A 72,089-nucleotide genomic window follows, 5' to 3' on the forward strand; every position below is an offset into this window, starting at 1 on the left:
AAGTTATTCTGGATGTGGACACTCAACCCAAGGCTCCCGAAAACTCGATCCTTAAACATCTGCAAAAAGCGAAGGCCGAAATTTCAATTTGGCAACTGATCGCTACATCCTTCGAACATCGGTAGGCTTTGCTACAAGGCTTGGGAAAGTTATCGGTTCCCTCTACCTTCTCTCCAGAAGAAGTGGTAGCACACATGACAAGGGATGTCCCCGACCTAAGCAACCCGGTCATCTTCTCTGATGAAAATATCCCTCCATTCGGAGCCAACCATAACGTGGCCCTGCACATCACCATGTAGTGCCTCAAGAAGAATATACCTATGGTTCTAGTGGATGACAAGTCTGTGGTCAATGTCATTCCCCTCAAGACGGCTCACAAACTGGGTATCAAAGAAGAAAATTTGGTCCCAACTAACCAAGGGGTACGCGCCTATGACGGCAGTCGTGGTAAGGTTGTGGGGCTTATCACCTTTACCATTGCAACTGGACCCCTGGAAAGATAAGCCAGTTTTCAGGTAGTCGACATCGATGCCTCTTTCAACATGCTTAAGGGACTCCCTTGGATTCATGCCGTCAAGGCCGTCACCTGAACCCTCCATCAGAAAATCAGGGTCCCTTTCAACGGGAAAACAGTCATAATTCCCTTGTCCTCGATCAAGGCTATCATGAAGAAGGGAATAGCCTTTTAGGTCATTGAAGAGGACGACAGCGAAATGCGGGGATTCCAAGTTATGAATGCCCTAACCGATGAATCAACATCCTTTGATTGTGACCCGTTTTCCAACCTCACAGTCAACCGCTTTTTTATGCGCCAGGGCTATTTCCCGGGCCTACCCCTCAATCCGCTAAAGAGCACCTTGCCTCCTATGAAATAGGCCAAGGTCCCTAACATCCCCTTCGGGCTAGGCTATGAGCCTACCAATGAAGACATCCAGGAGATGAACCTCCTAATACGGAAGCGCAAAAAGCACGGAGTCATCCTCCATCCCTACCATTTGACTCTTAATGGATACTTCGTCCCCGAGGGAGAATCCGAGCTCTACAACGTCTTTCCTGAGCCAATTTATGACTCCATAGCTAAGGTCAAACACCCGGGCGTAGAAGTGTTTCAAGACTGCTACTTCATCCCTGACAACACCAAAGTTGTGTCAACCAAAATCTGAGTCGACCCCATGCCTCGACGGACAAGCCGCCGGTCTCCGCTTCGGCGAAGACAACATCAAGCACCTCAGCTATGAGGACCTCATCAACATCGCCTTAAAGGATAACCAGTTCGATCCCACCGCCTTAATCTCTGATACTGACCCAGAGAAAACTACACAAGGCTGGAGGAAAACTGTCAAGTGGACCGATTGATAAGGCCGCACTCTCAAGATCACAACTGGATAAGGCCCTATGTTCAAAGAGGGAAGTGAAGAAGAGTCTGAGTCTGAGTTAAAGTCAGAGTCTGTCTTTGCTCCTAACACTCCTGATGTCCCGGTCAAGGTCCCCTTTCCACTGTTTTATCATAAACTTGTGGCTGCTTCAGAGGCCGAGTCAATTATGGTTATCCCTACTCCCGCAGAGGGTAGTAACCTGGAGCTTGTTCCAGGGGCCACCTCCTCTGTGGCGTCGCATCTGTCTGCCCATGAGATGTCTGTCCTATCCGAGCTTTCCGCTCAAGTCTACTTAATGAACGCTAACTTTGCTTATGACTCGTCTCAATTAAACTGCAATGCAATTCTGAATGAATATGAGGAATTTGACTTGAGTGACTACCCACCTCACCTGGCCAAAGCACTTGACAAACGAGAAGATAGGACCCCCATCATTGAGGAGAGCGAACCTATTAACGTAGGGACCGATAACACACCTCAAGAACTTAGGATAAGAACCACCCTTGACCCCTCGGAAAGACAACAGTTCATCGACCTCCTACACGAATACAAGGACGTATTCGCATGGTCCAACAAAGACATGCCTGGGATCGACAGGGAGATTGCAGAGCACAGGATACCCATTAAACCCGGAGCTAAGCCCGTGAGACAGAAGTTGCGCCGTATGCGCCCTGAATGGGCCTTGAAAATCTAGGAAGAGGTAGACAAACAGGTCAAAGCCGGGTTCATTAAGGTGTCTGAATACTATGACTGAGTGGCCAACATAGTCCCCGTACCCAAGAAACACGGGAGAATTCGGGTTTGCGTCAACTTCAGTGACCTAAACAAAGTAAGTCCAAAAGACGACTTCCCTCTGCCACATGTTGACATCCTGGTGGATAACACCGCCGAGCACACCTTATTATCATTCATGGACAGGTAAGCTGGGTACAAACATATCAAAATGGATGAGGAAGACATGCACAAGACTGCGTTCACTACACAGTGGGGTATATATTGCTACACTATCATGCCCTTCGGTCTGATCAACATCGGAGCAAGCTATCAAAGAACCGCCACCACTCTCCTAAATGACATGATGCACAAGGTGTGGGAAATAATCTGTATACCTCCGTTAAAATTGAAGGATTATAACGAATTTAATTAAGACAATCACTAGTCATAAATAAAATACATAAACAAAATAAAGTATTCAGAAATAACCTTCGGTCCTAGCAAATACGGCCTAAGAACAATATCAAAATTGATATTCGACTATTAGTTGCACCCAAGACGATATGAGATATGCCCTTTGATAATGCTAGAATCTATCCAAATTTTCTGTAAAAATTTAGGTTTGTGTTTTTCTGATGAAGGAGGAGGCTAGGTTAAAAGAGAATTAGGGTAGAATAATGATCACCCTTTCCTCCTTATTGTAACCGAAATATGGGAGTGAATTAGGGAGATATAATCTTCCCTAATTCGGCCCACATAACCGAAATAAGGAGTATGGTCTCCTTATTTTTGGTTATTCCAAAAATGTATAAAATGTGTTAAATTGTCATCTAATGAGGATCGAACCCATGACCTCTTGGTTTGTGTACCCTCACTATTACCACTATGACACATTCATCTTGTTGATATTATATATAACTTATTATATTTAATTACGAATTAACAGATTAATTCGTCCAAGCTAAAATTACATACATTTAATTACAAATAACTTATTATATTCAATTTACGAATTGACAGTTAATTCGTCTACATTAATATTATTTTATCTTCATTAAATAATTGTCTCATCAACACATTGACTACCTATTTAGTCATATTAGGCATCAATGTGATCATATTTCTATAACCACATCTCTCAAACACATCCTATAGGTATGACCTTTAGGGACCAGTTGATCACCGCCATCTGTATGATAATAACGTCAAACTTTTTAATAAGCCAACCGTTATTAGGTAAACGTTAATCAACTGATTAAATATACGAAGTATACCCTTGTGAACCTGTAAGAGATTTACAAATGTTATCACACTAATTTGTGGAGGACACAAGCTCCAACAAACTCCCACTTGTCTCACAAGTGTATGTGCGATAACCGATTCTCATATCCTTAAATTTCTCCCACTCAATGTAAAACAATTTGCAAATCCGTATTCACAAAGGTCGTATTTTACAAGCGATCATTATCAAGAGTGGTTTCCCCGACTAGAGAGTAACTTAACTGATAAACGAATCATCATTCGAGCATGGCCATGCATTTCAGTTACAACTCCTCGAGTGGCCCTGAGAAATAACTATACCTGATAAGGGTTGGATATTTTCCTCTATTCGAATCCTGTAGATGTAAGCACAAGAAAATGACCAATAAAAAATCTACTTAGCCTCCAGTTACGGCAGACCGTGAGAAAGAAACCAAAGTCACCCAAAAACTGCGTTAATCTCAAGAGACAGTCGATAGTCAAAAGAATCGACTCTAGGAACACAATGGATGTCCTATCCACGACCTTGCACCGAATGTTTTTAAACATTTAGGACTCCATTACGTTGTCACAAAAAGTTGTCCTACGAGGTATCGTTATAATCTCGCATCTGTGATCGATCAGTCAACCGTTTGACTTATGGCTCGTTGAACCCACCATCAATCGACTGCAGAATATAATAGCCGGAGTTATCAGCTCACATTGGCGATTACGGACCAAAAAAAATATAATGTAATTCAGTTCACTTTGTGGCGTTCAAAGTTGTCAGTACAATCCACATGAAAAACAAAATATTATAATACAACGATGAAGTTATAAATAGTATATGAAAAAGATAATGTATCAAATCCATAATCAAGTACTACAACTTAGGAACACGTTTATTTCCCATGGAAATATTGTGCCCTACATGCTTATCATAATTCAATGGTTTAGTGAGAGGATCCGCGATGTTATCATCCGTCGCAATCTTGTCTATCACTATCTCCTCTTGCTCCACGTAATCACGAATCAGGTGAGCTTTCCGATGTACATGTCTAGATTTTTTGCTAGACTTTGGCTCCTTAGCCTGGAAGATGGCACCTCTATTGTCGCAATAGATGGTGATCGGGTCATTCGAACTAGGAACTACCGTAAGTCCTTGTAAGAATTGACGCATCCATATCGCTTCCTTTGTTGCCTCCGAAGCGGCATAGTACTCGGATTCAGTAGTAGAATCTGCTACAACACTCTGTTTGGAACTCTTCTAGCTGACCGCAGCACCATTAAGAGTGAAGACGAACCCGGACTGAGATTTTGAATCATCTCGATCTGTTTGGAAGCTAGCATCTTCGTAACAGATTACGCATATCTTAGTATCGCCTCCATAAGTTAATACCCAATCCTTAGTCCTCCGTAGGTACTTGAGGACGTTTTTAACAGCTATCCAGTGTGTTTCACCTGGAGTCTTTTGGTACCGACTCGTCATACTCAATGCATATGCCACGTCTGGACGTGTGCATATCATGGCATACATGATCGATCCTATTTCAGATGCATAAGGAACACGACTCATACGCTCAATCCCTTCAGGGCGTCGTGGGTGATCGAGACTTGCTCAATCGCATCCCGCCGTCATTGGAAGGTTCCCCTTCTTGGAGTTGGTCATGCTGAACTTCTCAAGAATCTTATCCAAATAAGACTCCTGACTAAGTGATAACGTCCGTCGTGATCTATCTCGGTAGATACGGATTCCCAAAATGCGCTGTGCCTCACCCAGATCTTTTATCTGGAAATGGTTCTTCAACCATTCTTTAACCTAAGATAGGAGAGGAATGTCATTCCCAATCAAGAGTATGTCATCGACATACAATATCAAGAATACAATCTTGCTCCCACTCGACTTGATATATAAGCATGGTTCCTCGACCGATCGAGTGAAACCATACTCTTTTATCACCTGATCGAAACGATGATTCCAACTCCGAGAAGCTTGCTTAAGTCCATAAATGGAACGCTTAAGCTTGCATACTTTCTTAGGATGTTCAGGATCTATGAAACCTTCGGGTTGCACCATGTACAACTCTTCCTCCAAATAACCGTTTAAGAAGGCGGTTTTCACATCCATTTGCCAAATTTCATAATCATGAAATGCGGCTTTCGCTAAGATTATCCGAATGGAACGTAGCATGACTACAGGTGCAAAAATCTCATCATAATTCAATCCGTGCACTTGAGTGAAACCTTTTGCCATAAGTCGTGCCTTATAGGTATCTGGTTGCGCGTCTACAGAACGCTTTATTTTGTAAAGCCATTTGCACTGTAGAGGTTTTACCTTATTAGGTAAATCAACTAATCTCATACGTCATTCTCATACATGGAGTCCATCTTTGATTGCATGGCTTCGAGCCATAGCTTTGAGTCGGAACAGGTCATAACACCTTTATAGGTAACGGGTTCATTACTCTCTAGGAGTAAAACGTCATTCTCCTCGACCATACTGTAGATACCCGTATCCGTCGATATTGGAATTTATAGAGAACCCGACAAACAACCCATCACTAAACCCACCACGAAACCCAACCAATTCCCGTCCCAAATACTCCATAAACAGCCCGCAAATAACACAAGCAGCCCCCCCTGTTTTGCGTGCTCAAATCCGAGTCCAAAACCCGCTCCAAACACCACTTAAACCCGTGCCCATTAACCCTAAACCATACCCTAGTATCCTACCCATATTACCTTAGCTTAACCACCAAGAAAACCCCCCATACAAACCCTAAAAACCCCACGAAATAGTTGATGAACAGCAGCTATGCAAACCGAGCCCGACTGCTTGTTCCTCCCTTAAACCCTACTTTAACTCCCTATAAATACCTCCTCTCCACCATACTTTCATTCCTCTAAGTTCTCCATACATTCTACCGTCACTCACAAGCATTAAACTCCAAAAACAAATCCTAATTGCCTCTCAAAACCCTCGACAAAACCGAGACATCCAAACTGAAACAGTTTGTGTCTCTTTCAAAATACAATTCGTTCTCCCTTCAAATCTCCATTAAAATTCGATTTTCTTGTTCCTAATTAACCACATAACATCCATCTACATCTTATAGAAAGATTCACGTGCCAAATTGACCTTGAGAGTACACGAATCCCCTCGAAAAACAGAGTGTCATACACTCTGTTTTCGCGGCTTTTCTTGTCTGTCCAGTTCTGTTTGTGCTCGTTTTTCGTGCCCCATAACTCAAAAAGAGCGTGGTTTGTTTTAATATTTTTGTTCTCCTCTCTTTCTAGTTTTCAAAACATCTTTTAAATCTAATTTTCACCGTGAAACGAGTGAGAAATTACAGTTTGAAAGTTGCTGTCCAGATTTGCGAAAAAACGTGTTTGTTGCTTTGTTCCTTCGTCGATGACGGCCTCTCGAGATAAAATCTACGATCGATTATGACCCAAGACGGTGTCAACGATACATGTAGGTTGAGGGTTCATCAAATCCTCCTCTTCTCCCTTTTATTTCGTTCTTTTTATGTTTGTTTTTTATTGTTTCGTTTTACATTGTTTATCGTTTTGTTTATCGTTTGATATCGTTAACTATGAAACTAGTTTAGTCCAAGTATGAGTTAAAGTACCACCATGAACACCCGCGTTGACTTGAGATGGGAAAGAAATCCGCCACATCGGTCGGTCGTATCCCCCGTCTCATTTACATATCCTCGTGTTCAAGGTAGGGCATTAATAAAACGAATTCTAACTTCGTTCCTCGCTTTTGACCCCTCGTTTGTTTCGACCAATTCGACCTACCCTAGGACCCTTCACATGTTAGTTCGACCTCTGATTGTTAACATATGACTCATTTAGACGACATTAGATCAATTTAATAACCTAATTAGACACGTTAGGCGGCTTCGATATAAGCATTAAAATCGATCAACAATTCTATAACCTAATTGAATGCATCTCTCTTTTCACTCGATTTCTCGCTAGCATAGGAGTGCGTGATTAGCACCTTCCTATTTACACTTGATGAGTAAGCGTTAATCTTATAATTTTGTGACCTAGTTGGACCCCTTTAGGCCGTGTAGAATACACATTCGCGTGACATCTTCTCAATCGATCAACGTCGTTTCTAGCTTGTTTTTTAACTCGTTTCCTAACTCATTTCGCAATCTTTTGATCTACCTAATGAATCTAACCTAAGGATTAGGGTAGGCTAGGATATGTAGGTCGTGTTTGGCCGTGTTTTTGTAGTCCTTTTCTCGCTCTTTTTTATCTTTATCTCGTTACTTCGTATCTTGTAATTATTTTTGTTTATGGAGTCGTGTTTTGTAATTTGTTTGTAATTAGTTTTCCGTTATCGAGTCAAATGATTTCTAAAAAAACCTTAGTCTTTTTTGGTTAGATGGTTGTGCTCCAATTCATGTAAGAGCGTAGTAAATCGCATGTTGTTTAAAGCGACATGGCCCGATTTATGCTAATCCATGCTTTGGTGTGTGGCCCTATGTCTAATTCGATAAGATTAAGTGAAAACACGCATTACGAGGAGTGACCTAAGGCCGTGAGTCATGTAAGCCATGGGCCACCCCCCTTGTGCACGTTTTCCTAGGCCGAATTGGCCGTGTAGTGTGTTGTGTATGGTTTTGTGTATGGCGTTGTATTTTAGATCGAGTTGTATCTTTAATTTCTTGTTGTGTCGGCATGAAATGCCTGGGTTGTAATAGGATAGATCCCAACGGCTCCCCCATTCCCCTTAAGCCTTGTTTGCTTCGTTTTATGTGTTGTTAGATCAATCAACCCACATGCTAAATTACAACTTTGACAATGTTAGTTTAGTTGCATCTAAAACGACATAGAAATTGTTGTCACATGTTAGGGTTTTAAAACGATGTTTGCATATCATATATCGCAGTAGCTACGACCTTGTTTGAAATCTGATACTTGACTTAGTAGAAGCCGTTATCGACGGGCGGGGTTAGGTGTCCTTATGGGCTTCCTAACACGTACCCTCACCCCTTACTCAAGATCTATGGTTTGTGGATCCGTCTAAATACCATTAGATTACGAGAGTCATTCAAATCGAGTTATATAGGGTACAAGTCTTTATCTTTAATCACTCGTAGTGGATTGGCTTTATGCTTTTCGATGAAAGGTGTAAAGTTGACTTGAACGGTTCCAAGTTCCCATAAAACTTGGTGGCGACTCTAATTTGTCTTAATTCGATTCGAAAGAACCCCGAGTCGATTATGCCTAGTGTGGATCCCGCGGACGCAGATCCCGAGGGCCTTGTCCACAGTTTGGCGACTCCGCTGGGGAAAAGAGGACTAGTTACACTTTGTTTCTAGGGTATTTTCCTCCGAGGTGAAACTTGAGAAGAAAGTATTGGAAAGTAAAACATTACTCGTAGTGCTACGATTCATGCATAAACCCTTAAGGACTTTCCCGGGCCGTCCCAGCGCTTCTTTGTGACGCGTGGGGGGCGACGTCCCACTATGCCAGGAACTTGCACATTGCTTGCTTCCGCTCCGCCTCGTCGTGGTTCTTGATGGTGGGGATGCTCTTCTAGGTACTCTACCTAAAGGCCCTTGCTCTATAAGACCCAAAAAGGATGGAGGGCATAGACCTTCTTGTAGAAGACTTGTCGAGACTTAGAGATGTCTAGGAGCATACATCCTTATAACATGAGAATGACAATGTGCGAAATGAATTTCCCGAGTCTTTTCAAATTTTCCGTATCGATTTCAAAACCGAGCTTTTGAACAACTTACTTTCAAAATAGGATGGTTTTAAAAATGCGGAATGCTGCCCAAGTAGGACTAGATTTTTCGGCCCAAAATGTGCTTTTATAGCCGGCATGCTGCCCATTTTAAATCTCATTTTCAAATCGATTTTTTGTTTTTTTCAAATTTAATCCAAAATGTTTCTCGAACCTTAACCAAGCATGAAATGCGTCGAGTCGTGTCCAGGCCCTGGCCGTGTTTGGCTAGGCGTGTCTCGTCTCAAGTGTCTAGAACACGACCTTGTTGGCTCGCCCAAGCCCACTTCTTGGGATTCGAGTCATGTGGGTCGACCAATTGGTCCAGGATAGTACACAGAAACGTCCAAGCTAGGCCATTTTAGGGCGTTTCACTTAAACCTATGAGCTATGTTAGTCCAATCACGGGTTTAGTCACACCGAGTCCAGTTTAGAATCGAACTATGACAGCTTTAGTCATGTCGTCTTGTCGAGACTAAAATGAACCGAGGTCTAAATCCAACCGTGAGTCGAACCTTTTGGTTAGTCGGTCATAAGTCGAGTCTTTGTTTGAGTCAAGTTGGTGTCGTGTCCTTAAGTGTGCAGGGGCTCTTACATTTGAATATTGACTCGGTTCGGGGTTTTCTTGTAGAAAGGCCGCCAAAACCCGACTTCAAGCAATGGAAGATGCTGTTAACAAACTCACTGAGGCCGTGAACCTCATGATGACCAGAATGGATGCGATTGAATGCAAGCTGGGTGTAGATTCCTCTTCATCTACCCCACCTCTGACTGATCTGGAGAAGCGGTTCAAGTTCATTGAAGACCGTCTGAAACTCTCCCAGGGGAAGAACATCCACTACGAAAATGCTAGGGCCTATGCCCCGGTTCAGGATAAGTTGCCCACGAACATGGTACTCACCGATATCCCAAAGTTTAAGGGCACAGAAGATCCGGTCCACCATGTTAAGGCCTATAAGGGGTACTTAGCACTGAAGGGAGTACCTGCTGACATGCTTTCTGAAATTTTCGCTCAATCTCTGGATGAACACCCGAAGGCGTGGTTCTATAATCTGGACCTCAACAACTTCCCCACTTTCGAAGATATTACGGTGGAGTTCTGTAAGCACTGTGCTGATTGTAACGCCCTGTAAATTTCGGACCGTTAATATATTTCGAAAATAATTTATTAATCAAATAAAATTTGATATTTAAAGTAATTAAAGTAAAAATAATTCAAAGAAATATAATTTTATTATATTTTGAAGAAAAGTATTTATTTTGATAGTTTTGAGATGTTTAAAAATAGTTCAAACCGTGTAAAACTTTTTATTTCGAAATAAGGGCGTATCGGGGGGAAAATGACAATTCTTTTGAACGTTGGGTAAACGAATTTGGAAATGGGTAGTATAAATATTCAATTTTCTTGTAATCTCGTGTTTAAAAACTTTGGTCTTGACGGAATTTGCGTTTGACTTACGGATTTAATTATTATTGAAACAAGTCAAACCCGACTCGTAAAAATCCCGACTAAAAATCCCGCACCTTCCTCCCTCCTTCCTTTCTTCCCTTACCCGGCTCCCCTGGCCCCTTTCTTTTCTTTTTTTTTCTAATTTTCTTCCTCTATCTTCATCTCCTACCTTCTATAAACACCATTTTCACAAATCAAGCTAATTTGGCCGTAATTTATTCGTTTCTACTCGGTTTTTCGCATAATTTACCTTTCCGGAATCCCCTCGCCGAGATCTACAACTGGGTATAATTTAATTTCAGTTTTCTTGAAGTTGTTTTAAGACCAATTTTCGGAAATTCGGTTTATATACTTAATTATTGTGTTTTAATTGTTTATTTAGGTGAAGAATTGGAAGACGAGTTCGGGGACTCGTATATTGTAGAGGATAGCGGCTAGTTGTTGTTAGGGTTTCGGTTTTGAGGTGCTAATTGCTCATTTTCTAGCTTAAGGTAACATATTTCGAGTTACTCGACGAATTATCGTCACAAGCTGTGTTGTTTTTGTATGTTTTATAATTTTTGTTTGTGTAGTAATTTTCACATGTTTAGAATGGTTGCATGCATGTCAATTGTTAGCTTAAACTATCATAATATTATGGAAATGATATGGGAACGATTAGATTATGCTTAAAACGAGTTAAAATGAAGAAAAACGAAAAAAAAAAGGAGTATGGGTGGCGGCAGCAGGCCGGAAGGCCCGTGGCAGGCCCACGGCTGACCCGGGTTGGTCCGTTGCTTGTTTCGCGGTTTTCCTTGCAAAATTTGTCATTTCAGGTTTATTAATGACATAGGTAGTATGAGTACACCTTAGGAATTGAATCATATAAGTAATAAAAATTATGTTAATGGTAAAACTATGCTTATGTTAATAGTTATCACATGTTAGGATAGTTTACAAAATGAATTTGTAAATAATAGGCTCAGAATGAATTGTATAGTGATAATTGTAATGTTTTGTTGATTCTGCCGAAAACTGAGCCTTAGTCCCTTTGACTGATGCGATGTCAGTTAATTGAGTGATTGGTCAGCCGCGATTTAACCCGTACCTGTCGCAGGGCTGGGGTTGCGGGTAAAAATTCGGTTGAATGATTTAGATAATCGGCCTTTTTCTTGTTTTAGGCCATTTATTATATCTCTATTTCACATGTGTAGTTAGTTGAATTTAAATATCTTCTTATTTAGTTAGTTGAATTTAAATAGCTTCTTATTTTGTAGTAATGGCCCTAGATTCCCCTAAAGCCTTTAATATTGTTTAAAATTGCTAGAATTGGAAGTTAGTATTGAATTCTTATTGAGGACACTGTTGGATTTGTATGCTGAATAGACATTTATATAGCCTTTCACATGATAGGGTGTTAGCAATTAGGTGGTAAGTTGGACTTTTTGTCTTACTTGACTTGTGTGGTGAGTCTTGTGTGGTGTGGGCTAAAGTATTCAAGCTGGGACTAGCTGGGACTAGGTCCTAGGTGAGTATTTCGGCCTTCATCATAGATAGGTCTTTATAGTCTTTGACGAGTATATGTTCACTTTGCTTGATAGCCTTTGTGTTCCCGACTAGTGGATGTTTATCCAAGTTGGGGCATGACCTCGATTTATTTTGATAGTAAGTGGTCAGCTTAAGTACTAGCCAACCCTTTGGTGGACTCCTTAGGGTACTCACTTCACTTTGTTTTAAAAAAAGTTGTGGGTCTTGGGTGCGGTGGTGTGTATCCGCATGTCTAGGTCTGCGCTGATTTTAGGCTAGGGTTGTGTTGTCTCTTGGCCATGTTTTATTAATATTAACCGCTGAGCCAAGATACCGGTTCGATTACCTTCCCTACCTCGTGGTATAGACTCGAGTTACAAAGTGACTATTGACCGTGCTAAGAACTTATGCCTGTCTTTGATATATTGCCCTTTCTTGTATGGTGATTTTATAAACTGTAATAGGTGAGATGTAAGCCGGTTACAGTTGATAAAGTTTGGATTACTATTTGTTATATGATTCACATGATAGTTTAGTTTGGTCAGTTTATGGGTCATTTGTTAGAATACATGATAAGTAAATGGTTTATCAAAGTGTTTACATGTTACATTACATGTTACATTAATTTTGACGATTCGTGGCTTGGAGGACTCGAAGTTACTCCCCACTGAATTGTGGCTTTCGTGTTTGTATAAAATACGATTGACAGGTTGTTGATGCTTTGTTGGGGGTCACAGACGAGCTAGTGAGCAAGGAACCTTGGATCTAATTTTTGGCTATTCTTATAGTAACCCTTTTATCTTTTGGTTTGTATATTATTTGAAGGGACATATGTCTCCCTTTTTCTATTTTGGGTTTGTATCATTCTACTTTCTTATTTAGCTATGGCATGTAAAGTAGTTCATCAGCTTTTGCAGGGTCTTGGCACCCGCTTCTGGGAATGTTGGACTTCTTGAGTTGGATTGGTTGTGAATGATTTAGTTAGAAATTTTTTTGAAATTGCAGGTTTTATCTAGTTGAACCATTTACAAACATATCCTACCAGTTTTTCCGTAGAATTTACGCCTTTAAGTAATTAGATAACGCTAAATTTTAAGGGTGTCACACTGATAATGTCGAGATTCAGACCAATATAAGGATGTTAGAGGTTATGACCCAGAAAGATAAAGAAGGCTTTACTGAATTCCTTGCAAGATGGCGCGCTGAAAGTGTGAAGTTAGCCAAGAAGCCTGACGAAGTTGAAATGGTAGATAAGTTCGTAAAGAATCTACGACCTATTTACCGCAATGCTCTGAAATACCATAATTTTGGCTCTTTCAAAGAATTGATAAGAATCGGGATAAAGGTAGAAGATGATGTCATAAGGGCAGAGGCTGAAAAGCCTAAAGGGTACCAAGGGGCCTCATCATCTAAGGGCAAAGCCCCAGCAACGACCCATATTGATGAAGCCATCAATCTCTTAGAAGGGAAATCGAAGAATCCGCAGCGCCAAACACCAAGGGCATTCACCGATATTGGATGCACTTATACATACACTCTCCAAAGGCTCATAGCCCAAGGAAAGCTGAAGCCTATTGGTCCAACTCCGGATCCACCCACTGAACAACAAGGTAAATGGTATAAACCAAATGCCTATTGTGCCTTTCATCAAGAGAAAGGCCATGATACTGAAAGGTGCTATCGACTGAAGCACGAAATCCAAGACTTGATTGAGAATGGAACACTCCCGATCCCAACTGTTAAACCCAATAACATCACCAATCCATTTGGCGATCACGCCAACTTTGTTTCTGTCGAAGACAATGTCGATTATTCCCATCTTATCCGCCCATGTCACTTGAGAGGGGTGTTTATCGGGAAAATATTTGTGGATTGCTTTGAATTCTTGCCAAACCCGAAGAATGAAATTCATGACGGGAGTCTTACTATAGAATGTTCTCCTATCATTAACGAAGTTAATAAAAGACAAATCGACTCACCAACCTCCATCACTGGCGTAGATCCTCAGAGGACTACCTCGGGATGGAGGTAGACCATCAAAGGGATCAAGGACAAGAGCCGAGCAACTAAGTTGACAGCTGAACAAGGGATAGCTCAAGACCAGATTTGAAAATTATGAGTCGGGATCTGTTTTCTTATCTTAGTCGAGTCGAGTCTAGGACTTTCTTTTCTTGAATTTGAGTCGTTTGTTCCGCAATGACCTAGGGTGTGTCCTAGGAATCGTTCCTTCGAGCCTGTTAAGCATTTGTCGTTCCAATAAAAAGTTGCAGTTTTGTTTCCCAATATGTCTTGTTTTCAATCCTCAATCATTCCGGAAACATGATAAAATGCACAACACACTCAAAGGCATCCCTGGGGTAGAAATATGTCCCGTTTCAAAATGTAAGGTACACTAGGATCCCGTGTTTGATTCCTTTACCTATTCCATGTCTGGCGGTAGAAAACCTCCATCAAAACCAGACTTATGACAGGCTTTTAGATGATTCTAGGATGAACCCGGACTAGCTCCTTATTTTCCATATCGATGACGGAAGGCAAGCCTTTTTCCCACAGAATCGTTCCCTCTCGAAGAGAGAAGATATCAACCCGTTCTAAGAAGAAATTGTTAATTCTAACCCAATTTAGTTGGCGAAGCCCAGTTTTTAAGGTGTATCCATCTGTGACTAAGGGAATGAATAGAAGACCATTTTTAAGAAGAGAAGAAAAAAATGAAAACGAATGAAAAGATGAGAAAAAAAAGGACAAAAAAAAAGCAAAAGGAAAAAATGAAAAATGAAAAAAGAAAAGTGATGAAAGAAAAATGAAAAAAGAAAAGTGATGGTGAAGTCATTGCAGAACGCTTTTGGTTGAATGTCGAAGTTACGGAAGCCAGAACTCAAGTCAAGTACCCATAGTTGAAGTTCAATGGGCGAAGCCCAAAAGCTTAAGTAGTAACCTCTTTACCCTCTAAGTCCTTCCTGAGACAGTTACAAAGGGATAGTCGGGAATTTTGAGAATTATTCCGCTTGTGTTGTTACACCCAGCCTTTAGGGTCCAGACATGGAAATTTGAACCCACGTCATTTTTCAACCCATTTGCACTCGTGGTTTATCATACCCGAGACACCCATTCCAACCACATCAGCAGCCATAACCCTTGGCCTTAGCACCACAAAAAAAACCTCAGAATGATGGTTAACCATTCCAACTTGTTATTACCAAACTTCACATCCCAAAAGATCCAAGCCTTTTACACCTAACCCCAAACACGGGATTTAACGGTACTTTACAGGCTAGAATGGGATATGACATGATACCTTAGGTGAAACCTTCGAGTGTGTACACACAATCAAAATGCCATGTCTATGCACCATGATCGAACTACGTCGGATTTGATTTCGCTCCACGCGAATACGTAGGCAGTCCTTCAGAATAAGGGATTCAATCCACCCATCATCCAAGTTGTAATCTTGTCGGTTTCTTACGGGTCTTAACCAAGTCCAAATGAAGCCACCTTTGTTTGAGTCGGTCTTAGCACTCGATGTAGGCTAGGATGAGGACATAGGTTCGGATGAATAGTATCGAGTCTCAGAATGAGCTTTATCTAATGGTTTAGGCAAAGATGCTGAGTCAGATAGATGTGGGTTTTGTGTTGGGAACAGAAAATATGAAAAATCCGCTGAAAAGAAAGAAGGCGTGGAAGAAAAAAATAGTAAAAGCCCGCTGAAAATAAAGAAGGCGGTGGCAAGAAATGATGAAAGTCGCTGAAAAGAAAGGAGGCGAGGAGAAGAGTGACAGAATGTTCCCAACAAAAGTCATGTGTGGTGTCTAAGTGTTCTCATAAAATCAGTCTGTGTTTAGTGTCTGGGCGAAGCCAACGTTGTTGCTCCGTGAGTTTAATCCACCTTGTCAATGCCAAGTTATCTTGATTCCCATGTGCCCTCGGGAGCACGCCCATGCCATACGAAATCTTCGTCCCAAGTCCGACGACCTTGTGATTCCCGTTTGTCATCTTTTGGCGTCAGAATGGCCTATTTACATTTCTACCCCCAACAAGTTAATAATTGAATTAAAACACACCCGTGCACACTTACGGTTTTATTTTCTTTTTTGTTTTTGTTTTACGGTAGCGGGCTACGCCCACGTTGTTTACAAGTCATACAGAGTGTCTGAGTCATATTTCATGCTCACCCATCAAGGTTCGATTTCAAAAAATTTCAAAATTTCAAAATTCCAAATACTTTTTGCGAATTATGGATAGATGATCCAAGTAGTGGAATCTTTTCGGGGTTTTAAAATTTCAAATTCAATCTTTGACGGGTCGATGGCCCAACATACCAAGTAATGTCAAATTTAAACTTCGGGTCGATGGCCCAATTATTCAAAATTTTCAAATTCAATTTTCGGTTTCGATGACCCAATCTTTAAAATAATCCAATTTTAAGATCGATGATCCAAATGTGCTTATGTGATGATTATTGCTAGTACGTTTTTGTGCTTCAAATGTAGCAGGATATGCTTCAACTGGGTGCTCTAAAGTCTTCGACTTTAGAGCCATCACAAATCGGGGCTCTGCCGTTGGCTTTCGAGACCATTATCAAGATGTAAAGGATGATATCCACCAAGAATTCAATTCAATACAAGAGTATGAAATGGAAGAATTCCGTAGCTGAAAGCAAATGATGAAAGCGGCGGCAACCTCCTTGGAAAGTCCCGTCCCATTCGGACAAGCGCCAGCAGATGATAAATTTTGGGCAAATGTCAGCAGATGATGAATTTTGGACATACGCCAGCAGATGATAAACTTTGGGCATGTGTCAGCAATTGCCGAACTACGACGCGGGTTTGATTCCGTCAGAAACGGATACGTAGGCGGCCGAGGATAAGGCTCAACCCACCATATATGCAATTTATGGGTCGACGACCAATGATGACAATTTGACGCAACAGAAGTAGGAGTTAATCCCCGACGAAATTTCAGGTATGATCTCTTCTTATGGCTGGCGAGCTTATATACGCAAGTCTAACGGACTATAAACGACCCGCAGAATCCTCAGGTCGAGAGGGACCTGGGGTATACTTTGACTTTCGTCTTGTCCAAGCCTCAGTCAAAGTGGGGGCTCTGTAGATACCCGTATCCGTCGATATTGGAATTTATAGAGAACCCGACAAACAACCCATCACTAAACCCACCACGAAACCCATCCAATTCCCATCCTAAATACTCCATAAACATCCCGCAAATAACACAAGCAGCCCCCCCTGTTTTGCGTGTTCAAACCCGAGTCCAAAACCCGCTCCAAACACCACTTAAACCCGTGCCCATTAACCCTAAACCATACCCTATTATCCTACCCATATTAACTTACCTTAACCACCAAGCAAACCCCCCATAAAAACCCTAAAAACCCCACGAAATAGCTTATGGACAGCAGCTATGCAAACCGAGCCCGACTGCTTGTTGCTCCCTTAAACCCTACTTTAACTACCTATAAGTACCTCCTCTCCACCATACATTCATTCCTCTAAGTTCTCCATACATTCTACCGTCACTCACCAGCATTAAACTCCAAAAACAAACCCTAATTGCCTCTCAAAACCCTCGACAAAACCGAGACATCCAAACTGAAACAGTTTGTGTCTCTCTCGAAATACAATTCGTTCTCCCTTCAAATCTCCATTAAAATTCGAGTTTCTTGTTCCTAATTAACCACATAACATCCATCTACATCTTAGACAAAGATTCACACGCCAAATTGACCTTGAGAGTACACGAATCCCCTCGAAAAACAGAGTGTCATACACTCTGTTTTCGCGGCTTTTCCTGTCTGTCCAGTTCTGTTTGTGCTCGTTTTTCGTGCCCCATAACTCAAACCGATCGTGGTTTGTTTTAATATATTTGTTCTACTCTCTTTATAGTTTTCAAAACATCTTTTAAATCTAATTTTCACCGTGAAACGAGTGAGAAATTGCAGTTTGAAAGTTGTTGTCCAGATTTGCGAAAAAACGTGTTTGTTGCTTTGTTCCTTCCTCGACGATGGCCTCTCGAGATAAAATCTACGATCGATTACGACCCAAGACGGTGTCAACGATACATGTAGGTTGAGGGTGCATCAAATCCTCTCCCTTTTATTTCGTTCTTTTTATGTTTATTTTTTATTGTTTCGTTTTACATTGTTTATCGTTTTGTTTATCGTGTGATATCGTTAACTATGAAACTAGTTTAGTCCGAGTATGAGTTAAAGTACCACCATGAACACCCACGTTGACTTGATATGGGAAAGAAATCCGCCACATCGGTCGGTCGTATCCCCCGTCTCATTTACATATCCTCGTGTTCAAGGTAGGGCATTAATAAAACGAATTCTAACTTCGTTCCTCGCTTTTGACCCCTCGTTTGTTTCGACCAATTCGACCAACCCTAGGACCCTTCGGGTGTTAGTTCGACCTCTGATTGTTAACATATGACTCATTTAGACGACATTAGATCAATTTAATAACCTAATTAGACACGTTAGGTGGCTTCGACATAAGCATTAAAATCGATCAACAATTCTATAACCTAATTGAATGCATCTCTCTTTTCACTCGATTTCTCGCTAGCATATGTGTGCGTGATTAGCACCTACCTATTTACACTTGATGAGTAAGCGTTAATCTTATAATTTTGTGAGCTAGTTGGACCCCTTTAGGCCGTGTAGAATACACATTCGCGTGACATCTTCTCAATCGATCAACGTCGTTTCTAGCTTGTTTTTTAACTCGTTTCCTAACTCATTTCGCAATCTTTTGATCTACCTAATGAATCTAAACTAAGGATTAGGGTAGGCTAGGATATGTAGGCCGTGTTTGGCCGTGTTTTTGTAGTCCTTTTCTCGCTCTTTTTTTTCTTTATCTCGTTACTTCGTATCTTGTAATTATTTTTGTTTATCGAGTCGTGTTTTGTAATTTGTTTGTATTTAGTTTTCCGTTAACGAGTCAAATGATTTCTAAAAAAACCTTAGTCTTGTTTGGTTAGATGGTTGTGCTCCAATTCATGTAAGAGCGTAGTAAATCGCATGTTGTTTAAAGCGACATGGCCCGATTTATGCTAATGCATGCTTTGGTGTGTGGCCCTATGTCTAATTCGATAAGATTAAGTGAAAGCATGCATTACGAGGAGTGACCTAAGGCCGTGAGTCATGTAAGCCATGGGCCACCCCCCTTGTGCACGTTTTCCTAGGCCGAATTGGCCGTGTAGTGTGTTGTGTATGGTTTTGTGTATAGCGTTGTATTTTAGATCGAGTTGTATCTTTAATTTCTTGTTGTGTCGGCATGAAATGCTTGGGTTTTAATAGGATAGATCTCAACGGCTCCCCCATTCCCCTTAAGCCTTGTTTGCTTCGTTTTATGTGTTGTTAGATCAATCAACCCACATGCTAAATTACAACTTTGACAAAGTTAGTTTAGTTGCATCTAAAACGACATAGAAATTGTTGTCACATGTTAGGGTTTTAAAACGATGTTTGCATATCATATATCGCAGTAGCTATGACCTTGTTTGAAATCTGATACTTGACTTAGTAGAGGCCGTTATCGACGGGCGGGGTTAGGTGTCCTTATGGGCTTCCTAACACGTACCCTCACTCCTTACTCAAGATCTATGGTTTGTGGATCCGTCTAAATACCATTGGATTACGAGAGTCATTCAAATCGAGTGATATAGGGTACAAGTCTTTATCTTTAATAACTCGTAGTCGATTGGCTTTATGCTTTTCGATGAAAGGTGTAAAGTTGACTTGAATGGTTCCAAGTTCCCATAAAACTTGGTGGCGACTCTAATTTGTCTTAATTCGATTCGGAAGAACCCCGAGTCGATTATGCCTAGTGTGGATCCCGCGGACGCAGATCCCGAGGGCCTTGTCCACACATACCAATGTATCTGTCCAGAGGATGAGAGACTCTACCCGACCTCCTAGGTTCCTCAGGAATATTACCCGTATCATCAGTTGGAGGAACAACTTCCTCCATCTGTTCCTCGGTTGTTGGTTCTGGAATCTCCGACAGCTCGATGGTTCTATTACTTGTCTTGTTGTCGAGAAATTCTTTCTCTAAGAACGTCGCACTAGCCGCAACAAAAACTCGATGTTCGGTAGGCGAATAGAAGTAATGACCAAATGTTCCTTTTGGATAACCTATAAAGTATGTCTTGACCGATCGCGGGCCGAGCTTATCCTCGTGTCTCCACTTGACATAAGCCTCGCAGCCCCAAACCTGAATAAAGGACAAGTTAGGTACCGTTCCCTTCCACATTTCATATGGAGTCTTGTCGACAGCTTTAGACGGACTTCGGTTAAGTATAAGAGCAGCTGACAAAAGAGCAAAACCCCATAATGAATCATGCACTACGGTGTGGCTCATCATGGATCGAACCATATCAAGTAAGGTTCGATTTCTCCGTTCGGACACACCATTCAATTGAGGTGTTCCAGGTGGAGTTAACTGTAAAACGATTCCACAGTCTTTCAGGTGTTGATAAAACTCATTTGAAAGATATTCACTCCGACCTGAACGGAGTGCTTTAACCTTTCTACCCAGTTGGTTCTGTACCCTGTTCTGGTATTCCTTGAATTTCTCAAAGGACTCACTTTTATGCTTCATTAAGTAGACATATACGTATCTACTCAAATCGTCCGTGAAAGTGATAAAATATCTATAGCCATCTCTAGCGGTAATTGACATAGGTCCACAAACATCAGTATGTATGAGTCCTAATAGGTCACTAGCGCGCATTCCAACACATTTGAAGGAAATTGGAGTCATCTTGCCAATGAAACATGATTCACACGTGCCATATGTAGAAAAATCGAATGCGGGAATAGTCCCATTATCGACGAGTTTCTTCACGCGTTTCTCATTTATGTGTCCCATTCGACAATGCCATAGATAGGTTTGATCTTTGTCACAAACCTTTATTTTCTTATTATTCACGTGTAATACTTCTGTGGTTTGGTCTAAGATATAAATTCCATTCATGGAAACTGCTTTACCATAAATCATTTCATTGAAAGAGAAAATACAGCTATTATCCTTTATTGAAAATGCAAAACCGTCTTTAGCAAGTACGGAAACAAAATAATGTTCTTAAACAAATCAAGTACATAGTAACAATTATTTAAAAATAACTCAAAACCACTAGGGAGTTAGATTACATATGTTCCCTTCGAGACGGCAAAGAACTCGTGCTCCATTCCCGACTCGCAAGTCCACATCACCTTTTTCGAGAGGTATGATGTTCTTTAGGCCCCGCAAATGATTACACAGATGAGAACCACAACCAAAGATCTAGTACCCAAGTTCCAAAACTTGCATGGTTAATCTCAATCATATGAATATAAGATGACATACCAACAGGAACGACGCGGCCTGCTTTGATGTCCTCACGGTAGACGGGACAGTTCCTCCTCCAATGTCCAGTCTTGTGACAATGGTGGCACTCTATGTCACCGCCCATGCTCTTTGCCTTGCCCTGTGAGCCACTAGTCTCACCAGACGCACTCTTACCGTTTCCTTGCTTCTTAAACATTGGCTTACCTACAGCTAGGTCGCCATGAGCCTTGCCCTTACCTTTACCCTTGTTGGAAATCGTGAGAACATCCTGCTTCATGCTGCCACTCAATTTCATATCCTTTTCGGTCTGTACGAGAAGGGAGTGTAGCTCATGAGGACTCTTTTTCAAGTCATTCATGTAATAGTTCACCCTGAAAAGGGCAAAACCATCGTGAAGAGAATGAAGCATTCGGTCAATGACAATGCTCTCACTGATTTTACAATTCAGTGCCTCCAGCTTCTCGACATTCTCAATCATGTGAAGAATGAGTGAGCTAACCGGTTGGCCCTTCTGGAGTTTCGCATCAAAGAAGCGACAGGTATGCTCATATGTAACGATTCTCGGTGCTTTTGAGAACTCGTTAGTGAGCGTAGTGAAAATATTGTTTGCACTTTGGGCAATGAAGCGTCTCTGCAAATTGGTTTCCATTGGAAACATGAGTACGTTCTTTATCGCACCCGCTTCCATAACGAAGTCACTATAAGCAAGTGACTCGTTGACTCCTGCATTGGGGCCTGGGTTGACCGGTATTGGCTCAGTTATGTACTTAAGCTAACCGTCAGCAATGGCAGCATTCCGTAGTGCCGCCTCCCAATCCGCAAAGTTGGACCCGTCATGTTTCAGACGTGTGAACTGATTCATCTGGTCCATAAATATTTTCATCCAGGACGCGCGATCAAGTGTGGCACTAGGCATTGGGATTGCGTTATTTCCAGCCATTTGTTGTAACAGTATTATCAAAAATAATCGTGTTCTACACTGCGAAAGAAGAATAAAAATAATAAGCATGTGCATCGTTTTGATTTTAAGTCTAATGAACTAATGTCATAACGCGAAGACTGAAAACATTTATATAATTGACCTCCCTCAAGCATTATATAAATGATCCCAAGACTCAATTCTCTGCAAATTGATAAGCTAACCTTTTAGCTAATTATACCGTTAGAATTCTTGGTCGATAAATTTCTGTAAATTCTAACTTTAGTCCATCATAATCACGAGAAACTCTTCGGACTATGATGTTGAGGTAAACTAAGTCAACACAACTACTTACCCAACGTAGAAGGGGTCATATTATGCCTACCAACGAAGAAGGGATTCATAGTTGTTTGCCCTTATAAAGACTAATCTCAATTTCCGTTTTATAGGAAGATCTGATCATCTTTATTTTAATTAATTTTAAGTGAACTAATATCTAGCATGCGAGAATGAATAAACTAAGGTGATGGCTTAATAAGTCTGTGACATCTGTATGTCCATGAAAACTAACATACAACCTATATGAGTCAATTTTCATGCATTTTAGTAGTAGGTGGTTTGGTTTTAGGCGGAATATGATGCATAAACTAACATGTGAATGAAAAGCAATAAGAATAAAAACGTAAAAACAGTAAAAGTCCTAGTGTGGCCTATCCTATCAAAATGAACATTAAATACAAATTTGGAATCCATCCTTGGACCCGAGAAGCTTGCCTTGATGTTCCATCTTGATCCATGTAGCGGGAGTGAGCTCCAATCTCAATCTTTAGTCTTCTTTGAAATTAAAATAATTAAAATTACATAATAAACCTATTTATTACAATCTAATTTCAAAACCCAAAACTAAAAATAAAGGAGATTCGAGATCTCATAATTACATAAAAAATCATGTTTCCTTCATTACGAAAAAATAATTTGACTAAGGCCGCACTAAGTATTACAATTTACAACCGATTGCAAAAACAAATATGTAAATAAAATTCATTCATTCGATTCATTCAACAAAATTAAAAAGCATCAACTAAAAATAAATTAAACATACATGACACAATTCCTTAATTATGTTGATTAATTTATCCAAACCACCTATTTAAATCAAATTAAGTGACGATTCCTCAATTAATCACATTAATTTCATTCTTAATCCATATTAAACTTGTAATATGAATTCAATCCCTCAAAATTTTAAAGTGCTTTAAAATAAATTGGTATCTTTTAATTGTGAACGGTTTCACAATAACTAACTGGCCAAAAACAAAACAAAAAAAAATTTCTTCCTTTTGGGTCTCGGCAAAAAGAAAAACAGAAAATTTTACTTTTTTATAAACCAAGCTCATGGCTGGGAATAAAAAGCCCAAATTTTTTTAAAATTCGGCAATTAGGCTAAAAAACAAGAAAAAAAAACCTTTTTTTTTGTTTTTCGGCATTTCAGAAAATTTTTCTTGTTTTGTTTCTATTTTTTTTTTTCAAGGCAAACCCTAAGAAATGAGCCGTCAATTTTATTTATTTTGCAGCAAAAAGCCCTAACACAAAAAAAATCGATGAAGAAAAATGTTTACAGTTACTAATAAAACATGATTTAGCAAATGAATTAACAAACATGATTAATCGTATATGCTAAAAACTATATAGCAAAAACAAGTTCTTGTATCATCGACATGACGATTCTATTAGCATTTTAACTTAATCTGCATTGAATCAAAACCTACCAATTCTTCATATGATAATTTTAACTGATTAAAACAATGATATGAAAAACGAAATTGGAAATAAATCATCAAACAAACGAAAGAAAGAAAATAAAAACAAAAACAGGCCAAAAAAAAAAAATTCTCTCGGCATAAAAAAAATATCAGCCGAAAACCCTAAATTTTTTTTTTCTTTCGCAATTCCCCATTGTTTACATACAATTTTATGATAATCATCAATAATTAAAATTCGTGGCCATTGCTCTGATACCACTTGTGGTAAATAATCTGTATACTTCCCTTAAAATTGAAGGATTATAACGAATTTAATTAAGACGATCACTAGTCATAAATAAAATACATAAACAAAATAAAGGATTCAGAAATAACCCTTGGTCCTAGCAAATACGGCCTAAGAACAATATCAAAATTGATATTCGCCTATTAGGTGCACCCAAGACGATATGAGATATGCCCTTTGATAATGCTAGAATCGATCCAAATTTTCTGTAAATATTTAGGTTTGTGTTTTTCTGATGAGGGAGGAGGCTAGGTTAAAAGAGAATTAGGGTAGAATAATGATCACCCTTTCCTCCTTATTGTAACAGAAATATGGGAGTGAATTAGGGAGATATAATCTTCCCTGATTCGGCCCACATAACCGAAATAAGGAGTATGGTCTCCTTATTTTTGGTTATTCCAAAAATGTATAAAATGTGTTAAATTGTCATCTAGTGAGGATTGAACCCATGACCTCTTGGTTTGTGTACCCTCACTATTACCACTATGACACATTCATCTTGTTGATATTAAATATAACTGATTATATTTAATTACGAATTAACAGATTAATTCGTCCAAGCTAACATTACATACATTTAATTAATTATAACTTATTATATTCAATTTACGAATTGACAGTTAATTCGTCTCAACTAATATTATTTAATCTTCATTAAATAATTGTCTCATCAACACATTGACGAACTGTTTAGTCATATTAGGCATCAATGTGATCATATTTCTATAACCACATCTCTCAAACACATCCTATAGGTGTGACCTTTAGGGACCAGTTGATCACCGCCATCTGTATGATAATAACGTCAAAATTTCTAGCAAGCTAACCGTTATTAGGTAAACGTTAATCAACTGATTAAATATAAGAAGTACAGCCTTGTGAACCTGTAAGAGATTTACCAATGTTATCACACTAATTTGTGGAGGACACAAGCTCTAACACAACGAAGTGGAGGTATATGTCGATGACATGATCGTCAAATCAAAAGAGCGGGTCGGCCACATCTACGCCCTTCAGAAATTCTTCGCTCGCCTTGGAAAATACAACATGAGACTAAATCCTCAGAAGCTGGATGACACCATATGGGCCTATTGGACAGCTTTCAAGACACCGATTGGCACGTCGCCATATCGATTAGTCTATGGGAAGTCGTGTCACCTACCTGTGGAGCTAGAGCATAAAGCTTGGTGGGCTATTCGTGAGCTTAATTTTGATCCAAAGTTATGTGGTGATAAGCGTTTGCTGGAGCTAGATGAACTTGAAGAGTTTCGTCTAAATGCATATGATAGTGCCAAGGTTTACAAAGAGAAGACTAAGAGATGGCATGATAAGCGTATCATACCGCGAGAATTCCAAGTTGGGGAGAAAGTGTTGATATTCAATGCCTAACTCCATTTATTTCCGGGTAAGCTGAAGTCCCGATGGTCTGGTCCTTATAAAGTAACTTCTGTTTCTAAATTTGGGTTAGTCGAGTTAGAGAATTCTGCGGGAGAGCGTTTCAAAGTGAATGGTCACCAAGTGAAGCATTACTACGTTGTTAAGGATACTGTTGAAGTGGTTGAGATGTTGCACCTCGAACCTGTTACCGCACCTGTTGAATGAGGTAACAAAGGTCGAGCGGGACTGTAAAAACCAGCGCCGACCGAGAGGCAACCCGGATTGTAAAAGTTATGTAAAAGTGTGTCTAGTTTTAGCTTTAATTGTGTGTGCTTAGAGCATGTTTCCTTATTGCATTTTTAGTTAGTTTTGCATACTCATTTTAGTTTGAATTTTAGTTCCATATAATTAATTTCCGTCACTTAAATGTTTTTAACATTTAGAAAGCGGAATTTAGTTTCATGTTAGACTAGTTTAGTATAGTTTCATGTGAGTATAAGTTGGAAAAGAAACTAATTTTCATGTGAGACTTGTGCATGTACCATAAGTAGTAGACGAGAGGCATTTTAATGTGTGTCTATCGACAATATACAGGTTGTCGATCCACTGAAGCAAAAAAAGTCGATAGACATGGTCAATTGACACAGCCTACAAAAACTAAGAGGTTTTTGAGGCTGTCGATAGACAGTCGTTGAGTGTCGATCGACTAAAAGGCTAAGTGTCGATCGACTTATAATGATTGTCGATCGACAATGTCGTTTTAATTGTTTTATTTTCCCCGTATTTAGACAAAACCTCATAAAACCCCTTTCTCCTCTTAGTTTCTCACGACAAGACCACAAAAGAAAACAAAAAGAGGAACGACACCCTAATCATTCATCCAGTCTCAATTTCAACTCGATTTCTACATCAAATCTATTCAATTCCTTCACAAATTCTAATTACCCATTAAGTTTACACTTTCAATTTTCCCCTTTTCCTTTCTATTTTCGACAAAAGCAGTCGTTTTTGGGACCTAGGGTTTCGAATTTTTGGGTTCATTGTTTTGTGATTGCTTTCAAATCGAGTCCTATTACTGAGGTTAGGGTTCTTTACTATTATTGTTTGATTATGCTTAATTTGATTAATCCATTTGTTGTTCCGAATTTTGAGTTGTGTGTCGGAATTTTGCTGTTCGAATTCGTCTAATTCGTGGTGCCGTTCTTGCTCTGAAATTTTTGAAATTCATTGCTAATGGCTGCGGTTTATTAATTTCAAATTAACTCGTATCGCTTCCTACTTCACTCGGCATTTACGCTGCTTGAGTCGTGTCTCTGTTGCTATTTGGGTTTTACTGTTGAACTTTGATTACCAAATTTTTATTATTCGGATTATTCATTTGAATTAGTTGAGGAAGAAAACCCGTTTATTCTTACTCAGTTTTCGAACTTCAGCTGCTAAATTTTGGTTTGTCCCTTCGTGCTTTTATATACACCTGTCTTTGTTTGATTTTATTCCGTTCCCTGCTTATATTGCTTACATGCACTACTCCGCATATCTGATTAATTTTTGTGCTCTGTCGAATGCCACTTTTATTCGCAGGCTATGGAAAGCGCAGGTAAGAGACGGAAGCTCACTGAGACGAGGAAGACTAGCACGCGGAATGGGGCTGCTGGTGCGTCTGGCTTCAGTCAGCCCGTTCAGAGAAGTCGTGCAAATAGTAGCAGCAGCGGTAGTGGGAGCACAAACTTGGATGCATCGGGTACCGCAATCATTCCACGAGCAGTTATAACCCGATTTCCGGAACATCCGAATGTCATATTCAGCTCCGAAGGGCAACGAGAGAGTTTCAAAAAACTCTGTGAGGTTCCTGTTATCCCTACTCATTTTGTAGACGATAAATCACTAGATAAATTAGGTTGGAGGGCACCTGTACTTGAATTGTTGAATGGGACGGGAACTAGAAGATTAGCTACTATGCTTCACTATACATATGAGTCACTCACTTACAAGTTCTTTAGTAGTTTTCGCTATGTAGCTCAAAATAATGCAAAGAATATACCTGAAATTCGGATACATTTTCGGCTCCTAAATAAGGATTATAAGTTGACTTTTACTCAGTTTGGTGGTTACCTTGGGGTTGCTTCTGCTGGTTCGACCACACCCCCTAGAGATGAGGCCACAAGGGCCCTTTGGCCTGCCCTCTACCATGGCCCCCGTGACCGACATTATATTAATGATGTTGACCACCCCATCCCCCGTTTTTGGTTCCGTTTAGTGGTTGGCACTATCTTTGGTCGTCCGGATCCGAACAAATTGAATGTAATTGAGCGACATATGCTCGCTGGTTTCTTAAATGTCGATTATTGTGATCCTTTTGTCTTAAATGTGGCTCAAGCTGTGGCCACGCACTTTAACACTTTTCGCGCTCATAGGGTAATTCAATGTGGCGGTAATGTGAGTCATTTGGCGTCTCGCCTTATCCCTGGGTTTCCCCCGGATCATTTGAAGCCGATTGGTCATGAGGTTGGACTCTCCTCTTTACAGGCCGACCGTCTACTTAATCTTCCAGCTTTAGCCTCTTTTAAATGGATCCGGACCATACCTTCCCTTCAACGGAAGTTAGAGGGTGAGAAGACACTTCCCTTACCCCTACCTTGCAATGCTTTCCCTGCCATAGTTCCCATGCCCAAGTTTGACCCTACCCTTGATCCCACTAAATCTAGGCCTCCAACCCCCTCATTTCTGCTCTTAGGTGGACAGTCTTCGGGGTCCACCAAGGAGGCCAGTCAGTCTTCAGGGAACACATTCACTCCTATTGTGATACCGACCATTACCTTTCCTCCACCACCTCCTCCGAGCACTAGGCCACAACCTACTTACCCGGCCCACTTTATCAAACCTCCCCAAAGAAACTACTTACAAATTCTAAGGTTTAGAGCTTAATAAATCTGTGACATTCATGACTGGTTTCATTTAGGATGTGAGTAGTACTCCTTACATGGCATGTAACATCAATTTGCATAAGCATAAAATTTGTCTCTTGTTGCCTACATACACTCGGGTTTGTGGCGGTGACACATGTGGAGAGGCGACACTTCCTTTATGCTTTACCCTTTTTAGCCTCACAATAGCCAAATTTGCCTTGTTTTGACAAACTTATTCAACTACATTCCTATATGGTCTATCCTTGTCAAGCTAGTCTTTTTGGTAAGTTTTGGAAGCCTTGTTGTGATCATTTTACGAAGAATGCTTTTGTGTTGGAAGGAAGGTGAAGAAAGAGAACAAAAAAAAAACAGTTGTGAAAGAAGAAAATGAAAAAAAAAAGAAAAGAAATGAAGTTGAAAAAGAAAAAAGAGTGTCTTTTCTTTCTACTCCTATGTTGATTATATTCATTATTTGAGGAGTATTGTTGATATTGTGAGTGAGTTTATGCCACACTTGGCATTATGCTTAATTTTTTATGTTGGATTAGAAGTGGAATATCCTTACTTTTGGTTGTGTTTGATGCTAGCTTGGTTTTTATCTCCACATATCCAAATTATTTTGCCCCTTATTACCCACTTACCTCACCTCACATTCATATATAATTCCTCGGGATGTGTTTTGGACCTCGTTTGGTTGGAGTGTATGTGTACGGTTATTAGAGATATCTACCATGCTACGTTGCATGCATGCTTTTGTAGGTCGTAGTTAGGTGAGTGACTATTTTTCTTCTCTCTTACAAAATTTGTACTTACCTTGTGCTTATAATGAGAGATGAGTGACCCGTGAGAATCCGACATAAATGGTCTTGCAAGGTCGACGGTTTGGTAGTTTTTGGTCATTAATTTAACTCGTTTGCACATCAAATTTGCATGCTTAATCGCTTTGGAATTTTTATATCTTTAGCAAGGGTGTCACATTTGCATTAAATTGGTTTGTCGAGTCTTTTGTATAGCTAGATCTGAGTTGTATGCCGCTCCATTAGTCTTGTTTTCTATCTTGTTTGTTGCTTGCTTGGGGACAAGCAAGGGCTTGGTTTGGGGAGGTTTGATGCGTGCCTTTTATATGCATTTATTCACATGTTTGGCACGCATTTTTATTTACTTATATGACTATTTCATTCTATTTCCTCTCGTATTTGCTACTTTCGGTGTATTTCATGTCTCTTGCAGGATTGAAACCCACTTATGCATTTAGGGGCCAAATCCGTTCGGTAAAGGAACAAGTGGGAAGCTTGGAAGAGTTTAGACAAGCTTAGGAGAGCAAAAAATGGAGTTTTATACATGATGTCTATAGACTTTCCCCTCTCTGTCGATAGACGGAGTGCAATATGTCGATAGACACGCTCAATCGACACAGGAGATAGTTTTTGGAGAACTTTTAGTTTAGTCGATAGACACCTCTGCAGTGTCGATAGACATTTATACACACTGTCGATCGACACTCTGCTTATGTCGATCGACTAAGTGGACGGACGGACGTTTTTTGCTCTTTTTATTTCTTATATTTGGACCTAGTATAAAAGCTCTTGTAATATTTAATTAGGTTACAACTTTTCACACTTACTTTTATACAAGCAGACAGATAGAAACATTACTACGTAGAAACTTTCTGAGCTTTTTAGATCTAGATTGAATTCTCTTCCCTACTTTGCTCATACTCGGATTTATTTTGGTAACTAATTTAATCTCCTCTTTCGTTCTTCATAATTAGTTTTAATTATTTCTCATGCGTTCAATTTAATTCTAGTTTAGGTTTATTTCTCTTCCGATCAATTTAATTATGAATCTTTTTAATTATCATCTACTTTAATTATTGTTATTAATTTCAACATGAGTAGTTAAATTTCTTGCTAGGATTTAGGGGATCCATGAAAAGTTAAGAGTTGTTAATTAGGTAATTAGGTTAATCAATTTTATTAGACTTTATTGTTAATTACAACATTAAACATACGAATAATTAATTAAAGGCCACAATTGGTTATTTGATTTGGTAAATCCTGGCCTAAGATCGAAAGCCTAGTTAGGATTAGACCTGTTGTAAACATTAAAGTGCCCTAGTAAGTTGCGAGAACCCCTTTTCACTGCCTTTTAGACCGGTATTTGAGACTGACCTATGACCCCACCTTAGACCCGCGACAATTCATGGTGAACCGACAATCCTAGCTACTTTTCCTTATATTTTTATACTCGATTTCTACAATTTGTTGTTTTACTTTTAGTTACATTAGTTTAGTAATCAAACCAAATCAAACCCAAACTTTTTACTTAGACAGACTAGATTCAGCAAATAGAACAAATTGTCTCCCTGTGGATACGATCCCGACTTCCTCTACTGCATTAGTATAGGTCAGTTGGTTTATCTTTGATAGGTGTGCGATTTAGTCTGTCAAACACCCCAAGGAATTTTGCTCCTTTGCATTGATCACCACAAAGCCAAAAAAGTCATGGAGGACGTCCATGACGGAGAATGCGGCCCTCACATGAGCGCAATGATGCTAGCCCGAAAAATCATGCGGTTAGGCTACTACTGGACCACCATGGAAATCGATTGCAGAAACTACGTCAAGCATTGCCACAATTGCTAAATCTTCGCCAACATACAACACATACCCCCATCCCTCTTAGATATTATGACATCACCCTGGCCTTTCTCGACCTAGGGCATCGACATCATCAGGAAAGTCAACCCGATAGGCACCAAAGGGCACTGCTTCGTCCTCGTCGCCATCGACTACTTCACCAAATGGGTAGAAGCATAGTCCTATACAGTCTTGACAGCCAAACAAGTGGCCAAGTTCATCGAGGACAACAACATCTGCAGATATGGGGTACCCCATGAAATGATCAGCGACCAAGGCTCCCACTTCCGGGCGGAAATACAAGCGTTGCTGGACAAATACAAAATCAAGCGGCATCGATCATCTCCCTATCGTCCCCAAACCAACGGAGCGGTAGAGGCAGCAAACAAAACTCTTGTCACCATCATCAAAAAGATGCAAGATAATTACCCCGATTGGCCGAGCAAACTCCCATTCGCACTCTGGGGATACCTAACCTCCATTCGAACACCAACAAGAGCCACACCCTTCTACCTAGCGTACGGTATGGAGGCGGTTTAACCATTAGAGTTAGAGGTCCCATCTTTATGCATCCTACCGGAAGGTCAAGTTCCTGAGGCGGAATGAACCCGTCGAAGGTTCGAACAACTAACGCTTTTAGACGAACGACGACTGAACGCCTTGCACAACGTCCAGCTATACCAACGATGTATACAATGGGCATTCAACAAAAGTCAAACCCAGAAACATCAAAGAAGATGACTTGGTCCTTAAGTCGGCTCGAGCACCACTACCCATCGATCTGAGGGGGAAATTCAAACCCAATTGGGCGGGCCATACCTAGTCAAGAAAATACTTTCGGTGGGCGCAGTGAGACAGAGTGACCTAGACGGGCAGGATTTCACAAACCCGACCAACCTAGACAAACTCAGGAAATACTACCCTTGAACCATAGTAACCATAAACCATTCCCTAGTTTCCCGACTAGTGACCACAATATCCCTTTCACGTCAATTCCTCAAACGCGTTCTGATTTGAAATTTCATGTTTCACCGAGTCTAAGTTACGGCACCTTGCCACGTTTCAAACAACCTTTGATCTGTCAAAGATAATATCCATTTGCACTCAAACAACACATGACTACGAGCATGGTTTGATTTCACCTCTTCGGGTGGATACGTAGGCAGTCCTTTCTTACACAAGAAGGATACAACCACAATACCCAAACAAAATTAACAAAACATTTGGAACTACGAGTATGGTTTGATTTCACCTCTTCAGGTGAATACGTAGTGTAACACCCCCGTAGACCAAGGTGCCTTACCAAGGACCACCCCAGTGTATGAAGATGTTACCATCTCGGTTGCTCGAGGTAGTAGATCAAATAAACAATGAAAGAACATTTATTAAATAACTTTAAGTCTTTACAACGGAGAACAACATGGCAAGATACAACAGGGATAACTATAAAGACTACTAAGCTTGGTTGTCAAAGACCTCTATTCCTGTAGCGTGGTGACTCGATTCCCTTCCAAGCCCGCAAGCAACAAGACCAACTGTACCTTCTAAACCAACTGCTCACCATCCCCGAATGGATTACCACAGTTTTGAAAACACAACACGGGGTCAGTTTGCTGTATAACAAAAATAAGATAAGTACGAAAAGACAAACAGTTGATCATCATCCATCTCCAACTCCCAATCACATATCGTAACTGACTACACACTAAAGTGTGTAGCCGAGCTAGATTACCCATTGCAACAGATATTCCTCACCGCCGGAGGCTCTACATACCTTAGCCTTTCCAAGAGCCACACTTGGAGGATCCCTGGGGACCCAAACGAGGGAGTTTCTCCACAACAGCCTTTCTTATCTAAAGCTTGGATGATCTCGCCAAACACCAACCATGATGGATCCCAACCGTGTTCGATTTTCTCAACTATATGCACAAGGGTCATACTAACATACCACTTTGACCCCTCCTTCTTCAAGGCATCGACAAGGAGGTATGCATGCACTAGGCAAAAGGTAAGAGCCCTTCTCCTAGCCACCTCCGAGACATTAACGTCCAACCGGTTTGAGAAAATGTTGATGAAAGCCAACATATCCACACCATGGGGAGCAAGGAGAAATTTCACTTAGCTTGTTTCTATGCCCAACATTAAACCAAACTTCTCTTTGTAGCACAACCGAGTCGAAGGAAGCACCGAAATACAACCCGACCACCCTCTAATGGCGTCTACTTTTTTGGCAAGAGGGCAAATTTCACCTTTTGGGAAAACGAAAACATGATGTTTTGGATCCCAAATCGAGGATTGCACATTGACTTAACGAAGCACCAACAATTGACCAACTCCCATTACAACGAGTTGATACTTCTCGGGAGCCGATAAAACCCGGCACCAATGTCGCAACCTATTTTCGAAAGTATCCATGAAGTATTTTGTGGAAGAAGAAGAAATGTTTTCGTAGAGATGTTTTTCAAGTTTCGGATGATGAAACAATGAAGCACAAACGTCCCTATTTATAAATAACAATCAGCGCTTTTTTCCAAAAAAAGGGGGACGCTCATTTCCATCGCCATGACCTCGCGCCTCAATGGGCTGCTTCTCAGGATCCGCACCTTGATTTGTCCCTATGAAGTTGTGTTTCTTCTTAACACCTTGTTTTTCTCGCCTCAAGGCTCGCGCCTCTTCGGGCCAATCCGGGAATTTTTGTGTTTTCTCATACTCATATTTCCTTGTTTCCGCGTTTTACGAAATTCGACACGGTTTCCATGACGCAGCTTTAAACATACGGGTTTTTCCCTTCTTTTTTTAAGGGGGAAGGTCTAGTCGCTCCGATCCACGATGGATCGTTTCCATGACAGTCGAAATTTCGAAAATTATTCGCTTTTTCGCATTTTCAACAAAAATCGAGAATCGATAACACGACGCCAAGTCGTGATTTCACAAATATCAAATCAAACACACTCGCAAAATCTCTTTTAAAATTCATCCATAATGGTTTTAGTTTTAGTTTTTCGAGTCGCAAATCAATTTTCGGCAAAATTTGACGCAATTTATTTCAAACACGAATTATTTTTTCGAAATATCAAAAAAATTTCTTTAGAAAAATCCAAACATGACGACTTGTCGCGGAATTTTCCAAATTTCAAATTCAATTTTAACTTCGAGTCATTGCGGTTATTTTTTTTTTCATCAAACGCTTTTGCGTGTTTATGTGTGTGCATACGTGCTACCTGTTGCCCGTTTCTATACTAACGATGTAAGAACAAATGCTGAAGCAATAGGGGAATCAACCGCTGACCGTGCTTCTCCCAAACACAACACAAAAAAGCCAAACAAAATAAACTACAAACCAAAAACATATATACAAACTGCCTCACGCAAAAGACATCAAAACACGTTTGATACAAACGACTGACCATACAAATAGGATCCGGTACAAGTATTTATCATACAGACGTTGGCCTAAAAGAATGAACTGGGGGCTATCCGCCACCTACCGAACTAAGCACTCCCTATCCTTCTAACCAGAAAAGAAAGGGAACAACATGGAAAAGAAAGGAGTAACCACAGAAGCAAAGGTCGTTACCATGACGGTAATACCTCATTCCTACCTTTCGCTGATTTGTGTAATATCATGGTGAACCAACATCCTGGCATCTTTCTCTCTTTTTGACCTCAATCCTTTTTACTCTTGCCTTTTAATTGTCTTTTGTTTTATTGCTCTTTTAGCTTAGCTTATCAAACAACTCAAACCCCCTACTTTGTGACCGTAGACAGGTTGAATAATGAGTAGATAGTGACCGCCTCCCTGTGGATGCGATACCCGACATGCCTCTGCTGCATTAGTTAGAACCCGTTGGTTTTATTTTTGATATAGGGTTGCGACAGCCGTGTCAAATTTTGGCCATGTTGCCGGGGAGGCAACTATTTTACTTTCTTGTTTTATTTTTGTCTGTCTTTAGCTTCAAGGAATTTATTCCTTGAGGCAGTTCTTATCTTTTCTTCTAGTGTTGTTTTGATAGGTCCTACAGGTCCTACCTAGATAGGTTTCTAGGAGAAAGATCGTCAAAGGGAAGGCTTGAGTACCTTTGACTCTTTTACCAATATGTCTAACGTCTCCAGAATTATAGCACAATTTGAAGCTCAGAATAAAAGATCTAGCAAGTGGGAGAGCAGACAATCTAGGGGTTGTCCGCCTCAGTTCCACACTACAGCGCAACAGGTGGTCTACTGTGAGAGATGTGGTGTTGCGGGGCACAATTCCGTTATTTGTTTGGCGGAGATCGACGAAGTCTAGTCGTTTAAGCAGCGTAGACAAGCTAGTCATTCCTATGCATATGTGCCACCACATCCGTTTCAGCAACGAGGCTATCAAAAGCCTCCATTTATCTGGCCGCCGCAACAATAAACCCCTCCTCCCGCTAAAAAGAATAAAGAGATTGCTGAACTGAAGTCTTTAGTGAAGGCACTTGCACTTCGAGTGCAAGAATATGATAAGTCTAGAGAGGCTCATTTCAAGCTATTTTAATCTCAAATAGCTCAATTAGCTGCCGAGTTGGATTTTAGGTACTCAGAAATGGTATATGCTCTCTGTACCGAAAGCGGTCTTTCCTATAAAAGACATGACTTGCCTATCGACGATGAGGATATCTGTGACTCGGAATTCGAAGATTTAGTTGAAAATGAAGCTTCATACTAAGACTTCTGCATTGTACAGTAACAAAAATTTGATCGAACAGCCTACAATGTTCGACCGAATGACTTATATGAGGAGGAGTTCGATGGACCAGATTACAACACTCGATCGAACACTTTGTACGAGGAAGACCTAAATCAAACGAATGCAAGTGTTCGATCGAGTAGTATTGGTGAAGAAATCACTCGATCGAGCACCATTCATTCTCAATCGAGTGATCTGGCTATGAACAGTGTTGATTTGTCATTTACGCCTATTCCGGATGATGATAACAAGGTAATTGATGACCAATCCTGTCAAATTGGAGGTAATTCTACTCCTTCTGTTGAACTCAATGGGATTCCTTCTATTCCTTCCGTTAAATCATATACTACTGTTGATTTGACGCCTCTACCCCAGTTAGGGAGAAACTTGGGGAAATATCGTCTTGTTTCTTCTTATAAAGGTCTTGAAAAGTTAGAAGACCCGGGAGGAGGATCTGAAGATACTATCCCCCATAAGAGGAAGGCATGGGATAAGGCCAAGAAAAGACACGACGTAGTTGATGCTGTAAAGAGCCGCTGTTCTTCCAATGCTTTGCTGTGGTGACCAAAAGTAAAAATTATGGATACCGAGGGGACTTCATTCAGTCAGAAGCCTTATTGTGGGCCATTGATTTGCATAGACATATTGAATAATGAGTAGATAGTGACCTCCAACCTGTGGATACGATACCCGACTTGCCTCTGCTGCATTAGTTAGAGCATGTTTGTTTTATTTTTGATACAGGGTTGCGACAGCCGTGTCAAATTTTGGCGCCGTTGTCGGGGATCGAACTCGGGTCACCCGCGTGACAGGCGGGAATACTTACCACTATACTTCAATTATGGTGGATGAAGAAGAGAAGGTCGAGCTGGGACCTATGTGAAACTAGCGCTGACCGGGAGGCAACCCGGAGTTTAAAACTTTTCAGTTGATTTTCGAACATTTCACTTATGTTGTGTGTTCAATAATAGGTTTTCACGACTATACACTGTGGAACATTTTAGACTTGGTTTTTGGTCGTATTTGTTGTCGCTGTTTGCGTGTCTGCATGTACCTCTCGATCGAGTGCATGACCTTCTCGATCGAGCACTTCCTCGATCGATTAGGCTTGTTTTGATTCGCTTCCAGTGATGATGTTATGGAGCTGTTAGCGACCTCCCATGTTGTTGGCTGGTTTGGAGAGGTCCCTACTTCGCGTTATCTTGTAAGTTTTCCGAGCTTCATTCTCCTTTTCAGTTTGCATTTCTTTCCCTATTTTTAAGTACAATGAGGGCATTACACGGTTTGTTTTGGGGAGGGTTTATGCATCCATATCTGTGTCTGCATTGTGTTTTTATTGCATTTCAGTTAACACGTTTAATTTTTGCATGCATTGTTTTTTTTTTCAAATTCAGCAATTCAAAAATCTCATAAAAATAAAAAAAATCGAAAATTCAAATATCATGTTTCTTTTAGCATATAGGTTGAGTCGGAACGGTATATTTCAATGATGAAATTGCACTACACTTAGTCTTTTTTCTTAAGCCTTGTGATAAACTAATATTCTCTTGGCATTGTCTTATTGCATGATTGATACCGTCGTGGAGATGAAAGATAAATTAATAAATCCAAACTACTACTATAGCTAGTGGCAGTCAGGGTTGAACCACAGAGAGGCGATACAATTAATAGTTGTCTAATCTTAATCTAAAGTAACAGTTGTGTGGGGGTTTGATTTGAATAGTTCTATAACTAAAGGGGAATCAAATTAAAACTAAACTAAAGTAAAAAAATGAGCAGTAGAGGAAACAGATGAAAACAAATATTAAAAGGATGCTAAGATGGTCGGTTCACTGTAGTTTCGACGGCGGCAACTCTAAGTAAACTGTTTTAAACATGTTAGACGGGAAAATAAACAGTCCTCTCGGTCCAATTTAACAGGTATCAACCTTTCGGCGTAAGCTACGGGTCCCTAATTCTCACTAATACTAACTTTTGTTCTTGATTAATGATACTTAAAGCCTAAATTAACTTATCTCTCGATCTTGCTAATTTAGTCGTCTTAATTAAGTAGTCTATTTCCCTCCCCTATCTTTCGATCTATCGGGTCGGTCAATTCGTAAGCATTCAACTAGTCGCGTGCACTCGATTCGTCAAATATAGCAACTAAATGAATTAAGACGCAGCTAATCTAACATGTATGTCAGTCGATCGACCAGAGCCCGATTAGATGTCGCCTATGTCGAAACCGTCTAAACTACAGATCCGCTACATCTTAGCACAAAGGATTTAGCTACTCGTGATGGTGATAATAACAACAATAAAATTAACAAATAAACCAAACGAATTCATACTTAAATTAACTAAGTAAATAACTAACATGAAATGACAATTTGGCTTTGGGAAATCTAAACTAGCAATTCTAAACTACGGAGGAATTAAAGCAACGAAATTGAACAAAGGAACAGAGAATACCGTAAAGAAGAATTGAAGAGAAAAGATCAAACCCAATGCAAAAGAAAACTTTATTGACGGAAAATTAATCTAAACTAATGAATTAATCAAAAGTTCAACTTCTCTGTGTATTGAACCCTAATTAATTCGATGATGATAGCAGTCGGAAGGAGTTACATTATATAGAAGTTTCACGTATGTTTTATTCCTAAAACCTAATTACAATGGCCTTCGGAATTCTAAATTTGTGTCAGAATCACGGTGTGGTCGATCGACCACTGTGACCAGTCGATCGACCAACCCTCGTTGTACAGTAGCTTCTAATAATCGTACTCTGGTCAATCGACCAAGAGCATCAGTCTATTGACCACTTCAACAGGTACTTGGCTCCAAAAGCTTCGTAAATTCGTCTTTCGGGCCATGATATGCGCAACAAGTTTGCTTCCCGAGTAAATACTTCATGTCAAATATTATGCCAAGTACTCGGGGGCGGATTTGGCTCATTTCCCGCTGGATTCTTCACATTTCTGCAATATTACACATAAACACAAAAGTCGACGGAAATAGGAAAAATAGTAGCATAAACTACACAAATGAGCTCTGAAATGCATGTAAAATAGGGTGTAAAACATCATATTTAGGACACGCATCAAACTTCCCCAAACCAAACCCTTGCTTGTCCCCAAGCAAGAACTTGACTCGATCCTAAAACCTTATTGAACGAGTTCAATCTCAGAGCAAAATGCATACTGTAAAGCCTAAACCAGTTTAATGCTACAAATCAACAATCAATTAGCAAAATGAATCATGCAAACGAGTTATGTAGTCGTTAAAAACTGCTGAACCGTCAACTATAGAGACTTATCATTATGGAGTCTCACGGGTCGCTCATATCACACATAGGCACAGGTGAATATATGTAAAAGATAGAAAGAAGTAATTTTGTAATGTCACTCACCTAACTACGACCTATAAGAACATGCCTGCAATCTAACATGAAAATGATCTCTACAACCGTACATATGCATTCCAAGCATAAAAGACCATGACACATGCCGAGGCAAATATGGATATGTGAGGTATGGGTAAGAAGGGGCTAAAATAAATTTGGATATGAGAAGTTAAAGCCAAGCTAGTAACTACAAATCCAAATTACGGGAACATCCCAACTTCAAACTCAAGATCAATCGATATAACACAGTGCCAATTAGAAGCACAAATCTCACAATTTCCACAATTAGTCAACTCCCCATAAGATACAAATACAACATGGGAGCAAAACTCGCCATTTAATAAAGACTTTGAATTATGCGATTTTGATCTTTTTTTTTTTTCATTTCTGCAGTGCACGGTCGATCGACCCATGAGTCCAGTCGACCGACCGACCTCTTTTTTTTGAATCATTTTTCCTTTTTTTTTTTTCTTTTCCTTTTCTTTCCCTTCAACATTTCACCAACATATTCTCATAAAGAGCAATATAACCAAAATACAATAAACACATTCCCACGACTACCAATACTAGCTCAGATAAGGTGGGTTAAATATAGTATGTAGCTTATGGCACCAAAGGCCATTTGGCTATGTAAGGTTTATGGGTAAAATGAGAAAAGGGGACCTCTACCACATGTGTCAACAAACCACAAACCGAATGCATTCAGGTATTAAGCAGATTAAGTTCATATTTATGTAAATTGATGTAACATGTCTCATAAGGAGTACTACTCACATTCCTCAATAAACCGGTCATGAATGTCACCAGTTATAAGCTCTAAATCTCAGAATATGATGTAGTTTGCCAAAAATCTATGTCCAGTCTCAAGATTCAGCAAATAAATTAACGAAAACTCGTAGGTATGCATATGTGATTCTACTAATAACATGTCAATTAGCAAGGCTTAGGCATAAAACAGCTGAAAATGCAATGTCATCATTGAAATACTACCGTTCCGACTCAACCTATATGCTAAAATAAACATGCATTTTTTGACTTTTTTCAATTTTTTCAATTTTTTTTGGATTTTCTGTATATATAAGGGAAAATAAATAACAATGCAAGACATAAAATGTAAACGTGAATGCAAAACATAATGAATGCGACGCATAACCCTTCCCCAAACCAAATCACACAATGTCCCTATTGTGCGAAATCATACAAGAAAGATAAGCAAAGGAAATTGGGATTTTGCGGAATTATAACTAAAATTGACATAAAAGGAGGACTCGTAAACTCACAAGACTTTAAGCGCCGCAGGAAACCTCCCCAAACCAGCGTGAGCTAGGAGGTTTCAGTAGCCAGCAGTGCTACCACAGGTACCGGAAAAGAAACAAAAAATACCGCGCGTAATTCCGAGAAAGCAATTTACGAAACGCAAAATTATGAGCAAAATAAGAAAACGGAAGAAAACATAAATGAATCGGAGAATAAAGTGGAGAAAAGACTCCCTCAATTCCGCAAATCGACCAAACACAGTAGGGGAATGGTCGTGAACATGTACAGCAGCATGAAGCGGTCGATTGACCATACAGGCCAGTCGATCGACCAGGGTGACAGAAACAGAAGCCCCTGGAGTCGCGGCGTAGTCGATCGACCACACACCTCAGTCGATCGACTAAGTTACCTGCTGTAAGTTTTTGTTTTCTTCGAATTAGCACAATAAATTGAGTTAATATGGTCTATGAATCTGCAAATACACATAATAACGCGCCCAAAATTGCGCAAAACCCTAAGTAACAGTCTATAGTCTTTAAATCCTAAGCAAACTTATTAACGCAACGTCTCGCGCACAACAAAGCAATAAAAAGTCTAACAAAATCAATAAAATGTTTTTAACAAGTCTTAATCAACTAATAGTTGATCAAGAATGGCCACTGAATGGCCCACTTGCTCGGCTTCTGGCTACAAGAGGTAGCCTCTACAGTAATCATCTCCTCAGCTGCACACCTAACGACTCCATTATCCGCAGAACTCAACGGATCAGCATCTCTAACATCTTCCTAATCAATGACCTCATCTGGCTCGTAAAAATCCAAATCGGACTCCGTCACCTTGACTGGCTCCTCATCAGGCTCCTCATCTGTGCCATAGCTAAGACATCCTAGACCGCCTCTTTGAACGATTGGCTCCTTCACAATTGGAGCAACATGCGGCTCTAACTTTGATGTGAACATTATTTGCGCACATTTAGTCCCCTAATTGAGCCTATTTTGCATACTTTTATAACATTTCATGAACATTTTATCCGTCAAATCCTTCCTATTTTCTTTCCTAGTGCATTTTACATGTTTTGTAGGAAAGAAGATAATAAGGCGGAAATTCCCGTCTTTCGTTCATATTTGGAAGCTTATTGACGATATTTGATGGACTAAGTATGAAGAGGAAGCAAGAATGATGACCAAGGAAGAATAAATAAGGAGTATATGGAGGCATCTTAGGCTTAAAAGCAAAAAGAAAGGGAATAGCAGCTCAACCCGCGCGGGTCAAGTCTATCTGGAGCAGGATACTGATGAACCCGCTCGGGTCAGTTTCAACCCGCTCGGGTTGAGGCTCAGGACGCCCATATTTCGCTCGGGACGGGCGTATTCCTGGACAGGAAACTTTTTCCTTGCTACGTGAGCTACAATCCGCCCGTCTTCACCCTTGGACGCCCGGATTCGGCTCCAGCACGAATTGTCTTCTTCAAGCAACAAAGAAAGAAGCCCTTCCTTCGAAAAATACCGGCTCCTCCTTGCTCAATCTAAAAAGTGTAATTACTAGTTTAGCCCTTAGTTAACCCTAATGCATCGTCCCTAATTTTCACTATAAATACCCCATTAGTCTAATTAGAGGTGCATGTTCTTCTTATCAATAATTAGGGTAGTTAATATCAATCAAATCTCTCTTTAGTTTTGTAATCAACAATTAATCAAGTTCTAATACAAGTTTTATTTCCTTAATCTCTCTTTTGTTCATCCTTTATTTTGGGTAATTGAAGATTATTTGGGTTATTATTGGGAGATTGACAACCTCTCAATCGAGCATTCAAGTACTTCTTTTATCTTTGCTTTATTATTGGAATCATTAGTAGGTATAATCTCTTAATCCCTTTTTAATTATTGTTAATTACTTTCATTTATTCATCATGTTTCATATTGTTGGTATGATTAACAACCTTGCTAGCATGATCAACATGATAATGAGTGAGTAGTCTCTTAGCTAGGGTTAATGGGTGATTAGGGGAAACCAACACGGGGAATGATTCATGCTTAAATTATAATATGCTTTCATGTTTTATTTGCTTGCTTGTTTTGATCTCAACTCATGCACATGTTATGTTTGATGAAATGCTAAGCCTATGAATCCTTGCATTTACTATCAGCTTCTATCTTTTCAATGAGACTTGTAAGACATAACCCAACTCGAGTCTCATTAGACCATGCATGTTGTTGAGTAGGGAAGATTAAGTCGACTTGTAGGTGTTGTACAATCTAATCGATTCGGCTCCGGGACCCAAACTTTCCTAGGATTATAAGATATAACCCAACTCAATCCATCACAACAATAATTGCTTGCTTATAATTTGAGAACATGTTTGTATGATCATATCCCATGATTCCCCTATGATCCCATGACACCCTAGTGCTTTTTAATCAATTGTTTACATCTTTCCTTTTGTTGCTTGTTTATTGCTTTTATTAGATTAGAATCATCAACTCATTATAATTGGGACAACCCCAAGCATAACCATAATTAGATTGAATAATTTGAGTAACCACCGTCCCACGGATCGACCTCGACTTACCGCTAACTAGTTGTTTGTTGAGTATTATAAATTTGTTTGATTGGATGTGACCCGACGACATCACCCACATCAAAATGGCGCCGTTGCCGGGGACGGTGTTGTTTATTTGAAATGTTCTTTTGTCTAGTTTTAGTTGTGCTTCTTCTTGAGGAATTTTGGTTCCTTGGGAATTTATTTCTTGTACTTGTTCTTTTTCACATGCTCAACATGTCTACATTCACTTTTTTGGCAATATGAAAATGAATCATTTGATAAATATGTTGCAAGATTTGAAGATTATATGACTCATGCTTGGCATCATGGTTTTACTATTTCAAATTATGAAGCATGTTGTGTTGTTTATAATGGCATGAACCTTGAAACCCGCAACTTGGCATTTAACTTGAGTGGTGGTAGGATATGTGAGATGAGTTGTGAGGAATTTTGGGAATTTGTTGAGTTCATGACCACCCATTGTCTTAAGCAAACTATACATGACATCTTTGAGAATGCCAAAGAAGGTATGGAAGTGATAAAAACCACATTTCAAAAATTCATTGAGGAAAACTATGATGAAAATGAGATTTGTGAGGATGAGAAACCTTCCTATAACCTTGAGTCAACCCACTTTGTCCACAAAATTACCCCACCTTGGAAAGATGGAGTGCTAGATGAGGAGAGTGATGATGAGGAAGAGTACACTCTTGACTGTGAAACTAATGCTTGGATGCCGTCATCCTACTCTTCTTGTGTTTCAATGAAATCAACCTCCATGGAATTTGATGTTAATGGGCAAAGTGAGAATGATATGGATGTGAACTTGAGTGAAAACTCACCCTTTGAGGATGACATATTTGAGGGAGACAATTGTGTTGAGCTTGGTGAGCCTTGCTATGACAACCCCTTTGATAATGGACCTTGTTGGGATGAGGAATTTGATGAGGACATTTAGGAACCTCAATTAGACACTCTTGAAATCACCTTGGATGATAATGAGAGCACTTGCATTGAATGTGGTGATTTTGACTATTTGGAGGATGAGTTGAGTGAATTGCCAACCAACTACTCATTTCATGTTCCTTCCGTCCATTTTTCTTATGATTTTTGTCATCATATTCGTCACATGCTTGTTCGGTCTTTTACTTGGGCATTATTTCATTGCATAATCTTGTGTTGCTATGCATGCCTATTCATGTCCCACTCCCAAGAATTTGACCGACTTCTACGTGCTTTGAGTGCTAGTCATAATTTTCTATGAAATTGTTAATTGATAGTCCTTGGTTTGATGGAGTTCCTCAATAACCATTAATTTGTATATATGCATTTAGTGTAGTTTTGCATTCATTTAATTGCATTAGAGATGAAAGGGAGGGATCTCATATTTTTAATTGAGTTTTTGAAGGAAATTCATGAAAATGAGAAGATGAAAAATGTCAAGAAATAAAGAAAATGGAAAAATTGGGCTTATGAGTAAGTGTGTTATCAAGGGAAAGGTGTTGGACCATAATTTCAAAAAAGACGCCCATCTCGAGATAAATCCGGGCGGGTTGAAGGCCAAGAAAAGAAGAAAAATTCCCTGCCCGAGAATCCGGGCGGATTTTAAGAAATACGCCCTTCTTTGCTGGCAACCCGAGCGGGTTGAAACTATCTGGAGCGGGTTCCCAGCCAACCCGAGCGGGTTAATTCTGTCCCGAGCGGGTCCACCCTCTGATTGCTGAAATTTCACAGATTCACGGGCAGAATAATGCTACCCCACCCGTGTTCAGCCTTTGACTCGTGAATGCATTGATTTTTAGCTATAAAATTCACTCTACACTCAAGATCACCTACCATCTTCATCTTCTACCTTCAAACTCAACCTCAACTCACAAAACTCACCCAAGTAACCATAAAATCCAACCAAATCACCATCTAATTACTCTAAAAATCAGTCTAAACCATTTCTACACAATAAAAACCAACTTTCCAACCTTCTATTTGCTCAAAATCACCCATTTTCATCATTTCAAAAATTGGAGCTCCAAAAATCCGTGAGCAACAATTGATTTTCGGGTTTGATTTTTGCCTTCTAGCTTCACTACATTGCTTTTAGTGTTCTAGTAAGGCATTTTCAAGGTTGTTTGGCTCTTATTTGTTAAGATTTGTGGCATTCTTGGGTAGTGACACTTGGTGGATTTCAAGACTACAACAATGAATTTTTGGGGCAAGAGTAAGGCTACTACTTCTAAGGGATCAAAAAGAAGAAAAGGAAGCAATTCTAATGCCCCACCGGAGTACCAAATGCAAGAAGAGGAGTTAGTGCCGGCGATTGAGCAACTTGATGATTTCCCGGAGGTAGTATTCATCAAAAATGAGCATAGGAAGCGATTTTTGAAACTACTTGGTAAGGAGTTCGAACCCACTCTTTTCATTTGTCGTCAAACTTTGGATAAACTTGGTATTGAAGGACGAACCGAGTCCTTATTTAGAGAAATGGGTCTTGAGACTTTATTTAATATACATGAGGAAATGTACCTTAGCCTCACCTTGGAATTCTTGTCTAGTCTCAAAGTATTTGAAGGAGAGACATATGGGGTGTCTTTGGAATTTAGGTTGTGTAATGAGACCCATCAAATGCATTTGGGTACCTTTGGTGAAATCTTTGGGCTTGCGATACCCGAGACCGACCTTGAAAAGCCCGTGGGGTTCACGGAGTCACATTTGTGGAGAGCAATCACCGGGTTGGAATTAGAGGGTTTTAAGATGTGTCATGCCTTTTGCATTTATCACCCGGTTATTAGAATGTGGCATCAATTTATAGCGGGGACTATTCATGGTAGAAGTGACACGGGATGTGTGAGTCAACTTGACATGACTTTTCTTGAGTCATATTTGAATGTCCAAGGTTTGCCAAAGTACAACTTTAATCCCGCTCTTGAATTACTTGTCCGATTTCGAAATCTATCAAAGGGTAGGACAAAATCAAAGGGAATTGTGATGGGTGGTCTTGTGACTAGGATGGCCGATGCTTTATGTCCGGGGTTTAACGATGATGGGAGATATGAGCCTCTACCTGGAGATATTTACTTAATGAGAGGGTCATCTTTAGGCATCACAAATGGTGGAAACATAATGATTTGGGAGGTATTGATTGGTACACCAAGGGAAGCACTACATTCACCCTTCCTTGTTGGGACTTTCCTCCTATCACACATAGGTCGAGTTACCTTGCACCCATGCCGAGCTACCTCCTCCCCATTGAGAGGATTAGGGTTCCACCACCTAGGAGACGTGAGGAGGCACCTTCTACTCCTTCCCATGCACCACCACCGTCCCAAGGTCCAAGCCTTGGATTTCCACCATTCCTTCGTGATGTTCGGCCCTCATATGCGGAGATACCTCCATACCCCCATGTCTACCGAGCCTTTTCACCTTCTCCCCCTCGCCCGAGTAGCCCACCATCGGCCATGGATATATTGATGGGTATGATAAGCAACATGGATGTTAGGATGCACCGAGGGCAAGAAGACAACTATTTGGCCCTCTATCCTCAATATTATCATATGGCACAACAAGGGTTTATTGATCCTAATGGTCCTAGGCCTTCTTGGGTGCAACCGCACCTTGTGTTCCCAAACCAAGGCTTGAATGAAGATGACCATAGAGGAGGAGAGGAAGAAGAAGAAGAAGAAATTGGAGATGATGATAGCCTTAATGATGGAGGCTTTGATTGAGATCGTGATTGTAAGACCCTTCCTTCCCTATTTCTCATGTATAGTTTGCATTGTAATATACCTCACATAATTAGATTAGTTTGCATTGTATTATCCCACATGATTCATGTAGATAGCTGCATATAGATTAGAATTCATGCATAGTTACTAATGGCGAAACCTATTCTTTTCTACACTAGAAATGGTGTTTAAATCGGTTTGGGGAGGTTTGATCATAGGTGACTTAAGTATTTATCATGCATCATATAGTATAGTTTAGATTGCATTCACTTGTTATATATGTCATATAGAATTGCATTTAGTTAGAGCATGCATTCATTCATATCATATCATTGCATTTGTACTTCAATTTCCATAAAATAAAAAATCCAAAAACATGTATTTCCTTTTTATTCCTACTCCTACATGTACATTGAGGACAATGTCCAAAATAAAGTGGGGGATGGGAATTTATATTCCAAAAATGCATAAAAATTGAAAAATTTCGAAAAATCATAAAAATATGTCTTTTAATTTCATAAAAACAAAAAACATAAAAATTTGAAAAATTTAAAAATCCAAAAACATGTTCATTTCCTTTTTAGTGTAGTCTTATATATATTGTTTTGTATATATTGTGTTTGTTCACCGTTTTCACATTGATTGACTACGCCACATCCGAGACATGAGGATCATGAAGAGCGTATGGTATGATCTTTCCAATCTCCTTTTTCCTCTTTATGTTAATGACTATGTGGCTTTATTTTGATTGATGCGGTAAAAACAATGTGAACTTAGAACTTGCATTTAGTTTATATGTCATATTAGTTGGTAGAATCATATGCATTAGGATGTATATATATGATAGTTGCATCATGGCATGTAGTTGCATGTTAGAAAAATTTTGTGAAACCGTCTATTTGGGAAGCTTGACAAGTGTATATAGGCCCTAATAGATGCTTTTTCTTCTTAAGACTTTGCTTGTTAGAATACTTTTAAAACACCCTAGGATGTGTCATGCTAGTATCCTTTGACCCATGGTTTAAGGCCTAGTCAAGAGTACCTTGTGGTGTGATAACTCCTTGGCTACCGTTTATTCCAAGGTGACCCTTGAAACTATGCAACCATCATTCATCCATGTTCTACCATACATTTTTATCATCAAGGGGAATGGGCACAAAAAGAAATCAATTTGAGTTCAATGAAATTTAAAGTGAAAGAAAGTTTGCAAAATGCATCAAAAGAAATGAGGAGCAAAAATAGAACTCCTAAAAGCTTCAAATATAAGGCACCCTCATTACATATGAGGTGACTTTGAAAATGTTCAAAAGAAAGTGCAAAAAGTTGAAAGTTGTCAAGTGTTGAAATGCCAAAAATCAAAAAGAAATGGCAAAGAAAGTGTTCTCAAATGTCAAATGACACAAGAAATTGGGGGGGAAAATAAAAACAAAAGCAAACTCCCAAAGTGAAACTCAAATATCTATTGATCCCTTTATCCATCGTATCCATTTTTGTGCATGGTAGAGAGGGGACGACCCTTCTTCTTGTCTAGGCAAGAGGGGGAATTCAGCGATCCTCCAGTGTTTCTAACATCATAGGGAGTCTACGCTTGACAAAAGCATTTAACGATTGAGGACAAAGGTACCCTAGCTTGACACAACTTGGAGGTGATTTATTGGTATCCTTCTAGGCTTAGTAGTTTGAAGAAATTGCATCTATGAAGGATTGTGTGCCCTTGAAATGATTCCTTTGTAGATAATTTCCGCCGCTTAGATGAGGAAAGTGGCTATTCTTTTGTAGATGCATCCATTACTTGATTTTGTGTGCTTAATGTTTGGATGTGTCGCCATTTTGGCAAGACCCACCTTGCCTTGCAAGAAGGCATCCTACCTCATGGTTGTCTTGTTTTGAGTTGAAGGGGCGGAGTGAGACCCGCTAATTGTCTCATATCGGCTTTGTTATTAGGATAGTTTAAATAAAGGTCTAGTTTTTGTCACCTCTTTACTCGGGACGAGTAAAGGTTCGGTTTGGGGATATTTGATGTGAACATTATTTGCGCACATTTAGTCCCCTAATTGAGCCTATTTTGCATACTTTTATAACATTTCATGACCATTTTATCCGTCAAATCCTTCCTATTTGCTTTCCTAGTGCATTTTACATGTTTTGTAGGAAAGAAGATAATAAGGCGGAAATTCCCGTCTTTTGTGCATATTTGGAAGCTTATTGACGATATTTGATGGACTAAGTATGAAGAGGAAGCAAGAATGATGACCAAGGAAGAATAAATAAGGAGTATATGGAGGCATCTTAGGCTTAAAAGCAAAAAGAAAGGGAATAGCAGCTCAACCCGTGCGGGTCAAGTCTATCTGGAGCAGGATACTGATGAACCCGCTCGGGTTGAGGCTCAGGACGCCCATATTTCGCTCGGGACGGGCGTATTCCTGGACAGGAAACTTTTTCCTTGCTACGTGAGCTACAATCCGCCCGTCTTCACCCTTGGATGCCCGGATTCGGCTCCAGCACGAATTGTCTTCTTCAAGCAACAAAGAAAGAAGCCCTTCCTTCGAAAAATACCGGCTCCTCCTTGCTCAATCTAAAAAGTGTAATTACTAGTTTAGCCCTTAGTTAACCCTAATGCATCCTCCCTAATTTTCACTATAAATACCCCATTAGTCTAATTAGAGGTGCATGTTCTTCTTATCAATAATTAGGGTAGTTAATATCAATCAAATCTCTCTTTAGTTTTGTAATCAACAATTAATCAAGTTCTAATACAAGTTTTATTTCCTTAATCTCTCTTTTATTCATCCTTTATTTTGGGTAATTGAAGATTATTTGGGTTATTATTGGGAGATTGACAACCTCTCAATCGAGCATTCAAGTACTTCTTTTATCTTTGCTTTATTATTGGAATCATTAGTAGGTATAATCTCTTAATCCCTTTTTAATTATTGTTAATTACTTTCATTTATTCATCATGTTTCATATTGTTGGTATGATTGACAACTTTGCTAGCATGATCAACATGATAATGAGTGAGTAGTCTCTTAGCTAGGGTTAATGGGTGATTAGGGGAAACCAACATGGGGAATGATTCATGCTTAAATTAAAATGCTTTCATGTTTTATTTGCTTGCTTGTTTTGATCTCAACTCATGCACATGTTATGTTTGATGAAATGCTAAGCCTATGAGTCCTTGCATTTACTATCATCTTCTATCTTTTCAATGAGACTTGTAAGACATAACCCAACTCGAGTCTCATTAGACCATGCATGTTGTTGAGTAGGGAAGATTAAGTCGACTTGTAGGTGTTGTACAATCTAATCGATTCGGCTCCGGGACCCAAACTTTCCTAGGATTGTAAGATATAACCCAACTCAATCCATCACAACAATAATTGCTTGCTTATAATTTGAGAACATGTTTGTATGATCATATCCCATGATTCCCCTATGATCCCATGACACCCTAGTGCTTTTTAATCAATTGTTTACATCTTTCCTTTTGTTGCTTGTTTATTGCTTTTATTAGATTAGAATCATCAACCCATTATAATTGTGACAACCCCAAGCATAACCATAATTAGATTGAATAATTTGAGTAACCACCGTCCCATGGATCGACCTCGACTTACCGCTAACTAGTTGTTTGTTGAGTATTATAAATGTGTTTGATTGGATGTGACCCGACGACATTACCTACATCAAACTTCCCCAAACCAGCTCCTGCAACAGTAAAAATAGAAGGATCTTCCTCCAATTTGCTCCCAATCTGGGGCGGAGGTGTTATAGCAGAAATAGGCATAGGGGTAGGCATATCAGGCAACACAACATAAGATTTAGCTACATTGCAAGTTACTGGGTACATGGCATCCTTCTTCTTATAGGTCTGGGCAAAAATAATGGACTGTTTCCCTACCTTTAAGGTCAATGTCCTTGAGCCAATATGTATAACTGCACCAACAGTGTGCAGAAATGGTCTACCCAAAATGATAGGAATGTGAGCATCTTCGGGCATATCTAGCACAACGAAGTCAACTGGGAAAAAAAACTTTCCTATTTGCACAGGAATGTCCTCTAAGACTCCTATAGGCTGGACCACAGAACGATCAGCCATATGTACAGTCAGATTAGTAACTGCAAACCTAGTCAATTTCAATTTCTTAGCAAGACTCAAAGGCATAACACTAATACTGGTCCCTAGGTCACATAATGCCTTCTCAATAGAAAAGGTGCCAATATTACATGGGACTGAAAAACTACCTGGGTCTTCTAGTTTATGAGGTGTAGTATGAGTCAAATAGGAACATGACTCCTCAGTTAGTGCAACAGATTGCACAGTATCAAGTGACTTCTTTTTAGACAACAGCTGCTTCATAAATTTCATATAAGCAGGCACTTGATTAACTAACTCTAAGACAGGAACTTGCACATTTAAACTACGAATAACATTTTCAAACTAGTTAAACGATACCTGTTCCTTTGTCGACACCAATCTCTCTGGATAAGGGGCTGTAAGAAGCAACTTAGCCCTCTCCTCTAGGTCTCTCATACCGGCATCAGTGGACTTAGGCTGAAAATCCACTACTTTTTCCTTGTTGTAGCTCGAACTTTCTTTATACCGTCTCAGGAATGACCCATTAACCGTCGTAGGGTCATACTTTTGAACCGGAACTGACCCATCAGCTTTTGGATCTTTCCTCAATAATTTCAGAGCTGCCGTACCCCAAAAAAAATAGTCCCTCAAGTTATCTGGCATTGGAGGACGAAAAGGTTCGGCATCAGCAGTATCTTCAGTCGATCGACTATGTAGGTCAGTCGATCGGTTGGCTTCCTCAGGGCCAGAAACTGCACTGTCGCGCGAGCTGGTCGATCGACCAGGTGTGTCAGTCGATCGACTGATATACCTGCTGATCGTCTTTTTCTTGCTACTGTTCATTCCAGCCTTTTTCTTACTTGGTTCAGCCTCATCTTTTTCAGTATCATCTTCGACCATAGTGGGCCCATCAAGCGTAGACCCACTCCTCAAAGTAATCGCATTTAGAGTCTCTTTTTGATCCGGCTGCGACGGTAAATGCCCCAGAGCTCTAGTTGCACTTTTGCTTGCCAATTGGGCAATTTGACTCTCCAACATTTTTGTAGAAGTCTCTCTAGCTAGAGACTCCTTTTGCAGCAAACCCGACAAATCCTGAACCATGTTTTTCAATTCAGAAATATCAGAACCTTAAAATTGCTGCTGCTGAGGCACATAGGGAGGTTTTTGATACTGCTGCTACTTATGAGGGGTCACATAATTCTGCTGCTGCTGCGGTGGTGGACCCGGATTAAGGACATTCTGGTTAGTCCACCTCAAATTGGGGTGGACATTAGAGGGATCAGGATAAGTACCAGTCTGCCTATAATGTTGAAAGGCAGCACATGTTTCATTCGAACTAGTACAAAACTCCGAAACATGTCCCTCTCCTACACATCTTTTGCATGTAAACGGTCCGTCTGAAACTGCGTTAACTTTATACATCCCACCTTTTTGGGATCCCCCAAAATCTATCTTGTCGAATCTCGCAGTAAGGGCCTCTATTGCAGCTACAACAGGAGATTCAACTGATCTTCTCTGATTTCCTCTAGAATTCCCATGCTTAGCTTTATGGATGGCCATATCTTCAATAATCTTCCACCCCTTAGTTTCTCCAACATTCTCCTGGAATCTACCATTAGCTGCAGCATCGAGGATAGCCCTCTGATCATCATAAAGCCCTTTGTAGAATTGATTACACAGGCACCATTGTTCGAACCCATGGTGCGGAATAGATCGCACCAGCCTCTTAAAACGGACCCATGCCTCATGAAAATTTTCATCAGGACCCTGTTTAAAGCTTGTGATATGATCTCTAATCGCATTGGTCTTCGATGCAGAGAAATATTTCTTATAAAATGCTAGGGCCAGCGAATTCCAATCAGAAATACCATTGGCAGCTCGATCCAGATCTCGGTACCACTCCCTAGCAGCATTACGAAGCGAGAATATGAACATCATCTCCTTTACCTGGTCTTGGGCCACACCTGCTGGTAGGGGTATGGAACAACAGTAGTCAATGAATATCTCTATATGTTTAGCTGCATCTTCATTTGCAGCTCCCCCAAATTGGTTTCTCTCAACCAAGTTAATGTAGGCCGGTTTCGGTTCAAATTTTCTATCTGTCCCAGCTGGAAACGCGAATCCCTTATAGAGATTCTTAGCTTTTGGCTTGGAGTGACTGGCTATACTTGGTTCTTCTGCCATATCTGGAGATGTAACGGTCTCAGCTGAAGAACTAGAAATAGGAGACGAAGGTGGATCCTCCTCAAATAACTCGTTCTCGTAATAACTAGACAAAGTACTCAGCTCCTCCTCTGTCGGTGATATTCTAGATGATCGTCTCAACTCACGCAAAGTCCTTTCGATCTCAGGATCTAGTGGTCGTAATTCACCACCCTGTGATATGCGCATAAGAGGAAACTACAAGTAGAATATGAGAAGAGTTGAAGGAACAGATGTCCCTTAAACTAAGATAAAGACTAAAATAAAAACAACTAAAAATTAAACAATTGCCTCACCGGCAACGGCGCCAAAATTTGATACCGTCGTGGAGTATCAAAGATAAATTTATAAATCCAAACTACTAATATAGCTAGTGACAGTCAGGGTCGAACCATAGAGAGGTGATGCAATTAATAGTTGTCTAATCTTAATGTAAACTAACAGTTGTGTGGGGGTTTGATTTGAATAGTTCTATAACTAAAGGGGAATCAAATTAAAACTAAACTAAAGTAAATAAATGAGCAGTAGATGAAACAGATGAAAACAAATATTAAAAGGATGCTAAGATGGTCGGTTCACTGTAGTTTCGACGGCGACAACTCTAAGTAAACTGTTTTAAACATGTTAGACGGGAAAATAAACAGTCCTCTCAGTCCAATTTAACAGTTAGCAACCGTTCGGCCTAAGCTATGGGTCCCTAATTCTCACTAATACTAACTTTCGTTCTTGATTAATGATACTTAAAGCCTAAATTAAGTTATCTCTCGATCTTGCTAATTTAGTCGTCTTAATTAAGTAGTCTATTTCCCTCCCCTATCTTTCGATCTATCGGGTCGGTCAATTCCTAAGCATTCAACTAGTCGCGTGCACTCGATTCGCCAAATATAGCAATTAAATTAATTAAGACGCAGCTAATCTAACACGTGGCGGTCGATCGACCATGTATGTCAGTCGATCGACCAGAGCCCGATAACAGGTCACCTATGTCGAAACCGTCTAACCTACAGATCCCCTACATCTTAGCACAAAAGGATTTAGCTACTCATGATGGTGATAATAACAGCAATACAATTAACAAATAAAGCAAACGAATTCATACTTAAATTAACTAAATAAATAACTAACATGAAATGACAATTTGGCTTTGGGAAATCTAAACTAGCAATTCTAAACTACGGAGGAATTAAAGTAACAAAATTGAACAAAGGAACAGAGAATACTGTAAAGAAGAATTGAAGAGAAAAGATCAAACCCAATGCAAAATAAAACTTTATTGACGGAAAATTAATCTAAACTAATGAATTAATCAAAAGTTAAACTTCTCTGTGTATTGAACCCTAATTAATTCGATGATGATAGCAGTAGGAAGGAGTTACGTTATGTAGACGTGTCACGTAACTTTTATTCCTAAAACTTAATTACAATGGGCTTCGGAATTCTAAATTTGCGTCAGAACCACGGTGTGGTCGATCGACCACTGTGACTAGTCGATCGACCAACCCTCGCTGTACAGTAGCTTCTGATAATCGTACTCTGGTATATCGACCAAGAGCATCAGTATATCGACCACTTCAACGGGTACTTGGCTCCAAAAGCTTCGTAAATTCGTCTTTCAGGCCTCGATACGCGCACCAAGTTTGCTTCCAGAGTAAATACTTCATGTCAAATATTATACCAAGTACTCGGGGACGGATTTGGCTCATTTCCCGCTGGATTCTTCACATTTCTGCAATATTACATAAAACCACAAAAGTAGACGGAAATAGGGAAAATAGTAGCATAACTACACAAATGAGCTCTGAAATGCGTGTAAAATACGGTGTAAAACATCATATTTAGGACACGCATCAATGATCTACGAGTTTATGTTGAAATTAACTGAACGAATAGACTTGACCTGACATTTTTGCATCCTACTCATATTTTCTAAGTTTTACAACTGTATAAACTGGTGTCATTTGTGACCACTTCATCTAGGATTGTGAGTAGTATACTCCTTGCATAGCATGTTTCATTAATTTGCACGTATATGAAATTCAATTGTTTTTTGCCTACATACATTCGGGTTAGTGGTTGGTGTCACATGCAGGGAGGTGCTTACATTCCCCTTTTTTTTTTTCATTTTTACCGATTTATCTCCACATTTAGCCAAATTTGCCTTTTGACCCTTAACTATATACCAAATTTAGTCTGCCTTGTCAAGCTAGTTTAGTGTATGTTTTTGCGGTATATAATTTATCATGCCGAGTTTGGTTTGTATTGTATTGATTTGGAGTAGGTATATGGAAAAAGGAGGATGAAATGAAAAAATAAGTTGGAAAAAGGAAAAAAAACAGAAAAATGAAAAAAACCGAGCAAATAAAAGAAAAAAAAAAAAGAAAAAGAAGAAAAGAAAGGAAAAGAATTGAAAAAAGAGTTGAATAAAAGTCGGTTTTGCTCCTATGTTTTATTTTTATCTTATGAGAAGTATGTATTTGGTTGAGTGAGTTTGTATGCCGAAATAAATGGCATTTGTGTTTCACTTTTTAGATGGTTAAGAATCAGATATTGTTTAGTTTGGTTTTGATTAGGTTTCTACCTTGGCTATTAACCTCACATTTCCAAAAATGTTTTGCCCTTCTTACCCACTGCCTCACTTTTTAATGCTTTTGTAAGTCCTCGGCTGTGACGGGACCTTGTTTGGTTGGAATGTATGTGCACGGTAGCAAGAATTGTCTATCATGTTAGTTGCATGCATGTTTATGTGGGTCGTAGTTTAGGTGAGCGATTTCTATATTTCTTCCTCTCTTACATTCATATGCTTACCCTTTGCTTCATGAGAGAAGAGTGACCCATGAGAGTCCATTTTTGAAGGTCTTGCAAGGTCGACAGTTCAGCTTATTTATAAACATCTTACAACTCGTTTGCATTTGACTATTTTGGCTATAAGTGCCAGTTTACTTCGGGACAAGCAAAGGTTTGGTTTGGGGAGATTTGATACGTGCATTTTATATAGACTTTTGGAGCCTCTTATGCACGTATTTCTATGCAATTCCCGTAGTTTCATGCTATAAAATGCCCCAAATATTCTATTTTGGTTCGTTTGGCTTTAATTGCACGAATGGACCTGAAAGAAACGGAACTGAGCCTGGAACTATCCTTTCAGCTTGCATTTAGGAGATGAGTGGATTTGAAGTGGTAATGCTGCTGCCTTGGGATGCGTGAAGTCACCTTGGAAGCTAGAATCATACGTCCTTTGGCTGTGATCAATGACAGTTGGTCGATCAAGAAGTTTCGTTGACCTTTTTGCTCGATCGAGGCCCTTTGGTTTGGGGAAGACCTCGATCGAATACCTTACCTTGTTCGATCGAAAGATGGAATTTGGAGGTTCCTCGATCGAGTAGTTTATCTACTCGATCGAGAGGTTTCTGGCTGGAGTTACTCATTCGAGGAGTCTCAAAGTACTTGATCGACTAGTTTGCTATCTGACGTGGGATTTTTCTCGCGTGAACCTATTTATTTTGTTATCTTAGGTTAAATAATTATCTCTCCTATAAATAGGAGAGACGTAATTAGGTTTAGGGATTCCTTTTCATACAACCTTTCCTCCGCTCTTGGTACTGTCCGAGGTTACTTTGTTCTCTACTTTTCCGGATCTTGTTTGTGTAATCTTTCTCTTACAATGCACACCTTTAATGCGGCTGGCAAGCCCCATCATATCCGCAACACGGCTGGCGAGCCATTGCCAGCAAAGAAGAAATAATTCAAGGACATATCTCGAAGATGCCTCAGGTATTACACCTTCTTATGGCTGGCGAGCCTTCGTACATAGTCTAACGGACTTTAAACGACCCGCACGGACTGTCGATAGACTCTAAATTGTTCATGACGACATGTCCTTGACTCGTAACCCCGAGTCGCCTTGGCGTCGCCTTTCCCGATGGCAGGTCCTTGGCCCGAACCCTTTCGAGCCGCCTTGACGTCGCTTCGGTCTCCAGGTTGTAATCTCCGATTGACCTGGGGCTATACTTTGACTTTCACCCTGTCCAAGGCTCAATCAAAGTGGGGGCTCTGTAGATACCCAGAATCTCCCAAGTCTCCAACAAACACCCGATGATTATCGGACTACAACATGCTTAGGAATCGAAGCGTTTAATCGACAGTTTTGTATAATTATACGTCGGAAAAATCAAAACGATTTCGAAAACAAAACATTTCAAAACACTTCAAAAGTACCTGGAGTATTTAATGCACGACGACGGTGTCGCAAGGACACTAACTAGAGTCAAAACCGGCACCGGACCAAAAAATGACTCAAAAACTCAAATTCCGACTCCAACAACGAGTCAAACTGAGTCAAACACAAAAAATAAACTTCACAAAACTTCCATGTTAAGTATTCACGAAATACTTGAATGGTCAAGTACAAATCATGTCATCCAAAACATAGGATTGAACAAATCATGATTTCAATTGCGTGATAGTGATAAGAAAGCTCGAAGACCCGTGAAATGTCTCGTGCCTCTTTGAGTAGCCCATGCGGCCACGTCGCTCATAACGCACAAAACCACCCATTTATCTATAAATACCCCTCAAATTCCACCATTTGAAGGTACGCGAGTGTCCGCCCCTCATCTCTCCTTTAAAATTCTCGACTCGATTTCTTAAGTCACAAACCGACACGTATTTTCAACCTACCGATCGAAAATACAAGCCATACATATTGTTTGGTATCGTCATCGTGCATTAAATCACTTGACCGACCATCTCGACCAACTACACCATCACTAAACTTAACAAAACACTCCTTACATTGCTAAAATGGTTTTCAACTGAGTTTTCCGACCTAACAATTTGTTACACTTTCATCGATTTCTCGTCTCAAGCCTAGCATGTAAGTATGAGGGTGTAAAAATCCTCTTCTTTCATGTTTTTCATCTGTTTTATGACTATAAAATGCTAAAACATGCATAACATGATTCAAATATAAGTTAGATGAGCCAAAACCGGATTTTGGCCAGAGACAGGGGCTACTTGCGTAGCGGGGGCGGGGGCAGCTCACGCCTCTATGCCCTCTCAGGCCTTAATCCACCCGTGTTTTCTCTCATCTTTCCTCTTTATATCATGTCCTATTTGCAATCGGGTTTTACCCTTTCGAATATTTCAAATCATTTTCATGATAAACTTTTAACCATAAATCATTTTCACCCTTGGTTCCTCATACCATGACGGTTTAATCCGTGTTTCAGTGATAATATTTGGTTTATTACATTTTATAAGGTATTTTAAAACCTTTTATTTCATTTCTTCACATTTCAAAACAAACACATATTAGTCATAAATGCAAAGTCATCCTTGGTTCCACATACCATGTCGGTTTTTAACCCGAGTACGATGATAAACATTGGCTAATCACAAACAAATGAACTTAATTCAATTAATTCATAATCGTTTTTCAAAACTATTCTTGTCAAGCTTGCAAAACCGAACCCGACGTCGAATATTGCCAATACAATGATGATTATTCAAGGCTCGTTCCTCATATTAAAACAAAAAAAGTCTAAACGACCTTTTCAAATAAAGAAGGGTTCAAACACCCCCTTTACAAGCCGTTTTACAAACATTTTAACAGTCAGAAGAAGTCCCTAGGACAGTCTGTTGACTCGCGCCTAAACAGGCCAACCATTTTCAAGTTTTTTAACCAGGACATGCCTGCTTGCATCGCCTGACACCTCGCGCCTCAATAGCCAGCCTGATGCAGACCCTGCCTCCCTTCCAGCACTTGTCTAGGATGATCAGATAACAAATCTACCCTTTTTATATTGTATTTGCAAAACGCCTTTCTAAGACAAATGGATCACGTTATGCACCATGAACCTAACTCGTTAAATGGATGTTTAATTTCCGTCTTGCATGTAAATTAACATTAAATCTAATTGGACATCAATTACTTGATATTTGGATAAATAACCGACATAGAAAGCTCACATGTTAGGTTTAAACTTGTGGATGCGCATTCATGCATTTACCCGTTTTATCAACTTTTGCATTTAACCAACCAAGATCGATCAGTAGAAGCTGCTACCGCTGGCGGGATTGGGTGTCTGGTTAAAGGGTTTCCCAATACGTACCTTCACCTCTTACTCAGAAATTTTAGATAGTGGACGACCTTATCCAGGGCGTACTAATGTCATTCTAGAGATAGGATGCTAAAGAGGGACGACTCCTTATCTTTAGTACCTATGTCAAACACCGCTTTTTGCCTTGGTTGACCTAGGTATAAAGTGGATTCGAACGGGTTCCAAGCATCCCAGAAATTCTTGGTGGCGACTCCGAACATCTATTACATCGTTTCGAGACCCTTGCCGAGACGAAACCGACCAATCTAAAATGATCCGGTCGAAAGCATTTTTAGGCCGCCAAGCGTGGCTTTCAAAAGACCGCTGCGCGTCCACAGATTGGCTGGGCGTCGCAGGTGGACCCATGTCCACAGCTAGGAAGCATAGGAATAAGGCTAGTTAAGGGACTAAATGTGCGTAAATACGAGTCACATAAAAAATGGTACAAAATAAGCGCACATCACATGGATATTTGTTATATAGTGACAGATTTAGATTAAAAAAAAAACAACAATGTGGACCATGTGGTGATTTATACAATAAATTTTGCCGTGATTTATGTGTTTAAGAGTTGTGGATGTGGTAATTCGGATTCACGATTTTTTGAAAAATGTTTGGAGTCGCCACTGAATTTAAGGGAATTCAGAAACCAATAGAGATTGTATTCGTTGTGAAGGTACGTGATGGAAAGTCTGTTAATAAGAAACCCACCCCTGCCCGTTGTAAACATTGGCCTTTACATAGGACTATGATGGCTAATCGGTTAAGACTATGATCATTTGTATGAAAGTGAAAATACCATTTTGATCCTAGCATGTGAGCATAGTTTCTAAGTCGTTTAATACAATTTAAACTACTTTGTTCAAGTTGTTTAGCATGCGAAGGTTTGTTTGAGCTTTACTAAGCAAGCAATCAGTTCATGGATTAGAACGGGAGTGGGGGAGCCAGTAGGAAGCTAACTATTACAATCCGAGAAAATTTGTCGACTCGATGTGCAAACCATTGAATTAAAGATACAACTCGATCGAAATTTTCACGAGTAAAATGCACTTCGTGCAGCAGTTTTCAAAACGCGATTACTTCTTCGTTTCTCAATGAAATTTTGTTTTAAAAGATGATATGGAATCCTTGGACTCCAATTTTTTGTTTTATATCAAAAAAAGAGATCAAAAAATGTTTTAAAATAGATATAAACAAACGATAACACAAGCTGTCCGGAACGCAAGAAGACACGAAAAAGAGAGCAAAACTCTCTTGTGTGAACCTTATGCTTTCTTTATGGGTATGAGACGATTTTTAGAATCCTTTTGACATGAGAAATGAGATGCGAATGCTAGGGTTTTTTGAGAAGGAAAAGTCATGTCCCCTTCACTAGTGAAGTGTAGGGGTTTATATAGGAAATGGGAAATGGGGAGTGCTAGGATTTTTAGAGACTCGTCAAAGAGTTGGTGAGAGATTCAAAGATATGGATTGGGGAAGGGGAAAATGTATAGAGATGAAATGGGAGAGTGAGTGCATGATTGACTCGTTTTTGGCAATAAATGGAGAAGATAACTGATTGATTGATTTTTCTGTGTTAGAGAGGAAATGGAGAGTGATTAGGAGGAGGTGATAACTCTATAAACATGAGAATAAAATTAAAGATAATCTGGAAGGGAAAAAGATAGAGAAAAAGATTAAAAAATTAGGTTTGAATTGGCTCGGTTTTAGTCGCCAAAACAGGGGCAGCAAGGGTTGGGTTTTGGGTTAGATTTTTTTGGCTCGCGTTTGACATGGGTTAAGTGGGTTAAGGCTAGGAAGGGTACTAGGGTCGTGTTCTAGGTGAAGGGCGGGTACTAGGCTAGGTGGGTGTGTGATTGGGTGGTGGTTGGTGCGGTTCTAGGCTCGGGAAAACATGGATGTCGGTGTGTGTGTGTGTGTGTGTGTGTGTGTGTGTGTGTGTGTGTGTGTGTGTGTGTGTGTGTGTGTGTGTGTTGGTTTATTGTGTCATGGTTTGGGAAGGAAAAAATAAGGGGAGTGATGAGTGTGCGTGCGGGTTCGAAACCGGGATTAGAGGGGGAGGGGTTGTACCAAAGTTACTCCTAGTTTTTTTTGTTTCAAATCATACAATAATGAGCTTAAAATTGCCTTACAATTCGAGCTCAAAATCGTTTTTAATTTAATTTTTCAAATTAAATAAAAGCGATTAATCATAAAAATTGTCACACATTTTATTTCCAAATAAATTCAAATAAAACTTTAAGATAATTTATTTTTCAAATAAATTATAAACAAAGCTTTACTTTCAAATAAATTCGAAAATATAAAAAAAAACGATGAAATAAATCTCATTTACCGTCAAATAATGCCCGTCTCGCATCACAAAACGGAGTCCATTAATGTGCGGTGCCGATAAATAAACATGTGACCTATCATCATCGGGTGTTTTGTCGGGATTTCTGTAAATTCCAATATCAACGGATATGGGTAACTACAAAGCCTCCACTTTACCTGAGGCTTGGACAAGGCGTAAATCAAAGTATACCCTAAGTCTACTGACCTGAGGATTCCGCGGGTCGTTTAGGATCCACTAGACCTACGTACATAAGCTCGCCAACCATAAACATAGATCATACCTGAAACACTGTTTTAGATACCTTTGCTTTCATCATCGTTGTATCAATTCATCATTGATGGTCGTTGACCCGTAAAATTGCATAAATGGTGGGTTGAGCCTATTACATCATGAGGCGCCTACATATCCGTTTGTGACGGAATCAAACCCGCATCATAGTTCGACAAACATTGGCCTCTACATTCTGTAGTCCCGGCCCAAAACAGAGTGATACCCGTCGTTGTGAGTACCAAAAATAAAATTTATAATACCTATTAAAACTAACAGAAGCTAGTGGTAACAGGGTCGAACCACAGAGAGGCAGATGTAATTATTAGTTGTCTAATTTCAGTCGAAGGTAACAATTGTGGGGGTTGAGTTGATTTGGTCTATAGCTAAAACAATAAAAGACAATAAACTAAATAAATGGACGAAAAAGATATTAAAAAGGGTCCTAAGGATGGTCGGTTCACTGTAGTTTCGGCGGCAGCAAACTAGGTAGGTCTAAAACAAACACATGAGACGGGAAAACAAGAGGTCCTCTCGGTCCACTCTCAACAAGTAGCGTCTTTCGATCTCGCTACGGGTCCTTAATATCACTAGTACTGACTCTCGTCCTGAAAAGTGACTAATATTCTAAACTTTACCTATCTTTCGATCTTAGCATAGTTTAGTCATTTTAATAGGTAGTCTAGCAACCTTCCCTATCTTTCGATCTAATGGGTCAGTCAATTACTAAGCATTCAACTAGTCGCGTGCACTCGATTCGTCAAAAATAGAATTTAAAGCAATTAAAACGAAGCAAAACCTCACGAGGCCAGTCGATCGACCAAGGTAGGCGGTCGATCGACCGTGGCGCGATTCAGGGTTCCCTATTCTAATGCCGCCTACACTAAAGATTCCCTACATCCTAGCACAGGGTATTTAGCTACTCACGACTACGATAAAAACAACAGTAAAATTGACTAATAAAACTACTGAATTCATGCTTAAAACAGTTAAATAACAAATAACAAGAAACGATAATTGGCTTTTGGGATACTAACTAGCAATTCTATCCTACGAACGATAATAAAACAATGAAACTAAATATAAGAACAGAAAAGTACCGAACAGAATTGCAGAGAATAAAGATCCAAGAACCCGAATGCCAAAGTAACTTTTATTGAATGGAAAAGATTATAAACTAAAGAACCCTAAAGAATTTCTGATAATAAAACTAGATTAAAAACATGATACAAAATTGGCTCCTGTTCTCAAAACCTAGCATACGTTATATTGAATACAACATAGTTCTTATTTCCAAAACCTAGCTACTATGGGCTTGCTATTCCTCGTTCTATTAATTCACGCAGTTTAGAGGCTTGGTCGATCGACCACTGAAGCCGGTCGATCGACTGGTAAGCTCTGAACAGTGGCTCCTGGAAGTCGTGGTCTGGTCGATCGACTAAGGGAAATGGTCGATCGACTGAAGTAGCTGATACTTGACTTCTAACTTCTCGTGGATTTGTCTTTCGGGCCTCGAAATGCGCACCAAACTCGTTCCTTGAGCAAATACTTCATGTCAAATACAATGGACTTAAGTAAGCTTCTCGGAGTTGGAATCATCGTTTCGACCAGGTGATAAAAGAGTATGGTTTCACTCGATCGGTCGAGGAACCATGCTTATATATCAAGTCGAGTGGGAGCAAGATTGTTTTCTTGATATTGTATGTCGATGACATACTCTTGATTGGGAATGAAATTCCTCTCCTATCTTCGGTTAAAGAATGGTTGAAGAACCATTTCCAGATGAAAGATCTGGGTGAGGCACAGCGCATCTTGGGAATCCGTATCTACCGAGATAGATCACGACGGATGTTATCACTTAATCAGGAGTCTTATTTGGATAAGATTCTTGAGAAGTTCAACATGACCAACTCCAAGAAGGGAAACCTTCCAATGGCGACTGGGATGCAATAGCAAGTCTCAGTGACCCACGACGCCTTAAGGGATTGAGCGCATGAGTCATGTTCCTTATGCATCTGCAATAGGATCAATCATGTATGCCATGATATGCACACGTCCAGACGTGGCATATGCATTGAGTATGACGAGTCGGTACCAAAAGACTTCAGGTGAAACACACTGGATAGCTGTCAAAAACATCCTCAAGTACCTAAGGAGGACTAACGATTGGGTATTGACTTATGGAGGCGATACTAAGCTATGCGCAATCGGTTACGCAGATGCTGGCTTCCAAACGGATCGAGATGACTCAAAATCTCAGTCCGGGTTCGCCTTCACTCTTAATGGTGCTGCGGTCAGCTGGAAGAGTTCCAAACAGTGTTGTAGCGATTCTACTCACCGAATCCGAGTACTATGCCGCTTCGGAGGCAGCAAAGGAAGCGATATGGATGCGTCAATTCTTACAAGGACTTACAGTAGTTCCTAGTTCGAATGACCCGATCACCATCTATTGTGACAATAGAGGTGCCATCTTCCAGGCTAAGGAGCCAAAGTCTAGCAACAAATCTAGACATGTACATCGGAAAGCTCACCTGATCCGTGATTACGTGGAGCAAGAGGAGATAGTGATAGACAAGATTGCGACGGATGATAACATCGCGGATCCTCTCACTAAACCGTTGAATTATGATAAGCATGTAGGGCACGTTAATTCCATGGGAATTAAACGCGTTCCTGAGTTTTAGTACTTGATTATAGATTTGATACATTATCTTTTTCATATACTATTTATAACTTCATCGTTTTATTATAATATTTTGTTTTTCATGTGGATTGTACTGACAACATTGAATGCCACAAAGTGAACTGAATTACGTTATATTTGTTTTGGTCCGTAATTGCCAATATGAGCTGATAACTCCGGCTATTATATTGTGCAGTCGATTGATGGTGGGTTCAACGAGCCATAAGTCAAACGGTTGACTGATCGATCACAGATGCGAGATTATAACGATACCTCGTAGGACAACTTTTTGTGACAACGTAATGGAGTCCTAAATGTTTAAAAACATTCGGTGCCAGGTCGTGGATAGGACATCCATTGTGTTCCTAGAGTCGATTCTTTTGACTATCGACTGTCTCTTGAGATTAAGCGACTTTTGGGTGACTTTGGTTTCTTTCTCACGATCTGCCGTGAATCGAGGCTAAGTAGATTTTTTCTGGGTCATTTCATACTGTGCTTACATCTGCAGGATTCGAGTTGAGGAAAATATCCAACCCTTATCAGGTATAGTTATTTCTCAGGGCCACTCGAGGAGTTGTAACTGAAATGCATGGCCATGCTCGAATGTTGATTCGTTAATCAGTTAAGTTACTCTCTAGTGGGGGAAACCACTCTTGATATTGATCGCTTGTAAAATACGACCTTTGTGAATACGGATTTGCAAATTGTTTTACATTGAGTGGGAGAAATTTTAGGATATGAGAATCGGTTATCGCACATACACTTGTGAGGACAAGTGGGAGTTTGTTGCAGCTTGTGTCCTCCAGAAATTAGTGTGATAACATTTGTAAATCTCTTACAGGTTCACAAGGGTATACTTCGAATATTTAATCAGTTGATTAACGTTTACCTAATAACGGTTGGCTTGCTAGAAAGTTTGACGTTATTATCTTACAAATGGCGGTGATCAACTGTTCCCTAAAGGTCACACCTATAGGATGTGTTTGAGAGGTGGTTATAGAAATATGATCACATTGATGCCTAATATGACTAAACAGTTAGTCAATGTGTTGATGAGATAATTATTTAATGAAAATTAAATAATATTAGTTGAGACGAATTAACTGTCAATTCGTAAATTGAATATAATAAGTTATATTTAATTAAATGTATGTAATGTTAGCTTGGACGAATTAATCTGTTAATTCGTAACTAAATGTAATCGGTTATATTTAATATCAACAAGATGAATGTGTCATAGTGGTAATAGTGAGGGTACACAAACCAAGAGGTCATGGGTTCGATCCTCACTAGATGACAATTTAACACATTTTATACATTTTTGGAATAACCAAAATAAGGAAATAATACTCCTTATTTCGGTTATATGGGCCGAAAATAAGGAAGAAAATATCTACCCTATTACTAACCTAATTCACGGTTTAAGTAGGTTAGAGGGAGATTATTTTTAGACCTAATTTTTCTACTCATTCTCTTGCCTCTTCTCATCAGTAAAAACACAAAAAACCTACATTTTTACAGAAAATTTTAGATCGATTCTAGCATAATCAATAGAGCATATCTCATATCGTCTTGGGTGCAACTGATAGGCGAATATCTATTTTGATATTGTTCTTAGGCCGTATTTACTAGGACCGAAGGTTATTTCTGAATCCTTTAATTTTGTTTATGTATTTTTATTTTATAATTAGTATCGTCTTCATTAAATTCGTTATAATCCTTAATAATAAGGGAAGAATACAAATTATTTCCCCCACATCTGTCGCAGGATGAAAAGCTGTAATCATCTTCAAAGTTGTTCCCAAAGATTCCTGCAACTCTTTCCAAAACCTTGAGATAAATCTCGCATCTCTGTCAGACACTATGTCCTTAGGGACTCCATGTAACTTAAGCACATTCGTCCGATAAGCCATAGCTAATTGTGCTTTAGTCCATGTATCTTTCATTGGTACAAAGTGAGCTGACTTGGTAAACCCACGATTAAATCCATAGAAATGGATTCCCACTTCCACTCAGGTACCTCTAAAAATTGAATCTTACCTTGTGGTCGTCGCTGTTCCCCTTTAGCTCTCTGGCATGTCAAACAACGGGCCACAAACTCGGCTATTTCTTTCTTTATCCCAGGCCACCAAAACGTTTTCTTCAAATCGTTGTATAGCTTGTCACCACCTGCACGTACTGAATACGGTGTACAATGTGCCTCTGTCATGATTGTCTTTTTCAGCTCCTCATCATTAGGGACACACCACCTACCGTCGAACCTCAAACTACCATCTGTATGAATAGAGAATCGAGACACTGTCCCTTTCTCTACTCCAGCTCTCCACTCAACCATCTTAGGATCCATAGCTTGTTTACCTCGAATATCATCATAAAGATCAGGCTGCACTGTCAAATCTCCCACAGCATCCTCTCTCTGCATCATATGAATCCCAAACTTCCCCACCTAATCTCTCAACCTCATCAAACATAGAGCTGTACACAAGGAATGTACACTCTTCCTACTCAAAGCATCTGCAACAACATTGGCTTTCCCTTCATGGTAGATAATAACCATGTCATAATCGCCAATCAGCTACATCCACCTCCTCTGTCTCATGTTCAACTCTTTTTCAGTCAAGATGTACTTGAGACTCTTGTGATCCGAAAATACCTTAAAGGTCGCCCCATAAAGGTAATGTCTCCATATCCTGAGAGCAAACACCACTGCACCCAACTCTAGATCATGTGTCGGGTAGTTCTCCTCATACGGCTTCAATTGCCTAGAAGCATAGGCAATCACCTTACCGTTCTGCATCAACACACATCCCAACCCATTCTTTGAGGCATCTGTGTAAACCTCAAAGTTCTCGATCCCTTCAGGCAATGCAAAGATAGGAGCTGTGGTCAAACGCTCCTTTAATGTTTGGAAGGCCTTTTCACAACTCTCATCCCAACGAAACCTGTTCTCTTTCCTCATCAAAGCTGTCATAGCTAGCTATCTTGGAGAAATCTTTCACGAACCGTCTGTAGTATCCAGCTAAACCCAGGAAACTCCTAATCTCAGCAACATTCTTTGGTGCTTCCCACTTTGTCACTGCCTCAATCTTCCCCGGATCCACAGCTACTCCCTCCTTAGAGATCACATGCCCCAGAAAAGCAACTTTCTCTAACCAGAACTCGCACTTGGACAGCTTAGCATATAACTCATGCTCCCTCAAAGTCTGCAACACAATCCTCAGATACTCCTCCATAGTCTTGGAGTAGACTAAGATGTCATCGATAAACACCACCACAAACTTGTCCAAAAACTATCTGAATATTCTTTTCATCAAGTCCATAAACACAGCCGGTGCATTAGATAACCCAAACGTCATCACCACGTACTCATAATGACCATACCTCGACGTGAAAGCTGTCTTTGGTATGTCCATCTCTCTAATCTTCACCTGATGGTATCCCGACCTCAAATCAAACTTAGAAAAGACTGATGCACCACTCAACTGATCCAACAGGTCATCTATCCTTGGCAAAGGATACTTGTTCTTCACCGTCACTGGGTTCAGCTCCCTGTAATCTATGCACAACCTCAAACTCCCATCTTTCTTCTTCACGAAAAGAACTGGTGCTCCCCACGGCAATACACTAGGTCTAATGTATCCCTTCTCTATCAGATCATCTAACTGTTTCCTGAGCTCCTCCATCTCTTTAAGACCCATCCGGTACGGTGCCTTAGAGATTGGCCCCGTCCCCGATTTCAACTCAACGGTGAAATCTATCTCCCTCTTCGGTGGCAACCCCGGAATCTCCTCTGGAAAAACATCTGCAAACTCTCCCACCACTGATATCTGATCAAATTTCGGACTCTCTATCCGGTCATCTCTCACATGGCACAAGATCAAAGGGCATCCCTTCCTCAGATAAGACTTCAAGGTGACAGCTGCAATCAACTTAACCTTGGATTTAACTAGAAACCCACGATAAGACACACTAACATCCTTAGGCCCTCTCAAAGACACTTTCTTTTGATGACAGTCTATCTTAGCTTTATACTTTCCCAACCAATCCATCCCGACTATCATCACAAAACCGTCAAAAGGAAACTTTAGCAAGTCTACAGGTAGATCAACTTGCCCAACTACCATAGATACATCTCTAAACAACCTCCCACATGATACAGACTCACCCGAAGGTATAAAAACTTTCTCGCTTACAGACTCATATACCCTCAAACCCAACCGTTTAACATGACTCGAAGATACAAACGACTGAGACGCCCCCGAATCAAACAAAACAAAGGTATGAATACCGTTAACAAGGAAAGTACCAGTGATAACATGTGCATCCTCCTCAGCTGCTTTCTTGTCCATCATGAACGACTTTCCATCGGTCTTCTCCCACCTCCTGGACAAGATCTTGGTGATGTGGTCGGCTTAGCACCCGACCCCATGATTGTTGTTGTTGTTCGTAGCTGGTTTCTGATAAGAATTACCGCCATTGCGGTTACCTCCACCCTGAAAGCTCTGACTTCCCCGGTTAGACCATGACCTAGACGGTCTATTACTCGCATAACTCTGTGCAGGTCTCTGAGAATAGCTCCCCCGAGCCGATCCCTGAAAAGCTCCCGGTGCACTCATGCACTCATGTCTCTTGTGGCCTACACCACCACAGCCATAGCAGGTCATCCCCCAACTACCACGAACACTCATACGGCCACGCCCAAAGTAAGCCCCACCACTGAATCCTGACCCAGAAAAAAACCCTCTAGCTTGGGTGTGGTTGCCTTTCTTATGACTAGATTGGCCACCACCCTCACTCTCAGCCTTTCTTTTCTCACTCACTCTCTCCTGAGCCATCTCCACCAACCTCTCAGCTCTCCCAGCCTTCTCATAAGCTTCCGTAACATCGGTAAGGACTCCCACGGGTAACTTATCCATAATCTTGGGTGTCAACCCTCTCTCAAACCTCAGCGCCAGGTTCTCCTTACTTAAACCCATATCCTCAGCATACCTAGACTTCTCATTAAACTTCTAATAGTACTCAGCAACTGACATATCAGATGTCATCTTAAACCCATCAAACTCCTCCCTCAGTTTACTCCTCACATGCTCCGGTACAAACTCTTTCCTCATAGACCTTCGAAACTCTTCCCACGGTATAGCAGGAAAGCCCTGGTTCGCATACATCTCCCTAGCTCCCACCTTCACCGTATCCCACCACTTGCCAGCTGCTTCCCTCAGGTAGAACGCAGCTTGTTCTACTCTCATCTCATCAGGACAGTGAACCAGGTCTAATATGTTCTCCATCTCACGATGCCAGTTGTCAAGAAGGTGTGGTTCCCCGGTTCCCGTGTACTCTTTTGGGTTAAACCTCACTATATAGAGACTGATCTTAGAGTGATCAACCTCCTTATCCTTATTCACTTTCTTTAAGGCCTGAGTAAGAGCATCTTGGTGCTCCAACATCTTAACGATATCATCCATATTCATGGTCTCAGCTCTCGCATAATACGCGTTTCTCTTGGGCGGCATCTTGAAACTATATAAGAAAGGGTATATATAAACATACACACTAAAACCTCAAAACACGAAAGCGGACTGCCCAGAACACACTCGATCGAGTGCCTAAACCTACTCGATCGAGTAAGAGGCTACTCGATCGAGTGCCCCCCATACTCGATCGAGTGCCTCGACATCAGACCTCAAACAGACCTTCTGATCTCTAACATACTCGATCGAGTAGCCAGGCTACTCTATCGAGTGACCCCCTACTCGATCGAGTGCCCGAGGTACTAGATCGAGTACCCAAAAACACGATTCTGGTTACAAAATCGTCAAATACCCACTCGATCGAGTCAGACCCACTCGATCGAGTTATGCTAACTCGAATATGCTACCCGCATGCTATATCATATCCCAACATATAAAACAACTTTATAAACACAACATTATATCATTATTAAGAATACTATGCCTCTCAACTCTTCATATGATCAACGAAACAACTATATCATGTTATCAAACGCCACATAGTAAACATCCAACATGCTTCTTATTCCAACACAGTTCTATATGTCTCATCAATCATTCATTCATATTCTCAACCTTCTACTCCAAACATCGAGCAATTACAACATACTTCATCACATCCATACACAAGCGAACAAACAACACATACAACTTGACATACACCCCCCATGTGACCGGTTCAAAATTGTAGGGCGAGTTCGCAACTTTAGGATGTCTCCCAAGCCTTTGCTGTAATACTCCCTATTTTGAGTCTCTGGGTACTCTATCGAGTAGGCCTTACTCTGTCGAGTAAGGGTGAGTTGCGTTTTAAAATAGTTTCTGACCTGTTGGGTACTCGATCGAGTTAATGGGATACTCGATCGAGTAAGGGGGCACTCGATCGAGTACCTTAGCTACTCGATCGAGTAGCCGGTTTACGGAGAGTTATTTCTCGGGTTTTGTTAATTATGCGATTAAAGTATATAATCTTTTCCGTCATTGTTCTAAAAACTTTTCAAAACCTAAATTACTGTCAAGAGAGAAAGCAAAGTACGTTCTTCGCTTTAATCGCATTGTTAGCAAATCCCGTAGTTTGGAAGTTCGATTTTCATCGTTCGTTATACCGTTGAGATCCTTGCGTCGAGGGTAAGACCTATGTACCGTTTTTATGGTATTTCCTTTAAGTTGTTTAAACCCTAATATGGGAATTTGGGGGTTTTGTGTAGGTTGTGATTTGGTAGTGTTTATGTGTTTATATGATAAGAGGAGGTTTTGTAGAAGAGGCTTTTTGATACAGCTGTTGAGACCGTCTGATAGTTGTGCTTTCCAGGTAGGATTTCCTACTCAGTATTAGTCCCATAATGTGATGTTGATGTGTTGTGGTTGATTGAATAATATAGTAATTGTATTGTGACGGTTTGTTGTTTGTGATTGTTTGTCTCTGGTGCTCGAGGCGTGTCCTCGGCTGAGTGGGGTCACTTGCGGCAGTGGCTTCACGCCCTAGTTTCGCCCTTCGTGGAACCCGCCACGGAAGGGGATGTGCACATTAATGGACAGGGTTATCGCTCATTATGAGGAGCGGGGATTGGGTGGGTACGGCTGCGGTCCCCCACTGGCAGGGCTGGTCCAGTGGACAGTCGGTGATTGAGATTGATGGGACGGATGTGATTGTGTGTGTGACGTTGTGAGATATCTGTTTATCGTATTGTTGATATATATATATATATATATAGATTGTGTGATTAGTACTGACCCCGTGTTGTTGTTTGTAAAACCTGCGGTGATCCATTCGGGGATGATGAGCAGTAATTGAGCAGGTTTGAGTTGAGTCACATGGGATTGATGGGGTGTGCCACAGTCAGATGATAGAAGTCTTCCGGTGTAGCTTAGTCGTTTAGTAAACTTTACATTTAGTTGATTAGACAGTTGGTTTGAGAACTTGTACCAGTATTTTGGGATTCGGCTTGATTTGTACTTTTCACAAAAGTTATACAATTAAATGTTGTTTCGTTTTTGTCTTATTATTATCATGCCTCGGGTAACCGAGATGGT

The 72,089-nt window shown here is 40.1% G+C and overlaps 2 protein-coding genes, 1 long non-coding RNA gene and 1 other non-coding gene across 4 annotated transcripts; all 4 read left to right on the forward strand.

The window, feature by feature from the left end:
* The first annotated feature begins 10,686 nt into the window (after positions 1–10,686).
* Positions 10,687–12,802, forward strand: LOC141634017 (uncharacterized). Its single transcript, XR_012538756.1, has 3 exons — positions 10,687–10,816; positions 10,914–11,022; positions 12,747–12,802. It is a non-coding gene; the product is annotated as an uncharacterized LOC141634017 (long non-coding RNA).
* Positions 12,803–25,399: 12,597 nt separating this feature from the next.
* Positions 25,400–25,954, forward strand: LOC141628790 (uncharacterized). Its single transcript, XM_074441887.1, has 2 exons — positions 25,400–25,685; positions 25,821–25,954. Exons 1-2 carry the CDS (start codon positions 25,400–25,402, stop codon positions 25,952–25,954), a joined length of 420 nt encoding a protein of 139 aa, XP_074297988.1.
* Positions 25,955–26,416: 462 nt separating this feature from the next.
* Positions 26,417–29,044, forward strand: LOC141626989 (uncharacterized). Its single transcript, XM_074440523.1, has 2 exons — positions 26,417–26,809; positions 27,311–29,044. Exons 1-2 carry the CDS (start codon positions 26,465–26,467, stop codon positions 28,652–28,654), a joined length of 1,689 nt encoding a protein of 562 aa, XP_074296624.1. The 5' UTR covers positions 26,417–26,464; the 3' UTR covers positions 28,655–29,044.
* Positions 29,045–52,659: 23,615 nt separating this feature from the next.
* On the forward strand, positions 52,660–52,766 carry LOC141636687 (small nucleolar RNA R71). The gene has a single exon (XR_012541284.1). It is a non-coding gene; the product is annotated as a small nucleolar RNA R71 (small nucleolar RNA).
* The last annotated feature ends 19,323 nt before the right edge of the window (positions 52,767–72,089 follow it).

This window comes from Silene latifolia, chromosome Y, assembly GCF_048544455.1.
Source record: "Silene latifolia isolate original U9 population chromosome Y, ASM4854445v1, whole genome shotgun sequence".
Taxonomy (NCBI): Eukaryota; Viridiplantae; Streptophyta; class Magnoliopsida; order Caryophyllales; family Caryophyllaceae; genus Silene; species Silene latifolia.

Bases quoted from the DNA above. Each gene is read 5' to 3' on its own strand.
- LOC141628790 (XM_074441887.1), top strand. From the start codon at position 25,400: ATGAGACTAAATCCTCAGAAGCTGGATGACACCATATGGGCCTATTGG. The intron at 25,686-25,820 runs GTATCATACCGC...AATTTGGGTTAG, and splicing joins TAAGAGATGGCATGATAAGC to TCGAGTTAGAGAATTCTGCG.
- LOC141626989 (XM_074440523.1), top strand. From the start codon at position 26,465: ATGATTGTCGATCGACAATGTCGTTTTAATTGTTTTATTTTCCCCGTA. The intron at 26,810-27,310 runs GTTAGGGTTCTT...TTTTATTCGCAG, and splicing joins AATCGAGTCCTATTACTGAG to GCTATGGAAAGCGCAGGTAA.